This window comes from Rutidosis leptorrhynchoides, chromosome 5 (genome assembly GCF_046630445.1).
Source record: "Rutidosis leptorrhynchoides isolate AG116_Rl617_1_P2 chromosome 5, CSIRO_AGI_Rlap_v1, whole genome shotgun sequence".
Lineage (NCBI taxonomy): Eukaryota > Viridiplantae > Streptophyta > Magnoliopsida > Asterales > Asteraceae > Rutidosis > Rutidosis leptorrhynchoides.
In genome coordinates, this window is record NC_092337.1 from 334,114,967 (window position 1) to 334,187,055 (window position 72,089).

The window sequence follows — 72,089 nt, forward strand, 5'->3', positions numbered from 1 at the left end:
ACAGGGGAATGTTCTTTAGGAGAAGGAACTGAACCAATTGATGAAACTGAAATGTTAGCTACACTTATGGCTACTGGATATGAACCGACAACAGAATAAATTCAAATGCTAAAAGAAGAAGACAGATATCGATATAAATCATCGATAGAAGAACCATCGATATTAGAGTTAAAGCCACTTCTAAACCATTTCGAATATGCTTATTTACATGGTGAATCTGAATTACCTGTAATAATATCGTCTTCTCTTACTAAAAATGAAAAATCTCAACTCATTACTGTGCTAAAAGCTCATAAACCAGTCATTGCATGGAAGATTCATGATATTAAAGGCATAAGTCCTTCGTATTGCACACATAAAATCCTTATGGAAGAAGGTCATAAAACGTATGTGCAACGCCAATGAAGACTAAATCCGAATATGCAAGATGTTGTTAAGAAAGAAATTATTAAACTGCTTGATGCAGGTTTAATTTATTTAATCTCTGATAGTCCATGGGTAAGCCCAGTTCAATGCGTGCCTAAGAAGGGTGGCATGACTGTCATCACAAATGAAAAAAATGAGCTTATTCCTACTAGGACTGTAACAGGATGGCGTGTTTGTATTGATTATAGTAAATTAAATGACGCCACCAGAAAAGATCACTTTCCCTTACCTTTCATTGATCAGATGTTGGAAAGATTAGCCGGAAACAGTTACTATTGTTTTCTTGATGGTTTTTTCGAATATTTTCAAATCCCGATAGCACCCGAGGATCAAGAGAAAACCACATTCACGTGCCTTTATGGTACTTTTGCTTACAAACGCATGCCATTTGGACTTTGCAACGCCCCTGCAACCTTTCAAAGGTGCATGATGGCGATTTTTCACGACATGATAGAGGAATGCATGGAAGTTTTCATGGATGACTTTTTAGTCTTCAGTGATACATTTGAATCATGTCTAGTTAATCTTGAACGAATGCTTATTAGATGCGAACAATCAAATCTAGTTCTTAATTGGGAGAAATTCCATTTCATGGTTAAAGAAGGCATCGTTCTTGGTCATAAAATTTCAAAGGAAGGAATTGAAGTGGATAGAGCTAAAGTAGATGTAATTGCTAAACTTCCACATCCCACCAATGTTAGAGGAGTTAGGAGTTTTCTAGGGCATGCCGGTTTTTACCGACGTTTTATAAAAGATTTTTCTAAAATTGCCACTCATATGAATAAACTCCTAGAAAAGGATGCTCCATTCATCTTTTCAGATGAATGTATCAAATCTTTTAATATTCTTAAAGAGAAACTCACTAATGCGCCGATCATGATAACTCCAAATTGGAATCTACCGTTTGAACCAATGTGCGATGCAAGTGATTTTGTAATGGGAGCCGTTTTAGGACAAAGGATTGAAAAACGATTTCAACCTATATATTATGCTAGTAAGACGTTACAAGGAGCACAAACGAATTACACAACTACTGAAAAAGAACTCCTTGCTATTGTCTTTGCTTTTGACAAATTTCGTTCATATCTCGTTCTAGCAAAAACGGTGGTCTATATCGACCATTCTGCTCTTAGATACCTATTTTCAAAACAAGATGCCAAGCCACGATTAATCTGTTAGATCTTACTCTTACAAGAGTTCGATATTGAAATCCGAGATAAAAAGGGAGCAGAAAATCTCGCAGCTGATCATCGTTCTCGTCTTGAAAATCCTAAATTAGAAGTTCTAAATGAATCAGCCATACAAGACAACTTTCCTGATGAATATCTATTGAAGATAGATTATAGTGAAATTCCATGGTTTGCAGACTATGTGGATTCCTTGAAAAAGGATTATCGTACCAAAAACGAAAGAAATTCTTTAGTGATATAAAATACTATTTCTGGGAAGATCCACATTTGTTTAAAAGTTGTCCCGACGGAATAATACGCCGATGTGTATTCGGAGATGAAGCTAGTAAAATCTTAAACCATTGTCACACAGGACCAACAGGAGGGCATTATGGGCCTCAACTCATAGCAAGAAAAGTTTACGATGCTGGATTCTATTGGCCTACAATTTTCAAAGACGCACACCTTCTTTGCAAATCCTGTGATGCATGTCAAAGGGCCGGAAAAATAAGTCAACGTGATGAAATGCCACAAAATGTATTTCAAGTATGTGAAGTATTTGACATTTGGGGTATTGACTTTATGGGTCCATTTCCAAAATCTCATAATAATCTCTACATTCTCGTTGCCATTGATTATGTATCTAAATGGGCGGAAGCACAAGCTCTCCCAACTAATGATGCACGAGTTGTAGTCAACTTTTTAAAACGTCTTTTTGCAAGGTTTGGAACATCGAAAGCTTTAATAAGTGATCGGGGTACTCATTTTTGTAATAATCAACTTGAGAAAGTTCTCAAAAGATATGGAGTAACTCATAAAATCTCAACCGCTTATCATCCACAAACGAGTGGACAAGTTGAAAATACCAACCGAGCTTTAAAACGTATTCTAGAGAAAACCGTAGGATCAAATCTGAAGGAATGGTCCATGAAATTGGAGGATGCACTCTGGGATTTTAGAACAGCCTACAAAACTGCAATTGGAACCACACCTTTTAGACTTGTTTACGAAAAAGCATGTCATCTTCCAGTAGAAATTGAACACAAAGCATTTTGGGCTTTGAAGACATGTAATCTTGATTTACATGAAGCCGGACGTCTACGATTAAGTCAACTAAACGAATTAGAAGAATTAAGACTTGAGGCATATGAAAATTCCTTAATCTATAAGGAAAGAACGAAGAAATGGCATGATAAAAGAATCAGAAGTTCAAAAGAATTTAAGGAAGGAGATAAAGTTCTTCTTTTCAATTCACGATTCAAGCTATTTCCTGGAAAATTGAAATCAAGATGGTTTGGACCATTCTTAGTCAAAAGAGTTTTACCATATTGAACAGTAGAATTAATAAATTCAAATGGGATTGAATTTAAAGTTAATGGTCACAGAGTTAAACATTACATACATGGTCCGATGGAAGTTGACAATGAAGTTAATCACAATTTCAACACCACATCTAACTAAGTGTGGGGAGGTTCGAATATTTTTAGGGTAATATGTGTTTCTGTTAGAGTTAGATATTCTGTTTTCGTGTAGTTCTCGAGAATGGAATCCGAATGGTCTTTCCCTAGCAGACCCTAAAGAACTAGTCTTCTCCCCCCATTCTGAATTTTTATTTTTTTTAGGTTTTACGAAATGAAGAATTCCTGTGAACTAAACCATGGTCTAATGCTACACGCTTTGATCACTAAACGTAATAAAGACACACTCCCGAGTGACCTGGTATCAGTAATAAGAGCCAAATTGGACGGAGTAAGAAAAGAACTCAGGAACGATCATAATAAGTTACATTTTGGTAAAGAAAAATCAAAATCCGCAGCGAAAAGAAGAGCATGACACCTTGAAAGATGTCACAAATGCGGAAAATGGTCACACGAAGGAAAATGCTAGACGAATCAGACATATTCCAATACCGAGTTCGTTACTTTATGCAGAGAAGGACCGTTCATATGTTTCGAAAAAAATCGTTTAAAACTCGAGGTTATGCCTATGTAGCTATGGAAAACCAATTAGTCCGACTATCTTATGAGTGGGCTAAAGCAGGTCACTGAGAATTCTATCTCACAGGTAAGTATGTACAGTTTTTATTTTTATTTTATTGCTTTTAACCTTTTGATAATAAACGCTAAATCGTTCGCTATAAAGTATTAAATTGATACTCAATAAAACTAGGTTTTGCGACCGAAATTATTAATATCATACAAAATTTTATTACATCACTGCGAAATTTACCGTTTATTCTTAAGGTATAAATATCTTTAATCAATCAACCCAAAATATTTCAGAAATTCGTCAGGAGTAAAACTAGGGAATATAGCCGAAATTACTTTACCGAAAAGAGGGGCGTATATTTTTGATAATATTTGATTGATTAAAGTGGGATAAAAGACCAAAAAGATTTTTAATTTTTATTTTTACTTTATTTTTAAAATTAATATATTAATATTAAATTATTATTGTAAATTTTTTTTAAAATCAATATATTTAAATTTGTGAATATTTGAAAAAAATTAATATTTTTAATATAAAGTTTGTATGTATAAAAATGATATTTATATGATTTTTTAATTTTATGCATTTTAAATTTAAGTTTGGTGTGAATTTAAAAACAAAAATTTACTTTATTTCACTAAGATAAAAATATGATTTTTAAAATTCGCCGTGAGTTGAAAACTAGGTCATTGAACCAAAATTGCTCTACCCAAGGGAGGGACGAGAACTTTTATTATCATTATTTTTAATCTTATTGAATTAAAGTAAGCCAAAAACATTAAAAAACCCAAAAATCTTTACTTTTAAAACCGCGCTTTGAATTGACAAATTTTAAAATTTTGTCGAGGGACGGACTAGGACAACGATCCGAAACACCCCCACTCCTAAAAAGAAATAAATTTTTAAAATTTTATTAATTTATGTTTTATTAGTATAAGGTTTTTATATAAAAAAAAAGCAAAAAGCAACTGTACCCGGACCCCATGCGATCGCATGGGATTTGGCCTTCAGAGCCATGCGATCGCATGAGGCTGGAAAAATGGCCAGGATCAAAAAGGTAGTCGACTGCTTCTGTCTCCACTCCACTCCACACATACACAAACACACGAACACATACACACATATCACCCTAAAATCACCAATTTTTCACCAAAATTAACCAAATTTCTCTCTATAATCCGCTCTAAACATGAATTTGATAAGAAGTTTATCAAGAAGGGTAACAATTTCACCCCTAAACCTCTTTAAATTTGATTTTTAGTGTTCTTGAGCTATATTTTACCTAATTTGATTTTGTTAATTTCTAGTGTAATTAGAGTTAAATTGTTAGTATTTTATGCATGTATAACCTAGATTGATGCTATTTAACATGATTTGAAGCCAAAAACTTCAAAAATTTTAGGAATCTAGGGTTTGTTGTTATTGAGCAATTTGGGGCTTTTTTGATATAAACAGGTTATGGCCGATTTATGTCATGAATTATTGCTAAATTAAGTAGTGTAACATGTTTAGGTAGCTAAATGATCCAAACTTTGATCCTAAACATGATTTTTGAGAATTAAAATGGACTTTTTAGGTCAAAAATTCATGAACTTGATTAATTTGATATAATTGCCATTTGAAACTTGTTTAATTGCTAGTAATGGTTGTTTTAACATGTTATTTGAGTTGAATGCTTATGAACTTTGTAAACATTTTCATATATGCTTATTTGAAAAAGTGTAGAATTGTAAAAATTGTGAAAATGCGTATAAGTTTAATTTTGATTTAACATGTTATTGTAATTGTGTTAATTTGTTATTTTGCTAACACTAATGAATATTTAGATGCACAAATTTTGTGTTTAATGTGTTTTGTAGAGATTTACTAATACTAATGGTGCATCATCATCATCTAGACAACCTGCTACAGAACCTGAACCAGAAATGCAATACGAGCCAGAACTCGAACAAGAACCACAACAGGAACAACAACATCAACCTGATCAACACGTACCTTATTATGATCCACTATAATTTGTTGATGCCTTTATAGTATTTTCGATGCATCCGCCAGTAGAATACTTAACGATTCCTGAACACGCGTTGCATCCTAATCTGAGATTCGATAGAAGCTGGAGAGATTACCCAACATATCAAAGTAACAAATTCAAACTGATACCGAAAAATGTAGAAGTGCCAAGGGTAATCGATTGGGAGCCTTTGGAAAGGGTCCAACTTGCTAACTCAGTTAGGGAACATCTGATCCAAAGGTATGGCAGCTCTTCTTTTCACGATTGGGAACGTTTATTCACCATTCATAGACCTGTATATAAGGAATGGTGTATTGAGCTTATGAGTACCATAGCGTTAAATGCGGATGTAGATAGATTAGATGATAAAAGTTTTCTTAGATTTATACTTGGCCGTAGGATGTACAGGATGTCATTGCTGGACATGGCCAGGGCTTTGTAGATATATACTCCTGGTGAATTACTACTACCCGATTGTATGAATTTGATTTATCGTGGTGAAAGGGTAGATAGGAATTTTGACGCGAACGCCGTCTGGAGGCGTATGTCAGATTATAATATTTTTACGCTGGGAGGAAAACACTCCTACTTACATATTAACAAAGCCGAGCTTCGTATAATACATAGATTTTTGGCTAACTCGATTACACAGAGAGGTCACAATAAGGAGAAAATGACGTTACATGATTTATTTTACCTAAAGTGTATTCGAGACCCAAGAGGCTTTGTTAATATCCCTTACTGTGTTGGTTTTTATTTATCTAAGATGGTGGAAGGAATACAGGAAGGGGGAATAATAGGAGGAGGTATTTTTGTTACTCGCATTAGAGAGTATTTAGATGTAGATAGGGATCAAGGTGGTCCACTTATGGTATGTAGGGAACAGGTTGAGCCTTTAGGATTGAAGGTCTATCAGGATGCTAAGGTATTAAAAAGCAGACGAAACCAGGCAGTACCCTATGAAGGTCGTCATCCACAGGTAGAGAGAGGATCAGATGAGGAAATGGAGGAAGCGGATGACATTAGGGATGTCATTAGGGACTCTATGACTGACGTCTACCAGCGTGTAGATGAGGTAGATATGACAAACGGGGAGAGATTTAGTCAGATGGAGCAGTGGCAAGCCCGGAATGATTACGAGCATTCCAGGCAACGACAGCATGATAGATGGGACTATCATCAGCGTCAGATCATGAGCCGGCTATCACCTCAGGATCACTACGTACCAACCCGACCCGCTTACTATCCTCCACACCAGCCCGAGATGAGACCACCATATACTCTCTACGACCCTAACCAGGCCTACCAATACACCTATCACCAACCATGGAACCCGGACGACAACATGAACTGGAACCCCTATCCAGATTGATATAGTTCCAGTTGGTGATTTCTATGATTTTTATTTTTTTTATTATTTTTATTTATTTATGTTTAAACACATTATATTTTGATATTTTTATTGTAATGTTTAATATTTTTATTATGTTGTACTAATATTTCATTTTTGATTTGAAAGTGGGATTTTAAGTCCCATTTCAAATTACCATGCATGTTTATATTTATATGTATGTATATTGTCAATTTTATACAACAGGGTAAAACAGCGCATTTTCAAAGACTGGCATTAAGTTCAGCAAAAGCTAATGATTTTGACGACAAAACGAAAAACAAATGTGATGTAACAACAAGACGGAATGAAAAATTGATGTGCATCATTTATCATTCAACAAACAAACGCCAATATGTTTGGAAATTTTGGTAAAATTTAATCATTTTTCTACGCTAATCACCCTCAATAATTTAAAATTGTTACTGATTTCTTGCAAATGAGGGCATTGCAAGATCTTAAGTGTGGGAAGGGGTTAAATTCTTTCGGATTTTTAAAATTTTAACTTATACACTTGGTTACCATTAAAAATACTAGTAACGCAGTAGTTGTATTAGAATCTAGTGCTCTCTGATAATAAAGAACAACCCTAGTCTTATATACTGACTACCCAATTCTAGTAAAAAATTTCAAAATTTTCAATTAAATAAATTCAAAATCATGTTTATACATATTTATGAACGATAAAACTAGGTGTTAATACCGAAATTATTGTTACCTCGGAAAGGACATAAATTGAGAAACAAAACAAAATGTTAGAATTCATTTAAAATGGAATAGAGGACAATAAAAAGGAAAATAAAAGCCAAGTGTGGGAAAAATTTACCAAGTTATTTTGAACATATATCACATATTTGTGTACAAATAATTGAAGATACTTTTGTTTTGGACAAAATTAACCGTTTTACCCGGAAAAACTGTAATATATTTGAAAGAAAGATGGATCTACACGATGAATTAATTCCATCATTAAAAAGAAGTAAAGTCTTTCGAAAAAGACACTCGCTTCTTGATTTAGGTCAGGAAGTTGTCGTCCAGACCAGTTGTAGAGTCTACGAAAAACCTTGAAAAGTTTTCTTGAAAATCACCTGGAAATCCACGGACCTCAGCATCAAACAGGGTCGCCAAGTGGTCAGACTTATCCTAACCATGAGAGGATCTATCTCGTAAAATGGGGAGGACGTCGTGCAAATTAGCTTGATAAGACTAATGAATCAGACCCCCAGAAAGGATAATCTCCTTAAAGATCAAAAATCAACTTTTAAGCCTAATATTACTCAATCCATGAGATTGACTTTTAAAGATTGAGAATTCAAACTCATGGAATTCGATGATATCTAAACTTGAGCTTGAACGAGAAAATATTTTGATCAAAATTACAAACCGATTTGTTTTCTGAAAACCCTATTTTCAATGCGTTCATTACCATTGAACTAAAATCCTAGGAATTCACCTGAAATTCATTAGGTCACCTGAACCAAATTGGATGTCAACCGTAAGAACGGTGGTTGCATAGCATGGTCGAAGATAGGACCTTGTGCCAGACCGGAAAAACCAAAGGGTGAGCTTTACTATTGCTCCTACAAAGGATGTCAGGGGAAATTGCCTTAACAGTTGCTTAATCAACGCTTTCCTTTACAACCGGACGGTAGTTTACCAAAAGTTAATATACGGAACAAGTATACTGGACGTGTTGCTTTCCTAATACAAGGTTAGCAAGTGGGTGACACAAAACCGCAAGTTTTGAGCTAAAATTTTCAAATCTGAAACCCACCAATCCCACAAAAACATTTTGCAAACACCGGTGAAGGGTTATTCCGGAAAACTTATCTAGGGTAAAAGCTAGATTTTCAAAAGATCAAATGTTTTCATAAAGATCCAATTTCCTAAAGGATCTAAATTTTTATAGTCATGTGGGACTGTAAACCACAACGTTACTACCATTGTTCATACCGCCGTATAGAAATCACTGATGTACAAAGTGTGAAGAATAAAGAAGTGATTCTAGTATTTTTATTTCAAGACTATATTGCTAGAGGACAAGCAACGCTCAAGTGTGAGAATATTTGATAATGCTAAAAACGAACATATATTTCATAGCATTATCCCTCAAGAAAGACAAGCTTTTAGTTACAATTGTTCTATTTACAAGTAATATTCGTTTAAATAATAAAAGGTGAAGACAAAAGACAGATTCGACGAATTGAAGACGCAAACGACCAAAAAGCTCAAAAGTACAAAGTACAATCAAAGTGGTTCAAATTATTGATAAGAAACGTCTCAAAATTACAAGAGTACAAGTCGTAAAACGCAAAATACAAGATATTAAATTGTACGCAAGGACGTTCGAAAATACGGAACCGGGACCAGAGTCAACTCTCAATGCTCGACGCAACAGACTAAAAGTTACAAGTCAACTATGCACATGAATATAATATAATATATAATTAATTCTTAAAATTATATATATATATATATATATATATATATATATATATATATATATATATATATATATTATATAAAACCGTCGGCAAGAAGAAAACAACCAAAGTTGAGCTGTCCCAGCTGGCCATACGATCGCATGGCTTTGAAGAAGGATTTCCATGCGGTCGCATGACCCAAAAAGTCAGGCCACACCCCTATAAATTCGCAGTTTGGTGATCGATTATATATCTTTTATATCTATCTCTATATCTCACTCGTATAATATATATATATATATATATATATATATATATATATATATATATATATATATATATATTATAATTTTAATTTTAATTTTAATTTTAAATTCTAATAATAAGGGTATGTTAGCGAATGTTGTAAGGGTGTAAGTTGAAATTCTGTCCGTGTAACGCTACGCTATTTTTAATCATTGTAAGTTATGTTCAACCTTTTTAAATTAATGTCTCGTAGCTAAGTTATTATTATGCTTATTTAATGCCGAAGTAATCGTGATGTTGGGCTAAATATTAAAATTGGGTAATTGGGCTTTGGACCATAATTGGGGTTTGGATAAAAGAACGACACTTGTAGAAATTAGACTATGGGCTATTAATGGGCTTTATATTAACTAAATGATACCTCGTTGATTTAATATATAGACTTATAATTTGACGTATTTATATATAACCACATACGCTTGACTGGGTACGGTGGGCGTGATATATATAAATACCAATAATTGTTCATTTTACCGGACACGGAACTGGATTAATAGTTAATAGACTTGTTGAAATAGAGTGGATTACATTCAAGGGTAATTGATGTAATTGTTAACAAAGTAGTAAAACCTTGGTTTACACGCAGTCGATAACCTGGTGTATTCATTAAACAAAGTATTAAGACCTTTTTACAATTCGAATCCCCAATTAGTTAGAATATTTGACTTCGGGTATAAGGATAATTTGACGAAGACTCTCGCACTTTATATTTATGACTGATGGACTATTATGGACAAATCCGTATGGACATATCGAATAATCCAGGACAAAGAACAATTAACCCATGGTAATAAACTAAAATTAACACGTCGAACTTCATGATTACGGAAGTTTAAATAAACATAATTTCTTTTATTTCAAATTTAATTTCCTTTATTTCATATTTAATTGCACTTTTAATTATCGCACTTTTATTTATTGTCATTTTAATTATCGTACTTTTTAATTATCGCAATTTTATTTACCGTTATTTTATTTATCGCATTTTTATTTATCGCAATTTCATTATCGTTATTTACTTTACGCTTTAAATTAAGTATTTTATATATTTAATATTTTACATTAGGTTTTAACTGCGACTAAAGTTTTAAAATCGACAAACCGGTCATTAAACGGTAAAATCCCCCTTTTATAATAATAATATTATTTATATATTTTTGTATTTTTACAATTATAAGTTAAAACTAATATAGCGTTAAAGTTGGCTAAGATCCCTGTGGAACGAACTGGACTTACTAAAAACTACACTACTGTACAATTAGGTACACTGCCTATAAGTGTTGTAGCAAGGTTTAGGTATATCCATTCTATAAATAAATAAATATCTTGTGTAAAATTATATCATATTTAATAGTATTTTGTAGTAAAAATATAACTATTTTGTATACACCTCTACGCACATCAGATGTCAAGCTCAAGCGTTAACAAGCCCAACAAGGCAACTCACAACCCTACCACCGAAGTAGGTGTTGGACACTCTTCAACTTCGAGACCTGTTCGAAGTCCTTTCTACAGTCCTGCCTCACCGTCACCAAACTATAGCCCAAATACTATTCCTAATGGGTCTCCTCAATACTACCCAACTCCAAGAATCGAAGATAAAGGAAAATGTCATGAAGAGGTTGTTCGGTCAAGAAAAAGAGCTCGATCTCCTTTTTATGATGGTGCTAAGTTTGAAATCATGAGTCTACGAAATGATACCGAGAGGAACATTGGAGGTTTGCTTCGCCACGTGGCGAGAGTGGAGGTTAAAATGGAGAAACTTATGGAAGAAAACCTCAAGCTAAGAAAAGAGTTAATGATGCTAAGGTGTGAAGAAGAACGCAACACCCGTTGGGGGAAACAATCCCTTGCTTACCTCAAGGAGGATATTGACGTCTGAATGAAAATGGAGATAAGTCGAGTCGACAAACAGCTTGCTTTAAGAGAGTACGACACCAATACCATTAACAGTCGTGTTACCAACCTTTACGACAATCTCGAGTACCTCTACGAAAAGCAAAAAGAAAAGAACGAGCGATATGAGTAGTTTATAAAAGAGTCTCTCTACTCTCAAACCGAAAGGCTAGAGAAACTTGTGAAGGATAACATGGAAAAAGTGATGAAGCAGTTTGAGGACGAGAAGAAGAAATATGAAGACTACTTCAATCTTAATATTTCTTAGTTATTTTTCCATTTTCCATCGATATAAAGGCTATGCCTTAAACTATTTTCTATTTCCGAATCGTGTATTAAAAGGCTTATTTTACGCCTCGTTCCTTAATAATATAAAGTGTTTTATTTATATAATGTGATCTCAATACTTTATCTTATTCATACTTGTAATTGCTCAAACCCATAATTTGTTAACTTATCCGACTTATGTCAACTTCTATGTAGCAACATCATGGTTCGTCCAGCTGCACCTACTGTTAACAATATCGAATTGACTACCGAGCAATTTCAACAGTTACTAACTGCCGCACAAGGTAATGCTCAAGCTAATAATGTTAATCATTAACCGAAACCTTGTTCATACAAGGACTTTACAAACTGTCACCCTCCCGCATTCAAGGGAAATGAAGAAGCTGTCGAACTAGTTCGTTGGTTCGAGAAGATGGAGTCCATCTTTCGCATTTGCAACTGTGGGGATAACGATCGAGTCAAATATGCCACTAGCTCATTAGGTTGCAATGCTTTGACTTGATGGACTGCTCATGCCAAGTCCGTGGGGATTGACAATACTAATGCAATTTCATGGGACAAACTCAAAAGCATGATGGTTAATAAATTATGTCCGAGAAGTCAAGTTCAGAAACTTGAAGCCGAGTTCTGGGAGCTCAAGGTGAAGGGTACTGATATTGAAAACTACACCAACCGTTTTCTTGAGCTTACTACTTTGTGTCCCGAGATGTTTCCTACCGAAGCTAGAAGGATTGAAAGATATATTGAAGGTCTCCCCGAGGATGTTCAGGAGAATGTTATTGCTGCCGAGAAGGTTACTCTTGATGCTGTGATTCTCATGGCACAAACTCTGATGTTGGCTAAGAGAAGAAGAGCGTCGGCTAGTAAGCAGATTGATACTAAGAGTAATGAAGGTAAAAGGAATTTTGAGCCGTCTCAAGGTTCAACTCAGAATGTTAGTAAGAAGCTTATGGATATTACAAGGACAAATTATAAGGGCACTTATCCTTTTTGTGTTCTTTGTAAAAGGCATCACCCGGGGCAGCGCACTGCCACTTGTTCGTTGTGTAAGAAAGTGGGACACGTAGCTAAGACGTATAAGACTCCTCCAAAGGATAAAGCTATTGTTCCTGCCAAAGCTCCTCCTACTTGTTATACTTGTGGGGAAAAGTGACACATTAGTCCAAATTTCCCTAATAAGAGAGATAATCCCACTACTGGAGCCAATACTACTGCTGCAAAGGGTCGTGCATTTGTTATTACTGCTGCGGAAGCCCGAAATGAAGATGAGGTCATCACGGGTACGTATCTTGTCAATAATTGTTACGCAACTATTTTTTTCGATACTGGTGCCGATCGAAGTTACGTGTCTAATGAATTTTGTACCCTATTTACTGAAAAGCCTCAATCCTTAGAAACTAAATGATTAGTAGAAGTAGCCAATGGAAAGATCATGAAAGTCGATAAAATCTATAAAAAAATGCAACCTAATCTTAGCCAACAAAGAATTTAAGATAGACCTTTTGCCGGTCGAGCTAGGAAGTTTCGATGTCGTAGTTGGAATGGATTGGTTACATCCATTAAGAGCTGCAATCTTGTGTTACGATAAAACCGTTCATGTTCCATTGGGAAATGGAGAGACTCTTATTATCCAAGGTGAAAAGAGTGGTTCAAATCTCAACATTATCTCATGTATTAAGACCCTCAAATACCTTATGAAAGGTTATCCAGCTATTCTAGCCCATGTTAAGATGATTGAATTGAAAGAGAAGTGTATTGAAGATGTACCAGTGGTTAAAGATTTTGCCGATGTGTTTCCCAAAGATCTTCCTGGTCTTCCACCTCCTCGACAAGTTGAATTCCAAATTGATTTAGCTCCCGGTGCTGCTCCTGTTGCTAAAGTACCATACCGTTTAGCACCTTCCAAAATGAAGAAACTTTCCAATCAGCTCCAAGAACTATTGGATAAAGGTTTCATTCGTCCAACCTCGTCCCCATGGGGAGCTCCTATTTTGTTTGTTAAAAAGAAGGATGGTACGTTAAGGATGTGCATTGATTACCGCGAACTTAACAAGCTTACTATCAAGAACCGTTATCCGTTGCCAAGTATTGATGATCTATTTGACCAACTTCAAGGGTCAAGTGTTTATTCAAAGATTGATTTAAGGTCTGGTTATCACCAAATTAAAGTCAAGGAATCCGATATTAATAAGATTGCTTTTCGCACTCGTTATGGGCACTATGAATTCTGTGTCATGCCTTTTGGTTTAACTAATGCTCCTGCCGTGTTCATGGATCTCATGAATCGTGTTTGTAAACCGTATCTTGACAAATTTGTCATCGTGTTCATTGACGACATCTTGATCTATTCGAAGAGTGAGAAAGAGCATGATCAACATTTGCGCATAATTCTTGAACTCTTACGAAAGGAACAACTTTATGCTAAATTTTCTAAGTGCGAGTTTTGGCTCAAAAACTTATAATTTCTTGGACATGTTGTTAATAGAAACAGAATACATGTCGATCCAGCTAAGATTTCTGCTATTCAGAACTGGGAGATACCAAAGACTGCGAAGCATATTCGTCAATTTTTGGGACTTGCCGGTTACTATCGAAGGTTCATAAAATATTTTTCTCTCATTGCTAAACCTCTTACAAAGCTGACTCAAAAAGGGAAGAAATTTGAGTGGTCCGAAGAACAGGAATCTGCTTTCAAGATTCTAAAGGAGAAGTTGACCACTGCCCCGATTCTATCTTTACCTGAAGGTACTGACGACTTCGTTGTTTACTGTGATGCCTCAAAGCAAGGCTTTGGTTGTGTTTTAATGCAACGTGAAAAGGTTATTGCCTACGCATCTAGACTGTTGAAGAAACATGAAGGGAACTATACCACACATGACCTTGAGTTAGGTGTCGTGGTATTTGCATTGAAGATATGGAGACATTATCTATATGGTACTCACTTTACGGTGTACACTGACTATAAAAGTCTTAGACACATCTTTGATCAAAAACAGCTGAATATGAGGTAAAGCCGATGGCTTGAGTTACTGAACGATTATCACTGTGAACAAAAATATCTTCCCGGCAAGGCAAATGTAGTTGCCGATGCTCTTAGTCGAAAATATGATGTTAAACGCGTTCGTGCTCTAAATCTGAAAATCAAATCGAATCTTATATCACGAATCTGTGAAGCTCAATTGGAAGCTATTAAACCGACACTTATCGAAGGTGAAGGACCTATAGGTTTTGAGAACCAACTTCAAGTGAAAGCTAATGGTACACGGTACTTTGGCAACAGAATTTGGGTTCCTCGCTTTGGAAATCTCCGCGAACTAGTCTTGGATGAAGCACATAAGACTAGGTACTCTATTCATCCCGGTTCCAGTAAGATGTATCACGATGTGAAGCAATTCTACTGGTGGCCTAATATGAAAGCCGACATTGCTACTTATGTTAGCAAGTGGCTCACTTATTTGAAAGTCAAGGCCGAACATCAAAAGCCTTCTGGTCTGTTGACACAACCTGGTATTCCGCAATGGAAGTGGGAGTGCATCACTATGGACTTCGATACTAAGTTACCTAAGACTTCGAACGGTAACGATACTATTTGGGTCGTAGTTGATCGTCTTACTAAATCTGCACATTTCATACCGATCAAGGAAACCGATAAGATGGAGAAATTATCACAGCTTTATATTAAAGAAATTGTCTCACGTCATGGAGTTCCTATCTCGATTATTTTTGATCGCGACAGTCGATTCGTTTCAAGATTCTGGAAAACTTTACAATCTGCTCTTGGAACTCAACTCGACATGAGTACAGTCTATCATCCGAAAACTGATGGTCAGAGTGAACGAACTATCCAAACCATGGAGGATATGCTACGTGTTTGTGCAATTGATTTCGGCAAAGGTTGGGATAGACATCTACCTTTGGTCGAATTTTCTTACAACAACAGTTATCACTCCAGCATTAAAGCTGAACCTTTTGAAGCTTTATATGGACGAAAATGTAGATCCCCTTTGTGTTGGGACGAACTCGAGGACAGACATTTAACTGGTCCCAAAATCATTCATGAAACCACCGAAAAGATTGCTCAGATTAAGCAACGATTAGAAACTGCCCGTAGAAGACAAAAGAGCTATGCCGATAAGAAACGAAAGGATATAGAATACCAAGTTGGAGATAAAGTCATGTTGAAAGTATCCCCTTGGAAAGGTGTTATCCGTTTCGGTAAACGAAGCAAACTCAGTCCACGATATGTTGGACCTTTCACGATCACTCAAAGAGTCGGTCCCGTGGCGTACCGATTAGAACTACCAACTGAACTTAGCCAAGTACATGATGTCTTTCATGTATCGACTCTTAAAAGGTGTCTTGCTAATGACACACTTGTTATTCCTTTGGATGATATCCGCATTGATGAACAAATGCACTTCGTTGAAGAACCTATAGAAATCATGGAAGGAGAGGTCAAACAAACGCGTAAAAGCAACATACCTATCATTAAAGTCCGTTGGAATTCGCGTAGAGGCCCCGAATATACCTGGGAACGCAAAGACCAAATGATACAGAAATATCCCCATCTCTTCTCAACTGCTGATGCAAACGAGAAATCTACTTAAAACTTCGGGACGAAGTTTCTAATAACGGGGAGGTACTATAACGACCCACATTTTTCCATTCTATCTTTTTCCAATATTAAATGCCCAAACAATATAATTAAAACTTAATGATTAAACTTTAATCAATAATTGTTAAGTGTTAAGAGTTATAAAACATATTAATTAACTTTGTGCAATAATTGACAAGTTAATAAAAGATGAAAATAATAAACTGTTAGTCGACACTCACTGCTAAATAAAATTTATGCATTTGTGTAATATTATAACTAATAACCTTTAAGTAATAAATAAAAAGTGACATTTATATAAATAATAAAACAATTGGGAACTAAATAAATAAAAAATATATATATACAAGTCATGAATTAGTAAAAAGAAAATAATACTTATCATGTAGTAAATGTAAAAATAATAATAATAATAATAATAATAATAATAATAATAATAATAATAATAATAATAATAATAATAATAATAATAATAATAATAATAATAATAATGAGACTAAAGAATCTTAAACAATTACATCCTTATGTTGACTAAAAAATAAAATAAAATATAATATATATATATATATATATACATGTATATATACATATATACATGTATATATATATACATGTATATATACATATATACATGTATATATACATATATACATGTATATGTACATATATATATACACATATACATATATATATATATATATATATATATATATATATATATATATATATATATATATATATATATATATATATATATATATATATATATATATATATATATATATATATATAAACTAGTACCACCTATTGTTGACTAAAAATTATAAAATAAAATAAAATCATTAATTAGAACATCCTTATGTTGACTAACACTCTAATACTTGCACTATATAAACACCCCTAAACTCCTAGTTTCTCATTCACAAATCACACCAAAATATTCTCTCAAAAACAATCTCTCCCTCTCCCTCTCTTGTGGTATTCGGATCTTCAAGCTTGTTCTTCGTGTTCATCAAGATTTTCAAGCGTGTTCTTCATTATTTGGGTTATTTGATCTTCATCACCAAGTTTTCTTCTTGTTTCTTGTTAATCTTCATCATCATTAAAAAGGTATGATCCAAAATCTTAAAACTTTTAAATCTTTCTTTCAATTCATGTTTATATTCATAATCATATTCGTGCATGATCTTAACATTCATATTATTTAGATCCTCAAAACCCTTAACCCTAATCATTAAAATACTACTTTAATTAACTAACCCTAATTAATGAAACCCTAATACTACTTATACTATTAATTAACATGTATACACTATTACTATTACTAACACCTATAACCTACTACTTATATTATAACACATAAAATCATTTTGGGATATGTATTACAGATGTATAGATCTTTGAACTTTCTTGACGAATGGTTTCTACGAAACTCTAGACGGAAGGGTTTGGATTTCCGATTTAAAGGATCCTATAGCTCAAGCCCCTAGACCTGAAATGGCCATTCGAAGGGAAAGGGGTGATTGGAAGCTTATCTAATACGGCAAGTATCCTAAAATGGAAAACACTCTTAAAGTAGAAACTTTCTAGTTATAGAAACTTACTAAGATAAGAAATCTACTAAAAGTGGAAACTTTTTAAAAATAGAAACTTACTAGGAAAGGAAACTTAGTAAAACGAACTATACTTACAAAACTATCATACTTAAACATCTACTTAAACTTGGGCAAAAACACTTACTACTCTTAAATGTCAATAGGTTGACTTTTCTGCTCACTCATCCAACTTTCTATTCCGAGGAATAACTCTCTCTCTCTCTCTACTTACTAAGGTGAATTCATAGCACCACTCTTTATTGCTAGCAAACTTACTTACTTTTATTGGGGTGAGACGCATGCTGTTTTTACATTTTACAACTTAGACACAAGTACCAAACTACTAAACTATGCTATGGACACGAATTAATATCCAAGTGAACTGTCGGTACAAATAAATCATTTGATGGCTGCTTCACTGTGTAAATGGGGTTCAAATGATTGATTACAAATAATTAATATTATATTTAATTAATAGATAAAGAATTCTTATATCTAATCTTATATCTATACTTACACACTTACATATGAGTAAACTGAACCATAAAACCATCTCCATTCGCCACCACTGAAACCTTCTTCCACCATCGTCACCAAGAACCACCGGCTACCACCGATGGAGATCACCACCATGACCACCATCAATATTTTTCTTCTTCTTCGTTAACTACATCACCAAACCACCAAGAACTCCATCGGTACTACTACTTTCTATTCTTGTTTTGATGCCGCCTGCAACAGTCACCATAAAAACCCATTAACCACCATCTCCAAACCGCCACCGTCCTCATCACCTCTACCTCTCTCTCTCTCATCTTTCTCTCTCTCTCACAGCCACCACAACTACCTTCCGACGCCTCAAACCAACATCACCTTCGATTTATCTGTTTATCTATTTCATCTTCATGAACACAACCAACAACCCTAAACAATCGTAAACCAGCATCACTCTCACCACCATCGTGGATTGCAGCTGCTACTATCTTTGTATATGGGTTTCTGTCGAGCAAGAACAACCCAAAACCGAATCCATCACCACCACCCAAACACAGATGCTCATGTATTTCTTGGTTACTGTCGTGAACATAATCACCATCATCAATCTCCTTTGCTGTATCCAATTTTGTATCCGAACAAGATCACCAAACAACACCATTTTTTTTTTGATTTATTACTACTACTGTATGCTTTCTGTTGAATATCAAACCCAATTATTAAATTGTGAACGAATTGAGGAATGAAGATGATGATAAACTGTGGGGAAGACGATGAATAGTGAAACCGTAAAGATGATTATGATGATGATCGACGGTGGATTGATATGATGATGATGATAGTTGATGAATGGTGATCGTGATGATGTTAATATACTGAGATGGTACGTGATGACGTTGAGATGATAATAATGGAATGATAAGATGATGAATACCGCTATAAATATGAAGATGATTATGGAAACCATGTGAATATGTCGATGATGATGAAGCTCCTGCGCGTGCCTGTTGGACGATCACCATAGTCCGTTATAATTTTTTCTTCCTGCTCCAATCGATGAACAATCGATCGAAGGTTTATATTTTGTTTTATTATTTGATTTAATTGTTTTCTTATTGCTTCGTGTTTTATTTTTTTACCGAACCCTTTTTGTTTAGTGGATCAACTGCACTCTCTTGGATCACACAATGTTGGGCCGTGGACTTGATTCAATTTTGGGCCTAGAGCTGGACTGCAATTCGGAACAGACAACATTAAATAAAATTTAAAACTGAAACTAAAATAGAAAAGTAGAAATAGAGGAACGGTTAAGGGAGTTTGCGGTTAAGCGATAGGTCTCGAGTTCGAGCTCGGTCGGGGGCGTTTATTTTTTTAAAGGCCTATTAACATTGAGGTAGCCTTTTCAATTATTATTATTATTATTATTATTATTATTATTATTATTATTATTATTATTATTATTATTATTATTATTATTATTATTATTATTATTATTATTATTATTATTATTATTATTATTATTATTATTATTATTATTTAATAGATATATTTAATTAAATTATTAATGAAACATATAAATTATTAAAATAACAATTATATCACTAATAACATGTAAATTTGTTCGATTTCAATTATATGTGTTAATAGATATACAATTGATATAGGTTCGTGAATCCGAGGCCAACCCTGCATCGTTCAATATCGTCATGTGTATTTTTACTACAAAATACAATACTGTGAGCTTCATTACTCCCCTTTTAAATGCTTTTGCAATATATATTTTTGGGACTGAGAATACATGCGCTGCTTTTATAATTGTTTTACGAAATAGACACAAGTAATCGAAACTACATTATTTGGTTGAATTATCGAAATCGAATATGCCCCTTTTTATTAAGTCTGGTAATCTAAGAATTAGGGAACAGACACCCTAATTGACGCGAATCCTAAAGATAGATCTATCGGGCCCAACAAGCCCCATCCAAAGTACCGGATACTTTAGTACTTCGAAATTTATATCATGTCCGAAGGAAGATCCCGGAATGATGGAGATATTCTTATATGCATATTGTGAATGTCGGTTACCAGGTGTTCAATCCATATGAATGATATTTTTGTCTCTATGCATGGGATGTATGATTATGAGAAATGGAAGTATGAAATCTTGTGGTCTATTAAAATTATGAAATGATTCTTTATGATAAACTAATGAACTCACCAACCTTTTGGTTGACACTTTAAAGCATGTTTATTCTCAGGTACGAAAGAAATCTTCCGCTGTGCATTTGCTCATATTAGAGATATTACTTGGAGTCATTCATGACATATTTCAAAAGATGTTGCATTCGAGTCGTTGAGTTCATCAAGATTAATATTAAGTCAATTATATTTGGATATATTATGAAATGCTTTACATGCCTGTTAACTGTCGATGTAACGAAAGTTTGTCTTTTAAAAACGAATGCAATGTTTGTAAAATTTATCATATAGAGGTCAATTACCTCGCGATGTAATCAACTGTTGTGAATCATTTGTAATCGATATGGACTTCGTCCGGATGGATTAGGACGGGTCCTTTCAGTTGGTATCAGAGCGGTGGTCTTAGCGAACCAGGTCTTGCGTTAGTGTGTCTAACTAGTAGTTGTTTAGATGCATTAGTGAGTCTGGACTTCGACCGTGTCTGCATGTCAAAAGTTTTTGCTTATCATTTAGTGTCAAAAATTTCCTGCTTATCATTCTTAGGGAATCACTTGCTTATCATTCTTAGTCTAGACACGTTTTACTGCATTGACTGCATGAATAGTGTATAGACAAAATTCATATCTTAGCGTATCTGTTACTGTAACTTTGACTGACAACTTCCGTAGATTCCTCCGTAACTTTATGGAATTTTAGTATTATATATGCATATGTAAATTATGTATTGCAGGATACTAATCTACATCCTATAATCTATTTCTTATCGAAAATCCTCCATCTGATCGTACGAGATGAATCCTGCAACCAGTTCGAGTCCCTCGAATTCCGATAGCTATTCCGATAGTTATTCCGACAGCTATTCCGACATAGATGTTCACCTAAGCTCCGAAAACAACGTCATCGGCATGAATCAATCAATCAGCCATTATCAATTCATCTGATGGGTTCGTAGTCGACTTAATTAATGGAAACGCGCAGAAGGCAATCCCTTCCACCAACCGAATTCACCTCTTGACAATGAACCTGAAGCGTTTACCGGCGAACCTGTTCAAGACACCATTTTCAGTCTCATTTCTAGGGTAACTCGACAAGATTATATTCTATCCACAATTCTGAACCTTATTCATCCGCTCGTTCCGACCGACAATCATCCTGAAGTAATAAGTCAACGAACTTCGCGCTCGAATAATCAATTCAGAGAATATGGTGCAAAATGTACCAGCTTCAGCAACATCACCGGCACCAACAGTACCATCAACAATCCATGCTTCAATATCATCATCTGTACTTGAGTATGATCTTCGTTCTACGTATCGTTCTACCTCATTTATCTTCGTTCGACATGACGAATATGTAAACTCTAAAGTTTTAGAGATTATTTATTCTAGTTCCAACCGAAAAGCAAATGAGTTTAATATCATATCAACTCATTAAATTCATGAATACATCTGAAGAAAATATATATGTATATATGTTTTCATAAAGATTGTAATTAAAAATTCTCTTGTACAAACTGTTAATGGTGAAAATATTTTAACGGATAGGTAATACCCGAGGAATATTTAAATTTCACATTAATAAGTTACATTGTACGTTCTTCGAATCTGATTCAACAGTCATTTACTATTCTACTTGCAACCACAGCTATACGAATCCGTTCATCACAGAATAACCATTTTCATTCAATTTCATATTTGGATTTTGACCTATCAGAATCCGACAAGTGGTATAATGAAGAAAATATTGGACAAAATAAAATTTGTTAGAAACAAACAAATTAACTATAAAAAATTTTGTTAAGAATCCACGCTAACGAAATCCTACCTAACTGTTCCTAGCTAACTGATTACATTTTATTTATCGCAATTTATTTTATCGCAAATTACATTCTCGCAATTTTATTTATCGTCATTAAATTTCTGTTATTTACTTTACGCACTTTATTTATCGTTATTTAATTTTCTGTTATTTATTTTACGCACTTTAAATATCAGGACACGTATACAAGGTTTTGACATATCATATCGACGCATCTATATATATTATTTGGAATCACCATAGACACTCTATATGCAGTAATGATCGAGTTCTCTATACATGGTTGAGGTTTATTCTACAATAATATATATAGTTTGAGTTGTGATCGAGTCTGAGACGTATACGAGTCACGACATGAATTAATTAATTCAAATATTATATATTAAACTATATATGAATGATTGCACTGTCAACTGTGGGCTATCGACTGTGGATAATAACATTGGACAATTAAAATGAATTAAAATATTGATTATAACATATGAAACTAAACAATTCTTCAAGTTTGCCACTTGATTTCATCTTAAACCCCATTTGTATCTTGACGATTATAATCTGTGTTCAAACCTTTCATGATTCTTGAAAACACATCAATCGAGAGAATGAACCAACCGCACTTCATCTACAGAAGAAAAGATTGATACATATAGTTATGCACCTGAAAAGCACTCGGAACCAGAGTAAACGTTTAACACGTATCTGTGCTAGCTCTTTTGGCATTGTTATTACCGAAAATAACCTTGCAATCCCTTTTCAAAGTAGCGAATTTTGTCACAGCTCCAGCAACACAACTTCGATTTTCGTTCGAAACAAACTTATTATAACCTTGACATATATATTCGTGCTCTTTTATTGTTACCAAGGGACCTTTTATATTCCACCATATTACCATCAGTGTTTAATCATCTAAAAACACAATTCTCTTAAAACCACCTCGGATTGATAACCAACGATTCAGATATGGCTACATTAAATAGAAAACAGCAATTTTGTAGATAGCATAAATGGCCAAGAGTTTGATGATAAAGAATGGAGTGTTAGGAACGCTCGATAGAAAATCTGAGTTCTGAAAAGTGAATTGAGCAAACTACGAAGGAGTCTCTGAACAAATCACAAGGACTAAACTTGTACATTAAGAATTCTGATGATTCTATTTCTGATGAAATCTTTAGCGAATACCTTGCTTCTGACTCCAAACTCTTGCGGACAAATTTTCTTCACCATCCTTCGATATTAGAAATCCCAAGATATCATCGTATCTTACATTATAAATATCCTCCATATTTCTGAAGATATTTTCATAACTATTCTTATCTGAAATCATTAATCTCTTCGTGCTATCCGTGTTACATCATATAGAAACTGTTAGTTTCTATATTCTGTAAACTTTTGAGCTTAAAATATGAATGTTATTGAAGTAATGTTGGGAACTGATGCATGAATTAGTATAATATAATGACACTTGATCAACGTGATTATATTACAGTAAGTCATGCTGAGTTTCTAAATGGAACATGATGATTCACAGATTATAACATCATCATGTGTCATGCTACATAACTCTTTCATTCTGCTTAACTTCTGAACATATCAAGAAAGTATATTCTTGATAGTTCTATTCTTAGTGATTCTGGTAATTTGACAAATCAAATCGTGCTATAATGTTCTTTCTTGATTAGAACATTAAATTCATTCAAAACTCCATATCTACGAACTACGGACCATTACCAGAGATGTCCAATCGTAAAAAGAAGAAACGAAGGGACAAAGCTCCAAAAGAAATAGAAAATTGGAGTATAAATCGCAGCAAAATAGGAGAGAGCATTAACTGTGGATGTCAATGATTATGGAAAGGTAGAAGCAGAGACCTTGAAGTATAAGAGAAAATATAAAGCCCAAAAACAACACGGAAGTTACAAACCATGGATATTAATACGAATAGCAATATAAAGACACGGTAGAGTTAAGAATAGTATTCCTCCAAGGTAAAAGTAGAAGTAAGCAGATTCTTCTGGTGGAAGTTGGAAAAGGAGAATGATTGTTACGATAGTAAGGGTGAGGACAAGGATTAGAACTGGATTAAGCATTTTCACAATCTTTTGGATATATGAACTAAGAAAGAAAGTAGAAGAATGGTGAGAATAATGGAACGGAAGAGCTTAATTTATAATGGAAATATCAGACAGAGTAATCAAGGCAGATCACCGTATTTAATTATAGAGATCTTAATTTCCATAAATCCCGAAGAATCAAATCTTTTAGATTTCGAAGATTTTTCTTCAAATTCCTTGAATTCCGAAATTCAACCCTCTACGTCAAAAGTTAAGACGCATCTTATTTTCTAAATTCAAACCTGACTACGTCAAAAGTCAAGAAGAATCTTATTTTTCCAGTTCACTATTTTGTGATAGCTTCACTCGTACTCTTCGAATAATCGAATTATCTTACTTATATTATGCAATGGTGATAAAATTTTATCAACTCATATTCGTCATGAAAACATTTTTATTGTTAGCCATGACCACCTCACTCAAATTTCGGGACGAAATTTCTTTAACGGGTAGGTACTGTGACGACCCGGGAATTTCCGACTAAATTTAAACTTAACCTTTGAATGATTTTCGACACGCTAAACAAAGTCTATTTAATTGAATCTCAAAAGGTTTGAATTATTTTCATACATTCATGTAACCTTCGACTGTTCCCGATGATTCACGAACCATTACTTGTAAATATGTGTATATGTAAATATATATATATATATATATATATATATATATATATATATATATATATATATATATATATATATATATATATATATATATATATATATATATATATATATATATATATATATATAATGACATGAATATTAATAAACTATTATATATATTTATTGTTATAAATAAATATGTAAAGTAAAATATATTGTGATAAAAACTATTATTTTATATATAATAAATGTATATTACTTGTATATATATTATTTAATATATATTTAATTGTGTAGTAAATTTTGTTATTTAAAACTGTTTATATATATACATAGTGTATATTAAATATGATTACTTTTGAGCTTAAATGGTAAATGTCTGTAACACTCGGTTGATGTTTCGTTAGTTTTAATATAGATATATTACATGTTCATGAAGATTTAAAATAAAAGTTGGACTGTAAATCGATTACGAAGATTTTAGATTTGACAAAAAAATATCTTTACCTTTTTAGTTTAAATTTTAGTACTCCGTACATATTAATTGAAACAGAAAATAAATAATTAGTGAACCTTTTTGATCAGGTTTCAATCATTTAATGACCAGAATAAATAAATGGACTTAATTTAAAAATTTAGGATTTTTAGGAACACTTTTATATTTTAACTGTTTAGCAATGGACACGAATTAATATCCAAGTGAACTGTCGGTACAAATAAATCATTTGATGGCTGCTTCACTGTGTAAATGGGGTTCAAATGATTGATTTCAAATAATTAATATTATATTTAATTAATAGATAAAGAATTCTTATATCTAATCTTATATCTATACTTACACACTTACATATGAGTAAACTGAACCATAAAACCATCTCCATTCGCCACCACTGAAACCTTCTTCCACCATCGTCACCAAGAACCACCGGCTACCACCGATGGAGATCACCACCATGACCACCATCAATATTTTTCTTCTTCTTCATTAACTACATCACCAAACCACCAAGAACTCCATCGGTACTACTACTTTCTATTCTTGTTTTGATGCCGCCTGCAACAGTCACCATAAAAACCCATTAACCACCATCTCCAAACCGCCATCGTCCTCATCACCTCTACCTCTCTCTCTCTCATCTTTCTCTCTCTCTCACAGCCACCACAACTATCTTCCGACGCCTCAAACCAACATCACCTTCGATTTATCTGTTTATCTGTTTCATCTTCATGAACACAACCAACAACCCTAAACAATCGTAAACCACCATCACTCTCACCACCATCGTGGATTGCAGCTGCTACTATCTTTGTATATGGGTTTCTGTCGAGCAAGAACAACCCAAAACCGAATCCATCACCACCACCCAAACACAGATGCTCATGTATTTCTTGTTTACTGTTGTGAACATAATCACCATCATCAATCTCCTTTGCTGTATCCTATTTTGTATCCGAACAAGATCACCAAACAACACCATTTTTTTTGATTTATTACTACTACTGTATGCTTTCTGTTGAATATCAAACCCAATTATTAAATTGTGAACGAATTGAGGAATGAAGATGATGATAAACCGTGGGGAAGACGATGAACAGTGAAACCGTAAAGATGATTATGATGATGATCGACGGTGGATTGATATGATGATGATGATAGTTGATGAATGGTGATCGTGATGATGTTAATATACTGAGATGGTACGTGATGACGTTGAGATGATAATAATGGAATGATAAGATGATGAATACCGCTATGAATATGAAGATGATTATGGAAACCATGTGAATATGTCGATGATGATGAAGCTCCTGCGCGTGCCTGTTGGACGATCACCATAGTCCGTTATAATTTTTTCTTCCTGCTCCAATCGATGAACAATCGATCGAAGGTTTATATTTTGTTTTATTATTTGATTTAATTGTTTTCTTATTGCTTCGTGTTTTATTTTTTTACCGAACCCTTTTTATTTAGTGGATCAACTGCACTCTCTTGGATCACACAATGTTGGGCCGTGGACTTGATTCAATTTTGGGCCTAGAGCTGGACTGCAATTCGGAACAGACAACATTAAATAAAATTTAAAACGGAAACTAAAATAGAAAAGTAGAAACAGAGGAACGGTTAAGGGAGTTTGCGGTTAAGCGAGAGGTCTCGAGTTCGAGCCCGGTCGGGGGCGTTTATTTTTTTAAAGGCCTATTAACATTGAGGTAGCCTTTTCAATTATTATTATTATTATTATTATTATTATTTAATAGATATATTTAATTAAATTATTAATGAAACATATAAATTATTAAAATAACAATTATATCACTAATAACATGTAAATTTGTTCGATTTCAATTATATGTGTTAATAGATATACAATTGATATAGGTTAGTGAATCCGAGGCCAACCCTGCATCGTTTAATATCGTCATGTGTATTTTTACTACAAAATACAATACTGTGAGCTTCATTACTCCCCTTTTAAATGCTTTTGCAATATATATTTTTGGGACTGAGAATACATGCGCTGCTTTTATAAATGTTTTACGAAATAGACACAAGTAATCGAAACTACATTATATGGTTGAATTATCGAAATCGAATATGCCCCTTTTTATTAAGTCTGGTAATCTAAGAATTAGGGAACAGACACCCTAATTGACGCGAATCCTAAAGATAGATCTATCGGGCCCAACAAGCCCCATCCAAAGTACCGGATGCTTTAGTACTTCGAAATTTATATCATGTCCGAAGGAGGATCCCGGAATGATGGAGATATTCTTATATGCATATTGTGAATGTCGGTTACCAGGTGTTCAATCCATATGAATGATATTTTTGTCTCTATGCATGGGACGTATGATTATGAGAAATGGAAGTATGAAATCTTGTGGTCTATTAAAATTATGAAATGATTCTTTATGATAAACTAATGAACTCACCAACCTTTTGGTTGACACTTTAAAGCATGTTTATTCTCAGGTACGAAAGAAATCTTTCGCTGTGCATTTGCTCATATTAGAGATATTACTTGGAGTCATTCATGACATATTTCAAAAGATGTTGCATTCGAGTCGTTGAGTTCATCAAGATTAATATTAAGTCAATTATATTTGGATATATTATGAAATGCTTTACATGCCTGTCAACTGTCGATGTAACGAAAGTTTGTCTTTTAAAAATGAATGCAATGTTTGTAAAATTTATCATATAGAGGTCAATTACCTCGCGATGTAATCAACTGTTGTGAATCGTTTGTAATCGATATGGACTTTGTCCGGATGGATTAGGACGGGTCCTTTCACTAATAGCTAAAACCTTAACATACGCTCGAAAAACACGATAATTATTATATATTACTTCTTCGAGCATTTTCCCTCCAAAATAAAAACATTTATCACAAAGTGTCTCTACTAAATGTTCATATTTTCATCCCATCTATAATATTCGTGAACAAAATTTTTTCAAAAAACGAAAAAAAAAAAGTTTTTGCTTCCCCCGCTTTCCCCCGATTGGTTACTACCCTCTTGATCCTACCACTATATATATATATATATATATATATATATATATATATATATATATATATATATATATATATATATATATATATATATATATTTCTGTGTGTATGTGAATTTGTAAATAAAAAAATCTTAAATTTATCATTGAACATTTTATTATGGGAAGTGCTATTTTCAAACACACTTTAAAATATCTACCATTATTTGACGCTATTTTATATAGATATATTTTTAAAAAAATTAACACAGCCTTAGTATATTATTAACTAGCCTTTAAGAGCCCGTGCGTTGCACGGAGGGCCCTATAAAGACTAAGTATAAATTTGGTAGTAACAGAATAAGTAGTAACTATATATATGTATGACTATGCTTCACTCTACATTACAAAACAGGTAATGAATATGTAACTGGTAACAATATCCACTTTAATTTACAATTTAGATAACATAAATCCAACTGTAAATGTTAACACGTTTGACAAAAAAGTTAAGCTGCAATTGGATCAAGTGTGCATACCAGCCTGAGTCTCAAGCATAGTCAACACAAAAAGCAAACATGAATGACTACAAAAGGTCAAATATACACTTTCAACATATTTTTATTAGTAACAATAGACCCTTTACCATCTCTACCATCATTGTAATTGTTATCATACCTTGCATTGAAAAGCCACACATTATCATTAAACCTGTAGTGAACCATCAAACCAAACCAAAACCCATAACAACAACTTTGTACCATAACAAAATATGGCAGCAATGTTGAAATAATAAGGTCAAATATGGGAGGCAATATTAGGTGAGTTCTATAGTCAACAAACACATGCAAAGTTGTGTTTTGAAGACTTTTGTGCACAAATTATTTACCATGATGCCATTATCTTCTACTATAAATACATGATCTTGCAAGCTTCAAAATGCATCCCAACACATTCTTCCTTCTTGTGTTCTAGTAGTCTAATAGAGAGTTTGTGAGATATATCTCCTAATTACAAGAGATATAAAACTTGGTACTTATCCTTGTAATTAGAGCGAAGTGTAATTCCTATTATTCATATTAGTGAAACATTTCTTTCTTTGCCCGTGGTTTTTACCCTATTGGGGTTTTCCACGTTAAATCTTGGTGTTTCTTTATTGTCATTATTTCAAGTATTACTAGCAGGTTTGCTATAATTCGGTGTCGCTTTTCTCAACAAGTGGTATCAGAGCTAAGGTCTAATATCTTGTGTGTATTAATCTACTTATCGTATGCTCTGTGGTTTCCACACTGGTGGACTTTCACATCAGAAAATAAGTAAGGTTATTTTCACTCGATAAAAGTTCTCAAGTACTATTTCTCGAAAAGTAGTATTGTCGAAAAGAAGATTGTAATTATAGCAATGTCTACAAAATTCGAAATTGAAAAGTTCAACGGGAGTAACTTCTCGTTATGGAAACTAAAGATGAAAGCTATCCTGAGAAAGGATAAGTGTTTGGCGGCCATCAGTGGACGTTCCGCCGAAGTCATTGATGAAAAATGGGAAGAGATGGACGGCCAGGCTATCGCAAATCTTCATCTGGCACTAGCAGATGGCGTTTTGTCTAGCATAGAAGAAAAGAAGACGGCGAAAGAGATTTGGGATCACCTCGTAAAATTGTACGAGACCAAATCACTCCACAACAAGATATTCCTTAAGAGGAAACTTTATGCGCTACGCATGAATGAATCTACTTCAGTTAATGAGCACATTAATTCTTTGAATACTCTATTTTCTCAACTCGCTTCGTTAAGTTGCAATATAGAGCCAAAAGAACGTGCTGAACTTTTACTTCAGAGTCTACCTGACTCGTATGATCAACTCATTATTAACTTAACCAATAATGTTCTCTCGGAGTATCTAGTCTATGATGAAGTTGCGGCTGCTATTCTAGAAGAAGAAAATCGGCGCAATAACAAGGAGGACAAACAGGCCGGTTCACGACAAGTGGAGGCCTTGGTGATGTCAGGAGGGAGATCAACGGAACGTGGCCCAAGTGGGAGTCACAATCATGGTAAACCGAAGTCTAAAAAGAAGAAGACCTATACATGCTACAATTGTGGCAAGAAAGGTCACTTGAAGAAGGATTGTCGGAGTTTAAATAACTCAAATCCTCAAGGAAATATTGCAAGCACTTCAAATGATGGGACTGCTTTGGTTAGTGAGGCAGTGGTAGCAAATGAAGGCAGAAAGACATTTGTTGATGTCTGGTTATTTGACTCGGGAGCTACTTTTCACATGACCCCTAGAAGAGAATGGTTCAAACAATATGAACGTATCTCAGGAGGATCTGTATACAGTTGCAATGATCATGAACTAAAGATCATTGGAATTGGAGATATCATTCTGAAGATGCACGATGGTACAGTTCGTACTATTCAAGGTGTACGACACGTGGAGGGTTTGAAGAAGAACTTATTGTCTTTAGGACAATTGGATGATCTTGGTTGTAAAATGGTGATACATGAGAAGATCATGATAATCAAGAAAGGCGCGGTTGTACTTATGAAAGGAGAAAAGGGGGGTGCTAATTTATACATTCTGAAAGGCGAGACGGTACAGGAATCGGAAGCATCTGTTGCTTTGAATAGTTCAAGTGATAAAGTTGCTATGACATGGCATCAAAAGCTTGGACACATGTCTGAGCAAGGTATGAAGATTCTTGTTGAAAGAAATCTTATTCCTGGTCTTACAAAGGTATCGCTACCTTTCTGTGAGCATTGTGTAATCAGCAAGCAACATCGCCTGAAGTTTAACACATCAAATTCTAGAAGTAAATTGATTCTAGAATTGGTTCACTCTGATGTGTGGCAAGCACCAGTTCAATCCCTAGGAGGAGCAAAGTATTTTGTATCATTTATTGATGATTACACTAGGAGATGTTGGGTGTACCCAATTAAGAGGAAAGCAGATGTGTTTGAAGTTTTTAAAGTTTACAAAGCGCGGGTTGAACTTGATTCTGGTAAAAAGATCAAGTGTTTAAGGACGGATAATGGAGGAGAATACACTGGTGATGAATTTGATAAGTTCTGCAAACAAGAAGGTATCAAAAGACAGTTCACGACGGCATACACTCCTCAACAAAATGGAGTGGCAGAGCGGATGAACAGAACCTTGTTAGATAGAACAAGGGCGATGTTGGCAACTGCAAGCTTGGGGAAATCATTCTGGGCAGAAGCGGTCAATACTGCCTGTTACATGATAAATCGGTCACCGTCAACTGCAATTGAGTTGAAGTCACCGATGGAGATGTGGACTGGAAAACCAGTTGATTATTCAGACCTTCATATATTTGGAAGTCCTGTGTACGCAATGTACAATTCTCAAGAAACGACAAAGTTGGATCCGAAGTCCAGAAAGTGTTTGTTCTTGGGGTATGCTGATGGAGTTAAGGGGTATCGCTTGTGGGACCCCACTGCCTACAAAGTAGTCATCAGCAGAGATGTTGTCTTTACAGAAGACAAAGATCTTGAAGATGTTAGCATTTCAAAAGAAACTATACCGATACAAGTGAGTAATGAATTTCATAAAGATTCTTCTGAAGCAGTACCAGAGCACGATGAAAATCAAGTAGTCGTTGATGAAGCTCCAGCGACTCGTATTTCTAATCGGGAAAGGAAACGTCCAGGGTGGCACTCGGATTATATTATGGAAAGCAATGTTGCATATTGTCTTCTAACAGAGGAAGGAGAGCCAACAACTCTTCGCGAGGCACTGAATCATTCAGATGCATCTCAGTGGATGACGGCTATGCAGGAAGAAATTGAAGCTCTTCATAAAAATAAAACATGGGAACTTGTGCCATTGCCAAAAGGTAGAAAACCTATTGGAAATAAATGGGTGTATAAGATCAAGCGAAATGGCGATGATCAAGTGGAGCGGTATCGTGCAAGACTGGTGGTTAAAGGATATGCTCAGAAAGAAGGTACGGACTTTAATGAAATATTTTCTCCTGTGGTTCGACTTACAACAATTCGAGTAGTTCTAGCGATGTGTGCTACATTTGATTTGCATCTAGAGCAGCTAGATGTGAAAACTGCATTTCTTCATGGAAATCTTGAAGAAGAAATTTATATGCTTCAACCAGAAGGTTTTGAACTACAAGGAAAAAAGAACTTGGTTTGCAGGTTAAAGAAATCTCTGTATGGTCTCAAACAGGCGCCGAGATGTTGGTACAAGAGATTTGATTCTTTCATAATGAGCCTTGAATATAACAGACTTTATGCAGACCCTTGTGCATATTTCAAGAGGTTTGGGGACAATGATTTTGTCATTTTGCTGTTATATGTAGACGACATGTTGGTTGCAGGCCCCAACAAAGATCGTATTAATAAGCTGAAGGCTCAATTAGCTAGGGAGTTTGAAATGAAAGACTTGGGTGCCGCAAACAAGATTCTAGGGATGCAAATTCACCGAGACAGAGATAATAGGAAGATTTGGCTTTCTCAAAAGAATTATTTGAAGAAAGTCTTGCAGCGCTTCAATATGCAAGATAGTAAGCCAATCTCAACCCCACTTCCTACTAATCTCAAGTTATCCTCCGTTATGTGTCCTAGCAGTGAATACGAGAGGAAAGAGATGTCTCGCGTACCGTATGCATCAGCAGTGGGAAGTTTAGTGTTCGCAATGATATGTACAAGACCAGACATTGCACATGCAGTGGGAGTAGTTAGTCGGTACATGGCGAATCCTGGTAAAGAGCATTGGAATGCGGTAAAAAGGATCCTTAAATATATCAAGGGAACCTTAGATGTTGCATTATGTTATGGGGAACCGAAATTTATTGTCAAAGGGTATGTTGATTCAGATTATGCAGGTGATATCGATAAAAGTAAATCTACCACTGCATATGTTTTCACACTTTGTGGTGGAATAGTAAGCTGGGTTTCAAAACTGCAGTCAGTTGTGGCGACGTCAACAACAGAGGCAGAATATGTAGTAGCTACTCAAGCTACTAAAGAGGCAGTATGGTTGAAGATGTTGTTGGAGGAACTCAGACACAAACAAAAGAATATCACTCTATTTTGTGACAACCAGAGTGCCTTGCATCTTGCAAGGAATCCGGCATTTCATTCAAAGACAAAGCATATACGAGTTCAGTATCACTTCCTTCGTGAGAAAGTGGAAGAAGGAACCGTGGATATGCAGAAAATTCATACTGACGACAATGTGGCCGATTTTCTAACAAAGTCAATCAACCGTGACAAGTTTATTTGGTGTCGATCCTCATGCGGCCTAGCAAAAACGTAAGCAACATCATTGGCAAGGAAGGATTATCGTGTGAAGATTGATTGAGCTTCAATCAAATCTTCAAGTGGGAGATTGTTGAAATAATAAGGTCAAATATGGGAGGCAATATTAGGTGAGTTCTATAGTCAACAAACACATGCAAAGTTGTGTTTTGAAGACTTTTGTGCACAAATTATTTACCATGATGTCATTCTCTTCTACTATAAATACATGATCTTGCAAGCTTCAAAATGCATCCCAACATATTCTTCCTTCTTGTGTTCTAGTAGTCTAATAGAGAGTTTGTGAGATATATCTCCTAATTACAAGAGATATAAAACTTGGTACTTATCCTTGTAATTAGAGCGAAGTGTAATTCCTATTATTCATATTAGTGAAACATTTCTTTCCTTGCCCGTGGTTTTTACCCTATTGGGGTTTTCCACGTTAAATCTTGGTGTTTCTTTATTGTCATTATTTCAAGTATTACTAGCAGGTTTGCTATAATTCGGTGTCGCTTTTCTCAACAAGCAAGTCAACCAAAACCCATTTTTCAAACTATAATTACTTAGAACCATATCTGACATATTCCAATTGCATTTTACATCTATATTAGAACACCATACAACATTAAGAAGAGGGTATGTCTTTCCTGTATGACACAAACTGACACAAAAATTTCCAATCATATTATTTCAACGTTATCATATTATTCAAACACCAAACTTTAAAAGATTCGCATACAATTAATATGTGGAAAGTAATGTGTGAATTTGTAATCAGTTACATGAAAGGCAAGTCATATGTGGAAAGATTGTTGGGTTGGGTTATCACTGTTAACATTTTGGCTATTTATTATTATGATTTGTTTAACAAAATGAGTTTCAACATACGATAAGTAATATATATTTAAACTATTAGATGAATGAGTTTTAGTGCTTCATCTATTTTAAAAGTTGTACATAGATAGAAGAAGGGTTATGCTATACCTCTGTCACTTCAAATAAAGGCTGGAAAATCACTACTTGTTCAGCCCCACGAAGTACGGCTATTAGTTAGTGTGTGAGTATAAACATTTTAGCAAATAAGTTTATGGAGAGTAACCAATAGCTATGCGTCATACGGTCCTACCACATTTCAATCACAAATCTACCCACATGCACTATATAAGTGTAAAAGATCCAAAGTTCAGTTATTCAAGATTTTTGAACTGACTGATATAAGTATTTAGTAAAATTGATTGCAATGTTTTAAGTATTTAAGTTTTATTGCTTTCCAAAAAAAAAAAAAAAAACTAAAGTATTTAAGTTTTATTACTCCAACTTTAAACCTTTTTGTTTCAACTTTCAACCTTAACACATCACCCAAAATCTATCTGCAACTTTTTGTTTCAACTTTCTACCTTAAACACATCACCCAAATTGCCTTATTTGCCAAATCACCTTACATTAAACATACAAGTAGAGCAATACTCACACCATACATATTTTTCTTCCTAAATGACAGTACTACAAAATTAATTGGTAGAAACAATAAGTCAATGGAAATATAGGTATATGCAGATGATGCATCACTGGAAATTAAAATTTTGCAGTGAAATTCACATACTTTTTTTTGAACTGCAGTAAATTTTATAAAGAAACTAGCAAATCGCTAGAAAAATTACAAAGAGTATAAAGGATTTTGAAGCCATGACGTCCAGTTTATTCTAGTTTTACAAAATCTAGAATATAACCAATTAAAACCGAAAACCACGATGGTATCAAAAACTGTGTTAGCTCGAATGAATGGGTCTATGAAGACAATACTATTCCGAAACCTCCAAATATTCCAAACGGCCGAAAGAAATATGACTCTGAGAATGATTCTTTGATGTCCCGTGATCGGTACTCCATCGACCCAAGCCCATATATCCTCCACCGAAGACCAATTTGGAAGAGACAAGCCGATCCACAATTGAACGCGATGCCAAATAAGAGAGGATGTAGAACAAAAAGCAAATAAATGATTGACACTTTCTGGGTCATTATTACAAAGCCCACATCGAAGGTTTTGAATATTGATGTTACGGAGCGCAAGATTATCTTTCGTCGGAAGCCGATTGATACGGAGACGCCAATTGAAAACATTGACTTTTAAAGGAACGTACTTGCACCAATAAGTTGGACGAGTAAAAGGTGCCAGTTCATGGGCATCAATTAAGCATCTAGCATGTGAAACAGAGAAGCATGCATTTGGACCATCCCAAATCCAATAATCCGGATCAATTGTTAGACTAAAATCGTTTAAGATGCTAAGGAGCTCGGTGAGCTGTTGTTGCTCGGCACCCCCTTTCGGAACATGACGCCATGACCATCGCCATTCGCCATTTAAGAATTTGAGAGCAATAGTCGAATGCGAGTGACAATCAAGAGCAAAAAGTCTAGGAAATCGCGTAGCCAGAATAGTGTCCCCAATCCATTGGTCAGTCCAAAATTTTGTGTCACACCCATCACCAATTTTTTTCGACATTCTTGATGGCACGATAGCATTTGAATCGTGTAACTGATCAATACACTTATTTATATTTAGCCACATACCAGGCGCTTCTTTATTGCTTGGAATGTTTCCATTGTGGCATGAACCATGAATGGCAAGAATGATTTTAGCCCAACAACTATCCTTGTTATTGAAAAATCTCCATTTCCATTTGTATAGGAGAGCACGATTTAGGGAAGCAAGGCTGTTTACGCCTAAACCTCCATGATCCAAAGGGTTCATAACCAAACGCCAATTAACCCAATGTATTTTATGCTCACTGTCTTTTCCACCCCAAAAAAATTTAGCTCGCAAGGCCTCAAGATGATTAATAATCTGTTTTGGAGCCTTAAAAATCGAAAAGAAATAAGTACCGAGGGAACCAAGTACCGATTTGATCAGTGTGAGACGTCCTCCAATAGAGATCATGTTTGCTTTCCATGATGATAACCGCTTCTTTGTTTTGTCAATAATATGCGACCAACTATCCACTCGACTCATATTTTGGCCGACCGGAATTCCAAGAAATGTAAAAGGAAAGCATGCGGCTTCACAACCTAAATCCGAAGCAAGACGAGCAATCTCATGCTGCGATACACCAACTCCAAACAACGAGGATTTATGAATATTAATTCTTAATCCTGAAACCGCATAAAAACAACCAAGAATGTATAACAGATTATGCACATTCGACTCCTTCCATTCACCTACAAAAAGAACATCATCGGCATACAAGTAAAGAGAAATCGAAACATGAGATTGCGCACTACCCACTTTAAGCCCGCAATAAAGGGAGGCATCAATAGCATCCTGAATCGCTGCATGGAGGCCTTCCATACCAATAATAAAGAGTAATGGTGATAAAGGATCGCCTTGACGGAGCCCTTTACCAATATCGAATTCCGAAGATGGACTGCCCTTTAGAAGAAGAGAAGCTTTGGACGAAGAGAGACATGCCCGAATCCAACTACTCCAAGTTGAATGAAATCCAAGAAATGACATCATCGAATAAATGTAATCCCAATGAATCGAGTCGAAAGCCTTCTCGAAATCTACCTTAAAAATCATCATCTTCTTTTTACGTTTTTTGCACCAACTTACAACCTCATTGATAACTAAGGGGCTATCAAGAATTTGACGACCCTTAATATAAGCAGTCTGTTCCGGGCTTATGACTTCATCAATCACCATAGAAAGCCTAATGGCAAGGAGTTTAGCAATGATCTTATACTGAATGCCAATGAGACTAATCGGTCTAAAATCTTGAACATGAATCGGGTTGTCTTTTTTTGGGATTAAAGAAAAGAAAGAGGAGTTACATCCTCTCGGTATCATGCACGAATCCTGAAAATCGTGAACTAAAGCAATAATATCAGTCTTCAGGAGGTCCCAGAAATGCTTTATGAACTTAAAGGAGAAACCGTCCGGGCCGGGAGATTTTTCACTACCGCAAGACCAAACAGCATCCTTGATTTCGTTGTTCGAAAACGGTGAGATAATAAAATTAGCGTTGTCTCTAGAAAGTAACTTGAGATGACGACTTTGATTGATAATCTGAGCATGCGCTGAAGGAGCAAATTTCTTTTTAAAAAATCGAAAGAAAGTTTCTTTTACCAGAGGAGGGTCGATAATCCAAAGCCCGTTAGACATGATACCTGCAACTTGCAATTTTTTTCGTTTTCTATTAAGATTTGCATGAAAAAAGTAGAATTTTCATCCCCCATTCCATGAATTAAACATTTGTTTTTTTTAGCCATGTTTGCTGCCTCCATTTGTTCAATAATAGCTAGGTCTTTTAGAGCACAAGATCTAGAAGTGGCCAAAGAGGAGTAATCAGAGTTCGAATCTAACTGAGCATCAATATCTGCAATTTTCTTAGTGAGCTCAATTTTGTTACGGTTAGAAGATGATCGAATATCCTTACTCCATGACTTCAGTGCAGCTTTTACATGTTTCAATTTATCTTTGAATCTAATTTGCGGATTTGAGCTAGCTCTTTGAGACAGATCATTCCATGCATCCTCGACCGTCTTGTCAAAATTTTCGAGATCAAACCAAGAGTGAAAAAGTTTAAATAGTGTCGGGCCATAATCGACAATGTCATTACATAGGAGAATGGGACAATGATCCGACCATAAGTTGGAGAGAATCTTGCCCGTAACATGAGGGAACACATCTACAATTCCATTAGATACCAAGAATCTATCAATTTTAGAACGTTGAGTGAAAGATTTATTCACTCTTGTAAAAGCCCTTCCTCCTAAAGGAATGTCAATGAGGCCTCCGTTAGCAATAAAATCATTAAAGTCAGCAGCTTCTAAATGATTGAAGTGAGTACCAAAGCGTTCATGTGAATATCTCACCGAATTAAAGTCGCCAAAAATGATAAAGTCGCCATCATTATTATCGATGAAAGAAAGAATGAAATTCCAAATATGCGCTTTTTCTGGCGTCTCGATTGAGGAGCATACACGTTAATTAAGAAACACGGAGAGTCCCTCTCAGAAAATCGACCCTCGACAATCAGCATATTATTGAAGGAAATTACTCTACTGCAATTAAAGCTGTTAGGGTCCCAAATGGTGAGAATACCACCTGAACGACCTCTAGCACAAGACGCAGCTACCTTAAAATTAAAATTTCCCCACAACGCTTTGACAGCAAAGTGGTTCAAAGTAGACATCTTAGTCTCTTGGATCCCAAGAATCGTAATCGCATGATCCTTGCATAACTTGCTAACCCATCTATGTTTAAAAAAAGATGTTACTCCGCCTCCAATATTCAACGATAATAAATTCATGAGATCAGTTTGCTACCTCTCATACCATAGATCACTTTCTGAATTTCATTAGGACAGTTCTTCATATCATAGCCCAATACCTCACCAAACTTGATGAAATCAATTTGCATGTTCAGATTATTATGCTCTCGTAAGGATGAAGCATTATATCCTTCAGCTCTACTAGATAGGGGGGAGTGAAAACGAACACCATTAAAACCAGGGGGTTTCGATAAAGATGAAGGAGATTGTTGCTTTGGGAGTTCATTATTTAAAGAAGTTGATGCGTCATCATTCAGTTTTGGGACATGTTCGAATACTTGTTCAGCTTGGGTCGAGTTATTAACACCTTTGTTCACTTCCTCATTTTTCTCAGAAAGGAAAGAGTCTGGGATCACTTCATCACTATTACCATCGAAATGTATAAAAGGGGATTCACTAACTTCAGAAACATGATCTTCTGATTCAGTAGGTGAGTTATCTTCTTCTGGTTCAAGAATTTCAGGAATCCAATTAGTAATTTCACGGACAAGAACTTGATACATTTTGTTTTTAACTTTAACCGAAATAGTATCATGAATATAATTCAAACGATCTGTTATAATGCAAAGCTTACCCATTCCATTTTTTCCTTCTCGTTTCAAGGAGAATGATTTAGAACCAAAAGAACGTGAAATTCTTTTGTATGATGCATCAGTCCAAGCGCAGGCTGGTAAGCCCATTAAATCAATCCACACAGCGCGATCTTTAACGACAAAAGAATCATCAAAGGTTCTGTAATCTTCCAAATAAGTTTGTATAACCTCGTTATTTTTAAAGTTAATCATGGATTCCTCATTAGAAAATACAGCATCTATCCAAGCACCACCGAGGTGATGATAATCCACGTCATTGAAACCTTCTAATAACCAAATTCTTTTAATAAAGGGAATAATGACGGGATCCTTCAGTTTCAGAAACAAAATAAAAGGAACATCTTTACTGGAACAAAGATCAACATCAGGGATGGTAATGTGCTTCGGTGTAACAATCTGAGGGGGTGTAACTTTATTCCCATGTAGTACATATGCATAAGAATTCATCTTAAGATCCGGAAAATCATTAAAATTAGGAATTCTAGTCGGATGGATGAATCCAGAGTCAGGATTACCTTGCGAGATAACAGACTTCTTAGGTAATTCATCTCTCCCAAAACGAGCAGGAGCCGCATATAAGTGGAAGCTTCCAATCCAGACCGCGGATAATCGAAGAGCCAACGATCTGACTGAATCGACGTGGAGAAATCTAACGAACGCAAAACGACATCCTTGTTTTGATAACTTTTTGGCAATGTAAACGTCCAACACCTTGCCATGTTCAATACAAACATTGCGTAAATCATTGATTCCAAAGGAGTGTGGAAAATTCGTTACGTACATGGATGTTGCTACCTTAGCGGTGTTGATGTGGTCATCAATCGACGGCATGATAAAGATGAGTGGATTCCCGGCGTTTGAACCCGCCGGAAAAGAGAACGGAGATGAGCGGCGCTTAGGGTTTCGAAATTGTGATTGACTTCTGGCTATGAGACAAAAAAAGGGGTGAAATCACAATTGGGTTCTAGATCTGGATCTAGATCTGGGTTCACATACTTGATCACTTATGAGACTTACTAAATCGTCAAAAATAGCCTTCCTAACTCCTCTCGCGAGTAGTTCGTTGTGAACTACAGCCAAAGATGATACTTCATGAAAAAAAACACATGTAACATATTTGAGAATAACAGTATATTAGTTGCACAATTTAAGAAAAAGATGGTGGATGAAGTGAATCGTATGTCAGCAGCATAACCACATTAAGAGCAATTATAAGGTTAATTGTTAATTGTAATTTTTTCCGTTGATGAAGAAAGGGGTTTTTGAATCAAATATAATTAGGATAAAATTGGATTTTTAACATAAAAACATAATCAACATAAAAACCCTGAATAAGAAAACGAAAATTTAATTAATGATGATACTAAGAGCAATAGGAGTGGAGCTCGTCACTTGCTCCGTCCCCCACCTAGTCACCAGTCACCCCACTCCCCACTCCATGTTACCCCATGTCAGTCTCCCAAATATACCCCATGTCAGTCGCAGGGGCGACGCAAGTTTACTCCATTTTTTTTCTTTTTGCTTTTTTTTTTTCAAAGGAATAAATTATTAAATACAATAAAATATTATTTTAACACACTAACTAACACACTAACTGACATAGGTCACCACTCCTCACTTTTCCTGACTCAACAAGTCACGACTGACATGTCAAGTGACCTCAGTCACCACTCCCAGTGCTCTAAACACAAAAAGCAGATGTAGAAAAGCAAATTAGGGTTAGCATGATTATATGTGCAAGTATGTAACTTTTATTATATGTACACACAAAATATGGTTACCATTTGAAAAAGTTTTTATTCATATTCAATTAAAAGATCATTAGATAATATTTTGATTCATTATCAAGATTTGCGACATCAGAACATAATATATAATGAATATAGATAGCATTTTTACCTTAAGTGCCCCTGCACAGGTAATCAAAAGATTGGATTCAATATATATGTTGATTGAACTTTTAAATAGATATCAAAATCATTTTGCATTCGAATTGAAATATGATAAGAGATTAGTTAAGACATTATAGATTCATTCAAGCATTTAATCGAACACTTTGAGTGCAAAACAATGATGATTCAAACATACTTGCAGAATTTATATATTGATTTGAGCATTAAATTAAACACTTCAAGTGTAAAACAATATTCATCATTTAATCAGTACATTACATGTGTATTCATCAAAGAAACCTTATTAAAAATCAAACTACAAAAACTATTTTAAGTGATCAGTTTCATTTCGTCAAGAACCATAATCAAATAAAAATCAAAGTGCAAAAACAATGTAATCAGTGTATCTTAACAATTAGCGATGAACACTACGATATTGAGAATGGAAAAGTAAACCAAGATGTACCCGAATATATCGAATTCATTGAAAAATGAAACATGGACGTTTGATGTTAGATAAATCATAAACCGTTCAATTTAGTTGTTAACCAATTCAGTAAATCATAACAATGGAACTCATCTTCGCATTCATCACGTCGGCAAGACGACCGTATAAACTTCACGCGGATTCGAGTATTGTGGAGTTAGTATACAAAATTTACACCAATTTGTGGAGAATAACGAAATGGATTTATTGATGGTAGTGTTGGATTTTATTACGGATGCATTAGGGCAGGATCGACGGTGGATGTGATATTTAGGGTTTTTTCAGTTGCAGAGAGAGATTGTTGTTGAAGAAGAACGGTTTAGAGGAAAATGAACTGAACGGATCGGATGAAGGGTTATCTAACCAATAGGAATAGTACAGATGGTTTTTTCTTGTATTTTTGTGAAATAAAAATCCGCCAATTGGAAAAAGACACGTGGGAATGGAGCAGTAAGGGGTCTGCTTGTGTAACACGTGGCCCTATACCACACGGTTTGTAATATGTAGAGAAGGGCACTTTGATAAATTTAAGTGATCTATCAAAATTCATGTCAAAAATATCATGTATTACTTTTCTTATACGGAGTATAATACAGTAAAATTTTTTAAGATTTGTAAACATTACTCCGTAGTTTGTTGTTCCAAAACATATGTTTCGGCAAGGATATGCAAGCCCTGTGTTGACTTTGTCAACCCATCCAGCGGTCCCCCGTAGCCCATTGGAGCCTGGCGAAACACCTTCACCCATAAATTACCACAATATGCCAGCGCCCAGATTCGAGCCTGCGTGAAGTCATTGTTCCAACATTTACATATGTGTGACAGATGGGATCACAAGGGCCGAGTACCGTTGAAGCAATGCTTGGTTGGTTACTCCGTAGTTTGTTACCAATCAAAACTGTGTAATATCAGTTGCAGACATCCCCAAATATTACTTTGATTTCAAGAATTTGAGGGTGGCTGTTCTATGCCCCACCACACCACACCACCCCACCTACTATTTTGAGTCCGTAGCGAATGTATCCTTAAATTAAATCCATTATCTTTTTTTAAATGATTAAATAAGAATGATTGTCACATTCTCCATTTGGTGTCACGTGGTATGCTTAATAAAGTAGTATAAAATTCTGAACATCAATGCAACCTTTAATTCTAATTAATTAATATTTAATTTGAATATATGCATGTAGACACACAGGAATTTGATATAATTATGTCAAAAATATGATTATTTAAGAATGAATTGAAGTTTATATGGTATGTGCAAGGGTATGTATATGTATGTATATACGATGACAAAATTACTCATACCCGCCGGTGAGGAAACATGAAACGTGACATGTTTAGCCTGGTTTGGGTGGGGTCTAAAAGTCTAAAGTAGAGTGTGGAGATATTTAAATATTTGATATTTCAGGTCCGGGACGATTTTAGATGCAGCCCAATTATCCATCCCGTATACTCGAAGAATCTGAATCGGATGCCCTACCCGTTGAATTCCTATAATGGAGAATATGTATATATAACTTTTAATATATAATATACATATATTTATTATTATGGGAACCAGTGTACCCATGAGAAAACTTGTTTACGCAATCGTTAGTAAGTAAATGGCTAATGGGTACCCGGATAGCCGTGGGTAGACCCATTTACCCATTAGTAATTAAATAGGGATATGTCGAGTTTGGGACGGAGTTTCTTAATCGGGTATGAGCTCAGATTACAATTATCCGGCCCAAATCCGTCTCGATGTCATCCCTAGTATGTATATTTGTATATAGGGATGACATCGGATAACACTAAACTTAACTAGTCGGACTCCATATGTATTTCGAATTTGTAGTTTTTTATAAGGTAAATAACCATCAAAATAGCATTCAAATATAATTAGTACTAGAAAAAAATCGGGACCTCATTGAGTTTTAATTCTGGAATCGCCACTGCCATCCCTATTTGCATATGTATTGTTAAACAATGAAGCTCGGTAAGTATTTTTTAGTATAACGCGATTAATATAAGCCAAAAAGCCACGTTTTAACCTCGATATTAAGCCCTAAACAATAAAGTAATTAACTTTATCGAAGAACTGGGCGTTTATTTGCTTTATTTGGTTGATCAAGTGATTATGAAGACGGTGCAAGGAGATATGAAGAAAACGTACTTAAAATGAAGAATCTAGAGCGAAAATGGTGAAATTCAAGTTACGCTCTCGGAAATCAAGTTACGACCTCGAAATCAGCATGAACGATTTGGAAACACAGCCACATAGGCTAAGCACACGGGCTGCCAACATGAGCACACATGCTGCCATGATCTCCTGTACACGGGTGGAACACCCGTGCTACCATTCTACATGGGCTCAGCACACGGGCCATATACCCGGCCTGCCCATTCTACACGAGCTCAGCACATGTCAGGCTTAGAAATCCTATAAATAAGGTCCATTTTTTTTATCCATTTTCCACACACTTCAACACACAACATACTCTTAATCTCACTTCTGTCTCTAGTTTCTCTCTCCAGGGATTATGAAATAATTATCGATTGCGATATTTACCTAGAGTAGACAGTAAACGGAGTTTGTAAATGATTGAAGGTGTGTCCGAAGTTGTTGCTTTTGCACTTTCAGAACATGATTAATCTACTGGTACTTATATCCCTTTTATCTATCTCTTATAATGTTTTCCATTATTACTGTGATAGTTGATATTATTGCTAAGCTTGGCGAGTAGTTATCTTTAAGTGTATGATATGACGTAGTCAGTTACGATGCTGAAATACTGATTGTGTAATTAGATGTTGTTGAAATGCTTTCCGATTATGTTTCAAACTCAATCACTTTTTCAACTAATAGAACTTGGTTATAGGCAGTGGCGATTCTAGAATGAAATGCTAATGGGGTCCTAATTTTTTTTTTCTAAGGCTAATTATGTTTGAAGGATACTTTAGTGGTTATTTACCTCTAAAAAACACAAATTTTAAAAATATATGGGGTCCTATACTTAAATTTAGTGGTGTCCTGTACAATTAGAAGTATACATCGTATAAAATTTTTTTCCACTAGTGGGGTCACAGGACCCCACTCCCTTCAAGGTAGAGTCGCCTCTGGTTATAGGCTCTGTTATTGGAAAGTCGCGAACCCCGATTCAGAGTAGACTATCTGTGTAACCTCTTGGTAAGAAAACTCTGTCGGATACATAGTGCACTTGACAAAAGCACACCGGTTGTAGTATGTCAACCTACGTTATGGATTCTGGTAGATGACGCTTTTTTAATGGAAACTTTAGCTAGACACTAGGAATACAAGGTTAGGATTGATCTATACGGTGTAGTCACTAGCATATAAACATAGTAAGCACATGCTGAAGCATAATAGCTGTTGTAAGTTGTATACATGCTATGTATAACCATGGAAATAGTCTCTATCGTAGACTCAGTACATTACACATAACGTGGTCTCAGCATTGCACTAAGCCCATGGATTCTATAGTTAAATTTAGGAACTGTTTGTTTAAAATTATAAACGAGTGAACTGTTAGGATAACCGAACGTGTTCTGAGAGGTTACATTGTAACTTGGACATGGTGTTCTTAAAGGTTGAACTCCTTTAATTAAGGGCCTATCTGATCATTTATCAATAATTAATGAAAGCATCAAAACACATCACGTCTCTCGAATAAGGAATATCTTATGATCCTTCATTATGCATAAGAAAGTTTAGACCTTGTGAAATGTTAATATGCCGCCTTTTTTTAGCGCTCATATTGAAGAGCCGCCCATACCTTCATGTAGCAATGATTGATGGACGTCGGTAGTTGAGGGGATTGTTGTTTATTCAGAATTACCAAACCTAGCGTAATTACCCAGTGGAATGTAATCATCTGACAGGGACGTTTGGGTAATTCATAACGAGTCTAAGGTCATCACCTATCCATGAGCTGACATTATGTAAGATCCAGTTTCTCTCAGTTGTTTAGGACGCTGTCCAGAATGGTGGGACGCCATCCCAGTGTGAAGGGCTGGACGCCGTTCAAATGGTCTGGCGGGCCAGCTGTCTATTTTTGGATATTTTAAAGAGGGCAAAGTGGTAAATTCACATGGGACAGAATTTAAGGCCCTAGATCAGTTTTGGAGCATCATTTACTCCATTTTCAACAACCACACCACATCCAATTCAATTTAGAGAGAGAAAAGGGTTTCTAGAGTGAGAGAGCTCAAATCAAGGAAGAAGAAGGTCGAATCGGGTCTAAGTGTGAGTTCTAAAGTTGTTCGTCTAGTCCCTAGCTACATTGTGGTTGTAGTGGTAAGTCTTAACCTTGATTTCCTTGTTTTGATTGTTTAAGGGTTAGGGTTTGGGGTAAAGATGAACATAAAACTCAATTGTTAGAGTTTTGGAGGTTTTTGGGTAAGTTTGGGTCATGAGGACCCAAAGATGACTAACCTAGGGTTTGGAAATGTTAAATGGTGTATATGGGTCTTAAATGATAGTAAATCACTAGCACACTTAGAGTTTAAAGTGAATGGGTGTATTTGGGTATGATAGTGACCCAAATGGGTGTGTTAACCTTGAAATGGGTCAAATGTGTCTTTGGTGGCCTAAGTGGGTTAATGGGTGCGAAGTGAGATAACCTTGTGTTGAAAAGTGTTTTAAGACCATAATTGAATCGTTAGTAAGGGTTTGACAAAATCCCGGCCTAGTGTTACAATGAATGGTGCAAATGGGTCACATTGGCACTATGGGCCAAATGGCACTTGTATGGCGAATAAGTTGGTTGACCAACTTGAATGTATGATTGATATATGTGCGTAATGTATTAGGTACTTTGATTTGAAGAGTACAGAAGTGTAATCATCACCGACGTGTTAAGGTGAGTGGAATAATTATATGCGTAGGTATATAATGTATTTATTTGTTGTAGCGTGAGATGTGAAGTGTCGATGTGCTAAGACACCATATTTCACGTGATGAGCGAAGTGTCGATGTGCTAAGACACCACTCAAAGTAATATGACGGGTGAAGTGTCGTTGTGTTAAGACGCCACCCGAAGTGAAGTATCGATGTGCTAAGACGCCACCCGAAGTGAAGTATCGATGTCGACATGTTAAGACGCCATCCGGGGTGAAGCATCGACGTGTTAAGATGCCACCCGTGGGATTAGTGTACGACGTGTTAAGTACTCTAATGGTTGTTATGAACACCGATGGGAAATTCAAGTACCATTCCTTGTACAATTGGTTAACCATGGTTATTGTATTGTAGCGTAAGCATATTGCATTGTTCGAGTTATATATATGCTATTGTTGTGCTAACTTGTGGTATCGGAGGTTAATAGCTTTGTATTGAGATGATAAGCTAATTGTGTTGCTAGCATGTATGCGGTATGTGTGTAAGTGTTTGCAAGTAGGTATATTATATATGTATGTGTATAATTATTGCATTCACTAAGCTTTGCTTACCCTCTCGTTGTTTACCTTTTTATAGGCTCTGGCGTCGACAAGGGTAAGGGCGTTCGATTGGATTAGAGAGCCCGCTTTGTTTTGATAGGGGACACTTTTGGATGTGTTAGCTTTTGAAGTTTGGCCAATATGTGGGTAGTTTAACCCCAAACACCATGCTCTAGGTGTCGTTTGGAATTTAAACTCTTATGGTCGAACTTGTATTTTTTTGAACGAAACTCGTAAAACGGGCGATGTGGGCCCGATGTTGTAAAACTTGGTTTTATGGTGGAAATCTCTTAGTTTAACTTATTATAACATGTTGTGAAAAGATTTTCGCTTAAAAGTGTCGGGAAGCGGGTTTTCAGCTCGCGTAAGTGGGACACCTAGATCAGTCCCTGGCAGTTCATTGGGACGGTGTCCCAAAAGGCTGGGCGCCATCCTGGCCTTCAGTGCTGGACGCCGTCCAGATGTACTGACCCATAATTTTTTTTTTTAAGGCGTGTTTTTGGGTATAACGAGGGTTGGGTTGTTACACATTATACACTCTCAGCTAATTAAGTGATGAAATTATCACATGCACTTACTTAATCTTACGTGAAAAACAAATGTTATCTTTATCACTTTATTTATTTTTCTTTTTATCTTAGGAATTGAAAACCCGAAAATTATCCAAAACTACTCCTTAGAATAAATATTCAACTAAGTGCCTTAGATTGTTAATACGAAGGTTCGATTATGTTGTCTTCTTAAATGAATGACCTTAGGTCATAGTTTCCTTACTCACCTATACGAAGGAGTAGTAGATTTAGTCCCTTATTATAAATTTAAAATCAACGATCCCTTCTGGTAAGCCTTGAAAGACGTTCAACGGCCCGATGACACCGCATTTAAATAAACCACACGTTTCAGCCATATCAGCGATATATATATATATATATATATATATATATATATATATATATATATATATATATATATATATATATATATATATATATATATATATATATATATATATATATATATATATATATATATATTACAAAGCTGAAAAGCATTTAATGGAGCTCTTGCCACAATCGGACTTCGACCTAACCTAAACTAATATGTACTCTAATACTCCTCTATAATTCGAGCACTGAAATCATGAAGGCTCGGTACTGAAAGTAAACACTAATAATAAGTAAAAGTAACTTATTTTTCTCTTTATTACAGCACCGAATTGACTTAAACCCACAATAGAAATTAACCTTAACCTAAATTAATATTGATCATATACATAGCATTGTATATGTATATTTTATTTTCTAAAAGCTAAGGACAGAACTACGCGGATTATAAGGCACAGTTATGCAATATTCGCTGAAAATAAATACTGCGGTTATGTATTCGCTGAAATACCAAACTGCGGTTTGATCCGCTGACTTTCCGCGGAGAGCCGAGCATCTCGCAGACCGCGGATATCACGGATACTATAAATAGGGAGCTTGGCCTCTCATTTATGGGTTGTTGATTCTCTGCCATTTGCCTAAGCCTTTGTAGATTTCACTTGTGACTTTGCCCAAGGACTTCTTACATTGAGTTAAGGTGAATCATGCTAATCGATAACGAAGACCGGGTCGGGGTGGTTGATCACTTGATAGTTAAAGTGAAAAACGATCATCGGGGCCCAAAATAATCATCGAACATCCCATCCTCCATTATAATCTTATTGCACTCAATCCGTAATTAAGCAACATCATTAATTAAGGATTGATCAATTGGCGCCATCCGTGGGACACGTTTTACGAATTAAACTGAAAATTTTTATTTTACGCTGTTAAACAATTAATTAGGCGGTTTAATTTCAGTCGTGTTTTTGTTGCGATGATTTGCAGGTGCGTGTTTTAAAATTGGCAGTAAATAATGAATAACATTGGCGATAATAGTGATAACATGGCCACTATGCGAATGAATGTCCAAAAAAGAGGAAAGAAGCGAAAATCTGCCAAAATGTATCATAATTGGCAATCAGCGCCAATTAGCTTTCCAAAAATGCAGAGCGACGATTTTTCTGAAATGCCGATAATAGTATCGTGTAAAATTGCGGACGCTAATATCACAGTGATGAAAGTTCATGTTGATAATGGTAGTAGCGTTGATATTATTTACGAACAATGTTTCGCTCAGTTGCCAGAGGATATTAAAGCAAATCTGCAAACGACTGCGGTTTCGCTAACCGGTTTTGCAGGAGAATTTTCGCTACCAATCGGTGTCTTGTCGCTGAACATCGAGCTAGCCGATGTAAATGATAATGCTTTAGCACGACAAGCACGGCTAGATTTCTATGTTATGCGAGCTTCTTCTCGCTATAACATGTTGCTAGGAAGGACCGCTATAAGCAAATTTGGAATTGTACCGTCCACAATTCATGGCATGATTAAATTTCCAACATATAAAGGAATCGCCGCAATATGTTCAGCGAGCATAGTGCCTATTTGTGCGGCTGTCAATGTAAAAACTGCAGGTCAGAAACCTGAGGATACTGCGAATAAGGAGGATAGCATGGAAATAGTTAATCCTGCATATCCAGAACAGAAAATCAAAGTAGGTCGCAATCTTAGTGCGGATACTCGAAAGCAAATTGTGCAATTACTTGATGAATATATGGATGTTTTTGCCTGGTGCGAAAACGATATGACCGGTGTTCCGCGTCACATTGCGGAACACAAGCTAAATGCAAATCCAGCTCTAAAACCAGTAGTGCAAAAGCGAAGGGGTATGGCCCCAGATCTCGTCAAATGGTTGTGCGAAGAAGTCACAAAATTAGTCCGAGCTGGAATTTTGCGTGAAGTACAATATCAGTCATGGATCGCGAATCCAGTATTGGTGAAAAAACCAGATAATTCCTGCCGAATGTGTATTGACTACAAAGATCTGAATAAAGCGTGCACCAAAGATAATTATCCGCTGCTAGAAATTGATTTAAAGGTGGAATCTTTGCATGCATTTCCATATAAATGTTTTCTGGATGCGGCAAGAGGTTATCATCAAATCCCTATGGCGCAAGAGGACGCAGATAAAACCGCGTTTCACACAGGCAAAGGCATATATTGTTATATAATGATGCCTTTTGGACTAATCAATGCGGGTGCGACATATCAGCGCTTGATTGACACCGCGTTTGATAAGCAAATAGGGCGTAATCTTGAGGCCTATGTCGATGATTTAGTCATCAAAAGTACAACGCAAGAGCGAATCGTTGAAGATATACGCGAAACATTTGATAAACTGCGTGAGATAAACATGAAGCTCAATCCGCTGAAATGCAGTTTCGGCAAAACTGAAGGAAAGTTTTTAGGATATCTTGTTACGGAACAAGGTATTCAAGCTAATCCAAAAAAGATCGCGGCTATCGAAAATATGACCGCGCCAAAGACGGTTAAGGAAGTGCAAAGTTTAACAGGCAAATTGGCCGCCCTAACGCGTTTTTTGTCTAAAGCTGCTGAGCGACAATTGCCATTTTTCAAAACTTTAAAAGGTTGCTTGAAGCAGAAGAATTTTGTTTGGACCGCTGAAGCAGATTCTGCGTTTCAAGAGATGAAAAACCTGTTGAAAACTTTGGCTACACTAACAGCGCCAATTCATGGCGAAATTCTCTATCTATATACTTCAGTAGCAAATGAAGCGTTTGGCTCAGTCTTGATAGCGGAAAGGAATAAAATACAAAAGCCAGTGTATTTTGTTAGCAAAGCTCTTACGGGAAGCGAAATAAACTATGCACCTATCGAAAAGTTTGTATATGCGCTAATTTTAACAACGCGAAGGCTACGTAGATATTTTCTGGGGCATCCAGTGCATGTGCTAACCAATCTGCCAATCAGGCAAGTCTTAACAAAATCGGAGATTTCCGGTAGACTCGCATTATGGGCAGTGGAGTTGGGTGCCTATCAAATATTCTACTTTCCGTGAAGTGCAGAAAAAGCTCAAGTTATGGCAGATTATCTCGCAGAGCTGTCTGGAGAGTTGGAAGTAATTAATGAGCGAACCGCACTAAAACCAGAAGTTAATGAAACTTGGGAGTTATATACTGATGGTGCTTCTTGTGCGGAAGGTGCAGGTGCGGGTTTAGTTTTGGTAAGTTCTAACGGCGAAGAGCACACTTACGCACTGCGGTTTAATTTTGATGTGACAAACAATGAGGCAGAATATGAAGCATTGCTTGCAGGCTTAAATATCGCGCAAAAAATGAATATTGTTAAGTTGCGTGCATTTACAGATTCGCAACTAGTAGCGAATCAGTTTAGCGGATCTTTTGAAGCGCATGATCCTTCTATGCAGAAGTACTTGCAACTGCTAAAAGAAACTACTGCGCGGTTCGAATACATTGAACTCGCGCAAGTGCCTAGAAGTCAAAACAAAAAGGCAGATGCTTTGAGCAAATTAGTCGCTCTAACATTTTCGCATTTTCAAAAACAAGTATGGGTTGAGGAATTTCCAAGTAAGTCAATTGATAGTGATTTAATGGTAGCATCTGTTACAGAGGCGCAGCCAAATTGGATGGAACCAATCCTGCAATATATTCGCAATGATATTTTGCCAGAGGATAGTCGTGAAGCTTGTTTAGTGCGAGAGCGAACGCCGATGTATCTCATACAAGATGATGTCTTATATCGCAAATCGTACTGCGAACCGATGATGCGGTGTGTTGGACCAATTGAGGCGAAAATGCTTGTTGAAGAAGTGCATAATGGTACTTGTGCGCTACATTCAGGATACAAGACTATTGCTGCGAAAATTATGCGGATGGGATACTTTTGGCCGTCCCTATACCGCGATGTGGCAAAAATTGTTAAACGCTGTAAAAGTTGCCAAAGGCATGCTCCGCAGAATCGAATGCCGCGGCATGATATGATACCTGTTAATTCGCCATGGCCGTTTAGTAAATGGGCCATTGACATTGTGGGGCCATTTCCTGCAGGACCTGACAATGTTAAATTCCTAATTGTTGCAATTGATTATTTTACTAAATGGGTTGAAGCGAAAGCGGTTCGCATAATCACTGGTGTGCAGGTGCGAAATTTTGTGTGGGAATACATTGTGTGAAGATTTGGTATTCCGCGAGAATTGGTTAGCGATAATGGCACGCAAATAGCAAAAGATCCATTTAAGACGTGGTGCACTGACTTAAACATAATACAAAAGTTCACGTCAGTAGCGCACCCGCAAGCTAATGGTTTATGCGAGGTAACAAATCGCGATATTGTAAGCGGAATAAAAAAGAGGTTGTGCGAAAGGCGAACTGGTTGGGTAGATGAATTACCCAATGTCTTATGGGCACATCGTACAACTTTCAAAAAGAGTACAGGTGAAACACCATTTAGCCTGGTTTATGGCTCTGAGGCAGTAATCCTCGCTGAAATTTTAGTAACAACGCATCGAATCGCTAACTTTGATGAAGAAGCAAATGATGCTGCGGTGTGCGAAAATCTCAATTTTATAGAAGAGCGGAGATTAATAGCTGCTATCAGAGAAGCGAATAATAAACAACAAATTGCTAAGTATTATAATAAAAGAGTGCGAGCTTTATCATTCGCTATAGGTGAATGGGTGTTGCGTAATAATGAGGCAAGCAGAGCAGAAAAGCTAGGCAAATTGGGTCCTAATTGGGAAGGCCCTTATCAAATTGTGACAATTAATGCGGCAGGCTCATATAAGCTCGCGGACGTGGAAGGGCGAACTTTGCCTAATGCATGGCATGCTGTCCTTTTAAAGCGATATTATGCATAGTTTTGCGGATATTAACAATTGTATATGTAAAAAATCGCGAAAATTATATTCAATACACATGGCTGAAATACTTATTAAGTGTCCTTGTTTTTAATTTTTTGCAAGTCTTGATCACGCTTGTTAAAATTTTAAGAATACTCACTTGTAAAAGTATGCGAAAGTTCTAATGCGAATAAATATGATATGTTTTGCAGTTAATTTCATATTTTTATATTCCGCCTTGTTTATATAGCAAAGTGATGAAATTGGCCACTTTTGCACGCAATTATTGCGAAAGGAATATTATCTCCTAAATATTTGATCTTGCCAATATTTAGATGCTTCGCAATGCTGATTACATACCTAAGGATCGTTACGACGGACTTAGAAGATTCATAACGTATAAGTATATACGCATACAAATTGTTTCGCGAAAGTACGCGCTTATTATGGGCACAATAATAAAGTGTTGGAAATTGCAAAGGACAAGTTTGTGTTATGAATATTGCTAAAATAAAAAGCGCTATATAAATATTGAGTACTCGCAAATAAAGATAAAACGCTGAAATTTTATTAACAAAACCGCAGAGATAGCTGCGTGCTATATTACATATCCCTAATCTAATTTTGACAAGTCAAGTGCTATGATGTCTTGAGCAGTAGCATCCTCTGCATAACTATTAGCAACGACTTTGTCAATAGGGATATCCGCTAACTTAGCTTCTGCCACAGCAGCTGCGTTCCGTGCGTCTTCAAGAGCACAAATGCGGTCACTAATTGCGGAGGGAAGAGGATCTGGTATGGTGCAAAGCGGTGCAATTTCATGCAGAAACTCTACCCTTTCGCGCAATTGCAACGCAGATGCATAAGTTGTGAACTGCGCGTTCACGGGTGCTGAATTAAGCACCTTTTTCGAAAACTCCGGTAAGTGTTGGCGGAGTAGAGAAAATTCATGCTTTGCAGCAGCCGCTTTAGCCAGAGCATTATCCCGCTCTGCGGTGAGCTGAAACTTGAGATTGCAAATCCTCTGCGGTAGTCTTCGCCGCAGTAAGTTGATAAGCTAAGTCAACAGTGTGCTTCTCGCTATTTTCAGCTCTGATCCGCTCAGAGTTATATTTTTGCTGCTCAGTGTCGAGGATGTCGAAGAATTTTTCTTCGCGCAAAATCATATCATATGCCGAGTTAAAGCACATGTAAAAGTTTTGTACAAAACTATTATGTGCATCAACGGCAGAGCGTTTGGCGAATTCACGGCGAAGTTCGCTCGGAATTGCAAGCTTCATTTGTTCGCGCTGATCTGCAGCAGCGCCGGGAGAAGCGTAAGTATATCCGGATAACCCATCAATTCGCACTCCATATGAATCAGGAGGAGTGCGAAGAAGCTCTGTGATTTGCGCCACAGTGTTCGGGCTGGGAAACAAAGGATTGAAGGATGCGCCTTCTGCAAACAAAAAAAGAAACGCGGATTATAATCATAACAATAAATATTTCAGATAAAGGTATGAGATCATGGTTATTAGATTTATACCTGTTTGTTGTTCTCCTTCATAATCCGCTGATATCGGATTATCGAAAAGGGGAGAACTTTGTTTGGCCTTCTTTCTTTGCGTAGAAGGCGGGTTTTCGAGCGGTCGTTTACCAGTACTTGACTGGGGCGGTGGTGACTTTGCCGTCAAATCCACAAGAGGAATGTCAGGCTTCTCTTGTTTAATTTGACGGCCGGATAATACTGACTTCGCCTTCGGGCTTAAGAGTAGCTTGTTAATTAGCGTTTTTGGGTCCACCTTTCGATCAACTTCATCCATCTTCATGATTAATGATTGAAGGTTGTGATTGCCGACTTGATAATGTTTCAAAGAGAACAAATGAATTGAGAATAAGCGAAAGAAAGTGAGAATAGCGAGGGTAAGTGTGACGCTGGTGATTGTGAACCACAATATATATAGGTGAATGCAAGGGGTAATCAAGTGTTTTAATTATCCGTTGTAAAAAACTCAAACGATAATATTTGAGTTAGCAGGAAACAACGGTAACTTTTACAACGGTAACTATGCTAACGCGACATTAATTAAAGCGGAAAATAACTGCGAACATTGCGAATTTTAGAGTTTATCATGATGCATTTGCTTCGCGAAAATACATCATAATAAACTGGGGGGACTTGATCATATACATAGCATTGTATATGTATATTTTATTTTCTAAAAGCTAAGGACAGAACTACGCGGATTATAAGGCACAGTTATGCAATATTCGCTGAAAATAAATACTGCGGTTATGTATTCGCTGAAATACCAAACTGCGGTTTGATCCGCTGACTTTCCGCGGAGAGCCGAGCATCTCGCAGACCGCGGATATCACGGATACTATAAATAGGGAGCTTGGCCTCTCATTTATTGGTTGTTGATTCTCTGCTATTTGCCTAAGCCTTTGTAGATTTCACTTGTGACTTTGCCCAAGGACTTCTTACATTGAGTTAAGGTGAATCATGCTAATCGATAACGAAGACCGGGTCGGGGTGGTTGATCACTTGATAGTTAAAGTGAAAAACGATCATCGGGGCCCAAAATAATCATCGAACATCCCATCCTCCATTATAATCTTATTGCACTCAATCCGTAATTAAGCAACATCATTAATTAAGGATTGATCAAATATGTCATATATATATATATATATATATATATATATATATATATATATATATATATATATATATATATATATATATATATATATCAGGTACATTAAATTTTGACAATTACGTGGTTGGTCCCTAAAATTTGTTCAACATTACACGTTCGAGTCTAATGTTTTTTTAACGTGAACACTCCTAATGTTTGCACATGTTACACGGTTTGAAAGGTGGCAGAGACGCTGGATCAGTGATGTTTTGAAAGTGACAGAGAGTTTTGTTTTTTCTGACCTGCATTATAACTTCCAAATGGAAGTATTTTGATGAAGATGGACATGAGATGCAGATAATTGTAAAATTTTTTATACAGAAATTGATGACAATACCCTCATGTGAGGTGCTTATGTGAGCATTTAAGGAATATTTTGAACGCTTCATAACTGCATAACATGTTCAAACATTAAAAGCATCTACATCAAAAAAATTTAGGCTCATACATGTAAATTTGAATAAAATTTTAAAGACCAACCGCATAATTTTTTCTTAAATCTAAATAAATGTTAAGTTGATTATGTATTAAGAAAAAGATTATTTTAAAATAGTCACGCGGACTATGTTTAAGAAAATGATTTACATATAATTTATTGTACCAAAAGGTTAGTAACGTACTTATTAAGAAGTTAGGATGTGTTTGTTTACCTCTAAATTGAATGGTCCAGCGTTGAATGCTGAACCATTCAATATTCAGTGCGTTTGTTTTTGACCTCTGAATGATGGATAGTGCTGAATGGTTCAACATTCAGTGTTAAACTATTCAGAGGTGAAATGAACTCTTAACGATTAAGCACCAACGGTGATATTGTAGGTTCGAGCCCTACTAAGCCTACCACCCTCTGCTTTTCTCTTTCAGCCTTTGCTGATGAAAGTCTTAGAATAAATGTTGGCCTAGATAGAGGAATAAAAACTATTTCTCTCTTTTTACAGCCTCATGAACGGACGAAAGAAGCCATGGTTATGCTTACCATATTGCAATACAATGAGTACAATCTTTTGATGGCTAGGTTAGATTGATATATATTATAATATAAGGGGCTAGAAATCCACAGATATAATTCCTGGAAGTTCCAAATCAAAGAAAGTAACAGAAAAATTCAATGTTACGCTTCAATAGAATGAATTCGGTAGTATTCTACCCTATGGTAGATCGAAGGTTGTGCCGTATAATTTATTACTCTCTCTGTCCCATTATAAGTGTCCACATTTGATTTTCAAAGTCTTTGTTTACTCAACTTTGACCATAAATATGTTTTATTTTTGTTATATATTATTTGATGAAAATTATATAAACAAAACCGCATTATAAACTCAATCCGTTCATATAAACTTTATCAAATATTATATAACACAAATAAATATATTCACAATCAAAGTTAACATAGAAAGATTTTGAAAGTAAAATGTAGACATTTATAGTAGGATGGAGAAAGTAATATACTTTTATAAAAAATTAACAATTTAATTGTGTTAAGTCCCCTACCGAATTAAGAATTTAATTATGACAAAACATGAGTATACACACTAGTTTAATGTGCAGACCAACATAAGTTTATTTATTTACAACAGTTTTGTATGTTGTGTTTAAGTGTTTTGGTGTGTTGCCTTCACTATCAGCACAAGATAGTTTAAGATTCAAGGTTACTTCGTGACCAACATAGGATGTATGCAGAACCAACAAGAGGATCAAGTGAAGGGCCAGTTTTTGAACAACCAGCACACGGTGGAGCAGCACACAACACTTAGGAAAATCATGCTCCATTACAAGCATGATGGTTTCCTGTGTTGTCTACATCAATTAGTACTTTTCAATTGACATCGAAGACAAAATTGAACAGAGAAGGACACGCGTAGGCGGCTTACAAGTAACCTTACAAGACAATAATGGAATGCAGAAGTTTAACCCATGTGCAGTTCATGGTTAATGCTTTGTCAAAGCCTAGAGGACCCAACATTCTATTTGTTTAATCAATTCAAATGGGGTGCTCCTGCAATTAGCTACCAAAGAAGGAAAGGGGAGTCACGTGATTCCTGCCACAGTTGTCGGCTGAGTACAAGCATCCTTTGTACCAGTGGACAATAGATCAATTATACGGTTATTAGGGATCCTATAAATTGTTGAAACCACGATAGTATAGATTAGTGGTGTAGGTATTAAATCGATAGAGTCCAGACCTTGTATTAGTTTCATTCATTCGAAAGTTATCTAGGTGTAATCTATATCAACCGGTTATCTATTCTGCCAAAGGATAACCGTGATTCTTTGATGTTATTTCAATAAAAGAATAATGTTGAAAATTACATATGACTCTAATTCAATTATTTGTTGATTACATGCTTAAACTGATTTTTTAACCAAATTGCCAAAGAGAATTGTATTCACCCCCTCTAAAAAATTCTTGTTATTAAATCGGGACCAACAACTGGTATCAGAGTTTCAGTCTTGATAATTTGATATCTTGGATTTGAATTCTAAATGGCCGCTTACATCAACACAGCCTATCTCGAAAATGGTTCCACTAATAGACCACCCAAGTTTGATGAAGATGAATATGAAAGTTAGTGAGATAGATTCATGTTTTACTTTGAGTCAATTGATCCACTTATGCCTGACATTGCAAATAATGGGCCATATATTCCCACGTCCACCATTGATGCTATACCTGCAATTGAAGACTCTCGTGCTACTGAAGCAAGATAGGTTGTTCTTCCTTCATTTAGATGGCAGGATGAAGACAAACGTCGTGTTGGACTTGATCCAAAAATCAAAATTATGATAGCTATAATTTATCCTAATCATTTGTTTAAAATGGTTAAAAGAAAACCCACTGCTAATGATATCTTATACTATCTTGACATCAGTTATGATGGGAAGATGAGGCCAAGCAAAACAAAATCATTGCCTTAAAAATGGAATATGAGCTCTTTTTTGCTTTTAAGAATGAGACTTTGAAACAAATCCTTATCAAATTTAATTCTCTGGTAACTGACCTGGACTGCTTGAAAATCACTTATACTGTCTTTGAATAGGTTAACAAATTCATTGACTCATTACCTGCCAAATGGAAACCTGTCATTGATCCTTTAAGGAAAACTCAAACCTTAAAGAATTTTGATATGTCCTCTCTATATGGAACTCTTTGTAACCATGAGAAGGCAGAATAAAAACTTGAATTGAACTTAAAAGAAAATTTTAAATCTGCCCCCACCACCTAAAAATCTTCTAAGTCAAATTATATTGCCCTTGTTGCTGCTACTAAAAAGAAGGCACAGAAATCCTTACTTGTTCAAAAGTTATTCGCAGAAGAAGAGGCGGCATAGGAGGATGAAGTGAGTGTGACTGAGTCAGAGGAAAGCAGTGATGGTGATGATGTAGAAGGGTTTGCTGAGGGTATGGCTCTAGTGGCTAGGCTTTTCAAGAAATTCAACCGTAGTAGGACCAGAAAATCCTACAAAGTTAGTAAGAAACCCAGTGCTAGATATTCAAGTAAGTCAGTAGCTGGCCCCAATTCTGAATGTTACAATTGTGGGAAGGTATGACACTTTGTATCTAAGTGCATGTCTAGAAAAGCTTCCACACATGCCAATTCATTCTCAAAAGCTGACAAGTACAGATCTATGAAGGCCTAGCTGAAAGAAAACTCAAAGGCTGAAAAGAAAGATAAGAAGCCAGAAAAGGTTTTAGTTGCTGAACATCATGATTGGGGTGAAAGTGATGAGAAGTGCACTAGTTACTCATCTGGCAAAAAGATGTGTTTGAAGGCTAGAGAAATTGATGAGGAAGACAATGGTAATACATTTCTAGCTGATATGAGGGATGTTGACAAAAGAAGAGACTCACCTTAATGGAAATCTGAAATGCTATATAAGGTTGAATATTTTTGAACTTATACTGATGATGAAAAAGCTGAAATGCTTAACTATCTAATAATTGATCTCTATAGAGGCAACAAATGTGAAGAAGTTTTTAAACTAAAATTTAAATGATAAACTTAAAAGCACATATGATGAAATTAAGACCTTAACTGGTGAAATTTCCAAACACGGAAATAAAAATTATGTTTTATAGTCTCTTCACTCAGAAGCAGCAGAGGTCAAGAACCAGCTTGCGACCTCAAAATGGTTGTAGCTTCTTGGTGTACATCTACTCGACGTGCTGCTAAGTGTGTCAATGAGCAAGTGTCTACATAATAGAAGCTTTCTTTGCTGGTGACTATACTGCTGCTCATGGAGAAGTTGAATTCATGGACCCTATTCTTGAAATTGATCCTGAAGCTGTCTTGCCAAATACTTTTTCTAAGATAGTCAAGGGTAAAAAGGTCTTGACAAATAAATTTGTTAGACCGACATAGATCCCACCACTGTCCATGAAAGAAATCTTGGTGGATGAAGATAAAGCTAGAGAAGCCGATATCTAACATGAGGAGATTACTGACCCCTCCAGCATCTACTACATGTCTCCAATAGAACGAAAGATTAAAAGCGAGATTACTGAAAATAAGCAAAGAAATTCCAAACTGGTTAATCCCTCAATTTCTCTAAGTTCTACAACTGCTGAGCCTACTGTTGATATCCAGACTAGTCAACCAGTATCTCCAGACCAATCAAATGTAGTTTCATCTGCAGGGTCAACGGTGTCTTCCCATACTGCTAAACTAAAAGATAAAGGCAAAGCAGCAATCAACCACAATTATGGTGTTGGTTCAAAACAGAAAACTGTCCTTAAGGGAAAAGCTAAAATAACCAAAAATGAAGAGTCGTCTGCTGAGTCATCCACAACTCTATTACTGACTGTGAAGCTAGACTAGCTACTACTGGCCATTACTCATAACAACCAGCATCAGAACCAGACTCCCAGCTCATCTACCCACAACCAGCAATTAAAACCAAAAGTAAGAAAATGCTACAACTGTGGTAGCAAGGCTCACTTGTCCAATCAATGTCCAGAGTACAAAGAGTTGCAAAAGGCATATTGTGAAAAGATAAACAAATTTTCATACATAACCTATTCTCAAACCCTGACCACACCTATTACTGATTCTTCAAGCAAACCGGCAGAAAGGAAGAGATCATCCAAAATGACTCTCCAGATCCCATCCTTGGATGGGTTCCCAAAAAGAACAAATCTCATTGTTACTGTGTAGGGAATTCAAAGCAAGCAAACATGATATCTTGATAGTGGTTGTTCAAGATATATAATCAAATGTAAGTCCCTGCTGATGGACTATCATGAAAAAGATGGTCCAGTTGTCACATATGGAGATAATTCACGTGGTTACACTAAGGGTTTTGGTACTTTGACAAATGAGAAAGTTACATTCTTAAATTTTAGCATTTGTAGTTGGGCTTAAATATAATCTTTTCAGCATAAGCCAACTAAAAAACAAGAGAAAGATAGTCCAATTCAGAAGAAAATTTGGCACTATCTTTGATAAGACATGGAAGCTTCTATTGACTGCAAAATGACATTAGAACATATATCAAATAGGCATTAATACAATAGTCACAACAACTGATACTTGTATTTATTCAAAGTCAGCAGAAAACCTCAAGTAGGTATGGCACAAGAGACTCTCACGTCTCAACTTTAAAGGTATTCACAAACTCTCAATCAAAACTTTAGTGTCTGTGCTACCCACCATGTCTTATGTGAAGGACAAATTATGTCCTGTTTGTGAAAAAAGAAAGTATCACCATGCCTCATTCAAGTCAAAACAAATCTCATGTTTAGAACCATTTTACTTGCTTCATATACATACATACATACATATATATATATATATATATATATATATATATATATATATATATATATATATATATATATATATATATATATATATATATATATATATATATATATATATATATATATATATATATATATATATGTTTATCCCTGTCAACATTGCCAGCTGCAGTGGAAAGAGATTACTCTTATTATTGTTGATGAGTATTCCAGATACACTTGGGTATTCTTCTTGAAGAAAAAGAGTGAAGCTGTTGATGAAATTACCAATTTTATCAAAAGAATGGAGTTATTGAATGTGCAACTGGTGAAGCAGCTTGGAAGTGATCATGGTATTGAATTCAGAAATTCCACAATTGAAGAATTCTGTGCTGACAAAGGCATTTCAGAATACTTTTTTGCAATGAGAATACCACAACAAAATGGTGTTGTAGAAAGAAAAAATAGAACTCTCATGGAAGCAGGAATATCTATGTTAGCTGAGTCTGGGCTGAAAAAGTCATACTCGGCAGAAGCTGTGAAAATTGTATGTTTTACCCAGAATAGATCATTAATTTTGAAGAGACATCAAAAGACTGCTTATAAAGTTTTTAAAGGAAGAAGACCATCAATTGCATTTTTGCATGTATTTGGAACTCTATGTTTCATATTGAACAATAGGGACCAGCTAGGCAAGTTTGATGCCAAAGCTGATGAAGAAATATTTCTTGGATATTCCAATATGTCAAAGGCATATAGGGTCTACAACAAAAAAAGGGATGTTTTGAAGAATTAATAAGTGTTACATTTGATGAAAATGTCCCAACCTTAACTTCCGGTCAAGAAGATGAGGAGTTAGGTTTTGAAGACCCTACATAGCAAGCTCTTGATGAAGAAGAACCAGTAGCATTACCCTTACCAATTCATTATACTGGGTTCGTAGAAGATGAGATAGAGTTTTCTATCCCATCTGTGTCTAAACCAATTGGACCTACAAGCTCTACTGAAGTTTTACAAATTAGCAGAGATCTACTGGTTCTGAAGGATCGCAGTTTAGTACTGGTTCCACTGATATAGTACAGTAGTCTCCTACTGCTATGCATACTACTGTGCCTACTGGTGATCCTGATGCGGTGTATTCTACAACCAGCTCACCAGTCCATAACACCAAATGGACTAAGGAGCCTCTAATAGAGCAAATTATTCGTAACCTGGCTAGTAACGTCAAAACAAGAAGACATGCAACTAGTAACTTTTGTATGCATGTGTATTTTATGTCTATCATTGAGCCCACTAATGTTGAAGAAGTATTGAAAGATCCTAGCTGGGCATGACCTATGCAAGATGAGCTCTGATATGGACGAAATGGACGGTTTTATTCGTGCGGTGTTGTTAGGCCGCAGGACATCAAATTTAATTGATCAAGGTAGCATACAGTGGTTTTGTTTATTTATATTGTGCGGGGTCTAAATTTAACTTTAAATTTCTAAGGTGTAGAAGGTGTAAGTTAACATAGGGTCAGGTTTTTGAATGGATTAATGAATTGAAGATCAGTGGATAATTTTCTTTTATTTAAATTACCTTGATAAAAGATAGTAGTTGGTTTAAACTAATGGTCCTTATTGTGGAAAAGTAAATAAAGTGGAAGGATATCCGAAGTTTGCAGATCAGGGAAATGTTGACCAAGATATTAGATTTGGGTTAGGGAAAGGTAATTATTCTTATGTTAAGGCTATGTTTAGAATGGTGTAGATCTGGTTGGATGAGCCAATTACACAGACCTACTTATCTCTAGACTCTCGGAGTTCTCGTTAAGTAGTGAAAAGTATGTCACTTGGTTGTATAATTGAAAGGTAACTATACCTTGGAGGTTATCCTCAGTAAAGTACTAGGTTTATTAGTGAGTTGAGCTCTAGTCCTAACCCTCGTTATCAGTTTAGTTAACTGAATAACAAGGTGTTGTGTTGATTGAACACTAATCACAAACGGAAGAAGTCCGTCGGTTTAAGTTTGCAAAACCTTAAATGAAAACTAATAATCATTTCATCATACTAATGAGATCATAACAATCCAAACATTATATAACATTACAGTTGATATACTGAAAGTAAAGCAGATAGAAATCTAATAGATACCTAGACAGTTGATATGACTTAATCTTAGGGCAACAATCAAACAAGAACATGCAATAGGTTTGGATCATATAGTAAAGGAACTAACTAGATCTTAACAGCTCCTAAGAGTCTCTTTGGAACAGTCAATAGGCATACTAGGTCATTCATGTCTCAATTCCTAAGTTCCGTGTTCTAAAAGCGCATTAGATGCTTCTCGGAAACTCCGGCCATACCGAGTTCATAGAATCTTCAGGTACAGTATAACCAGGGTGTTAATCCTATGAAGTAGCTAAGTTTATATATGTGGACAAGTCCTGATCACAACCTAGGTTGGTCAATCGTTAAGATGCTAGCATACAAATCTATCAGACTCACAAGTTCAGTATTACGACAATAACCGTACTAAATTAACATAATTACGCTAATCCAAACTTCTATCATGGCAACATACAGATTAATTAAGCTATCATGGTAATATTGGAATGCATTATTAAACATAAAAGGAAGAACACATGTTTAATACAAAAGACAAGCGTTTCAGATAAAAACCTGAAAAAGGCTGAAGAAATCTGCCCGAGATCGCAGGGACTCGCCGGGATATCCTCCGAAAAATAAAAGCTAAGCTAGCTACGACTAAAAACTAACTAAGAAGCTTGAAAATATAAAGTGAATTACAAATTGAGTGTGTGTTGAAATGGATGGAGAGAGCCCTTTAAAAAGACTTGGAATTTGCCAGCAAACGGATGACAAGCCGTTTGGCAGGCCCTTTACTGGGGCTGTTTGGTCAGATCAGCCGTTAACGATGCGCGTTTGCTCGAACCGTGTAGCAGGTCGTTTTGCATACAGGCAAACCGTTTGGCGGCCTGTTTGGCAGGCCTTTTGGCTTGCCTGGTCAGCTGAAATCACTGGATCGTAACTTGATTTCTTGTCATTCACCGTTTTCGCTCTAGATTCTTCGTTTTAGCTCCGTTTTACTTGATTTTTTTTGCATCGCCTTCGTAATTACTTAATCTACAATATCAACTGACAAATCAATTATTTTTGTATTAGAGTTTGGAACTTTATGGTTTTAGGGACTAATATCGGGGATAAAGACGTGACTTTTTGGCCGATATCAAATAACCCACACTTAGCTTTGCTTGTCCTCAAGCAAAAAGCGGGATTATAAGGTTCTTTCTAATAGATTCTTCCTCACCCCACCCGTGGATTCTTTTATTACGCCTTTATCAGCAGTCGTCACATCTTTCAAAAGTATTAGAAAAAGTTTCGAACTTCGATGATTTTCGTCGCTGGATTTCAATCGCGTCCATAGTGAAAAAGGCGTACTTTCTAACTCTCAGATGTAGAGTATACATGACCAGGCTCCTCACTAGCGGATCACTCATATTACTCAAGTGTTTAGGGTGCCCTAATCTAATTGTATTGTCGCTCAGAAGCCAGTCGTGTAACAATTCTCATCATAGGCTTGGTAAAGCATCGATATCTCCACTGATTAAGTAAGGACGGCACTGAGCTTCTTCATAGGCATTCTTTCAAGAGGAAGACGGGTTATAGGGTTGGTTGAGAATTTATGGAATGGTGAAAGGTATCCAGATCTTTTGATTTTCAGAGAGAATTGATAGATTTCGATTCTTCAGAGTATCCATTTTTGGATAGAGAATGGCTTGGATTCCGTAAAAAATTTCTTCGAAAGATACGAATTTTGTTAAGACTTTGTCTAGAATTTTTCTTTGGCTCTTTCGCTAATTCTTCTTTGGGGCAACTTCTCGGGTTTTGCCTTTATTCTAGAGACTTTGCTCTTTCATAACCATTTTTTTCGGCATACCCTTCCTTCATAACTTTTGTCATTTGTTCCTGGTGCCCAGAGAGGAAGTGATAATTCACTGGAAATATGTCTTTGACCTATCAAAAAAAATCAGGGGTTCGGAATCTTTTAACATGTGCTTTTGAAGCGAATTTGATTGATCTATCTCTTTATCAATCTCTGGATCTTTTGATAAGTGGAAAGGGAATGCAGGTAAATGGGTAGTGTATTTTGGGAGTGAATTTGGGGTGAATATTTCTGATTCATCAACTCTTTAGGTGAGTTGGTCGGTTTAAATTGCGTGGAGTGGAAATGAAAACAGATGGCTTTTTTGTCCTCTCTATTCAGAATGATTTCAGAAGGAGTATCGCACCTGCACTACGTATGGCGCTTGCTAACCATTGGCCTTGAAACGTATGTCAAAACCAAGTTCTAACTTGAACCATACACTGGCACGCTCATCAATTGAATTGGCAAAGTACTGTAGATTTGATGGGTAGTACAAATACTTTGGGTCCAAGAGTCCTCACTTTTTGGGAGTAGGTGTCGTGCTTGGTCATGCATAGCCTTTTTTATACTTATTCGAAAGAAATCTTTTGACACAAAACATAAGTTCTGACTTAATTGTTCCGTTCTAGTGAATGTTCTAAAAACTAATTTTTTTAGCAATTTTATAGAATCTTTTGGGCAAAACAAGGTAAGAATTTTTCAAAATTACCCAATATTCATTGCTAATTACTTTTTAGACAAAACAATTTTTTTTCAAAACTTGGCGTTTTATGGTTACTTGTCCTTAAACCTTTACCCAATACCCCACACTTAGAAGAACATTGTCCCTAATGTTCTCTGAAAAAAAATATTTTAGTATTTTATAAATCAAGAACAGTGTTTCTTGAATCTCCAAGTTTGGTGCGGGGATGACCCCACACTTAGAGATTTTAGTGCGTGATAATTGAAAATAGATTTGAGAAAAGATTACTTCCCTACGGTCAGGTTACTTTCCTAGTGCTGGGCTTAATTTCTCGATAGAACTAGTCTCTTTTGATAAAATTTCTGCATGAAGAACAAAAAGAGAAAAGCAACATTTTCCCTATATATATAACTTTTAATACAATGCTTTAAAAAGATAAAAAGAAAATAAAGTAAGGTAGTCTACGGAATACTATCCTGGCCAATGTGTCAATCAGTGTCTACGCAGTATCCATTAGGTCCGAAGAGATCATCGTCATCCTCAAGTCTCGGTAAAGGTCCGATGGTAACTCCAGGTGTAATAGGCTCAGGAAAGGCTCCTCATCAGGGATGCTTCCAGTAATCTCAAAAACCTGGGCTGTGGGTGGCTCTATTGAGATAGGCACTGTCGTTAAGTGGCAGCCCTCCGGTGGCTCATGAACACAGACCATCCCAATGACTGGAGCAGGCAAAACAGCTAATACAGGCGGCGTAATGGGAGCAGAGTGAGTTGGAACAGCGACTGAGGCAACTGAATGGACTGAGACTGGTGTGGAACGCCTGGGAATAGCTTGTCGTGTCGGCTGAACACGGCGCGCTAGTCTGAATGATGATGGGCCCAAAGTACTACGTGGCATCCCTTCGCACTGAAGGTATGCTGTGAGAGCTCGATAAAGTCTCTGCTGGTCTATGAGTAATGCCCATGTATCATCTGGGTTATTCAAGGTGGCTCGATAGTGAATCATAGTTTGCGGCTCACGTGTCTCGAGTAGCTCCGGATACTCAGCGGGTCTTGAAGCTAAACGCCTTTGGCATCGTACTGGAGGGGATGGCGGTACCACACTGATGTTCTCCTCAACACTCTCAAGGATCATACGCCTTGGACCTAACTATCATGTAGATGGCCTAAACTGATCTGTGCTGCTTTTCGATAGGTAGACTTTAGGAGTCCTTCTACTACGAACTGGAATACAATAGGAAGCTCTTGAGCTTGGCATTTTACCTAGATATATTCAAAAAACTCGTAATTACTAAGCGCAAGTATAGCGCTTAGGGTTAGTGCACAGAGATAACATTTTTGTAGACTAAAAATAATTAAGGAATAAAAATTAAGGAAATAAAAAGGATAAGCAAGGGGTGCCTCCCAAGAGCACTTTGTTTATCAAGTCGTTAGAGCTCGACTTTTCTTGTCAGATCTTCCAAATGGATTAAAGGAGAAGAGGTGCTCCTCCTTGTTGTGGTCTTCTAGATAGGCTTTTATTCGGTGGTCGTTGACTTTAAAGTTTCCAGTAGGTCCTTCTAATTCCACGGCTCTGTGTGGAAAAGCATGTATAACTTTGTATTGCCCACTCCATCTTGATCTGAATTTTCCAGCGAACTTCTTGAATCGAGAATTAAAGAGTAGAACTTTATCTCCAGGAGCGAACTTTGTAGGTATCAGTTTTGCATCGTGTGTCAGCTTCGTCCGTTCCTTGTAGATATATGACATCTCGTAAGCTTGGTCTCTTAATTCAGCGAATTCATTCATCTGGATCTTTCGATGCCTAGCGGTTACTGAAGGATCAAGGTTACAGGTTTTCAGTGCCCAGAGAGCTTTATACTCTAGTTCCAGCGGAAGGTGACAGGCTTTTCCATAAATCATGCTGTAGGGTGTAGTTCCTAGAGGATTTTTGTAAGCAGTCATGAATGCCCACAGAGCATCGTCTAGTTTCTTGGCCCAATTATTTCCATGATGGCTGACGGTGCGTTCTAGAATTCTCTTTAGTGCTCTGTTAGTGACCTCTGTTTGTCCGTTAGTCTGCGGATGATAGGCATTGGACATTTTGTGGGTAATTCCGTATCGTTGCATCACCTTCATAAATTGTGTGTTACAGAAGTGTGTGCCTCTATCACTTATTATAGCACGGGGAGCTCCAAATCGGCAGAAGCGTCTTTTCAGGATGTTGGTGAAGACCTTACCATCATTTGTTGGAAATGCTTGGGCGTCAACCCATCTGGAGATGTAATCTACTACTACGAGGACATATTCTTTCCCATTAGACTTAGAGAATGGCCCCATTAAGTCTAATCCCCATATATCGAAGATCTCGCAAGCTTGGATATTAGTCCGACCCATCTCATTTTTCATAGAGATAATACCCTGTCTTTGGCATGCGTCGCAATGCTTTACAAGCTCTTGCGCATCTCGGAATATAGAGGGACAATAAAATCCTGATTCGTAGACTTTTCTTGTGGTTAAGTTTGCTCCATGATGACCTCCAGTTGGTCCGTGGTGACATTGGTGAAGAATCCCTGCTGCTTGTTTCTCATCCACGCACCTTCTGATTATCTGATCAGGACAAAGTCTGAACAGGTACGGATCTTCCAAATAGTAGTACTTAGCATCCCTGAAGAACTTCCTTCTTCAGGATGTGCTCATTCCTTTCTGTACTACTCCAGCAACTAGGTAGTTGGCTATGTCAGCGTACCAAGGAGTATTAGTAAATTATGATCCTATGTTAGCTTATCCTAAGTTCATAAGCTGTTCTTCTGGAAATATTTCTCTGATATCTTATTCAGCAAGTTGTTCCATCGCTGGGTTCTCCAAACGACTAAGATGATCCGCTACGACGTTCTCTGCTCCTTTCTTATTATTGATCTTAATATCAAATTCTTGTTAGAGTACGATCCATCGTAGGAGTGTTGGTTTAGCATCTTACTTAGTGAATAGATATTTGAGGGCTGAATGATCTATGTAGATCGTAGTTTTGGACAGGATGAGATAAGAATAGAATTTGTCGAAGGTGAAAACTATGGCTAGCAGCTCCTTTTCTATGGTGGTGTAATTCTCTTGAGCTCCGTTTAAGGTTTTGCTGGCGTAATAGATTGGATGAAAGTGCTTATCTTTCCGTTGTCCGAGTACAGCTCCAACTGTGAAGTCACTCGCATCACACACAATTTCGATTGGTAAACTCCAATCGAAAGCTATCATGATGGGTGCGTGTGTGAGCTGTTCCTTCAGATAGTTGAATGCTTTAATACATTCTTCATCAAAGACAAACAGAACTTCCTTTCCAAGGAGATGAGTAATAGGTCGTGTGACCTTCGAGAAATCTTTGATGAAACGTTGGTAGAAGCCGGCGTGTCCAAGGAAACTCCTTACCGCTTTTACTGTAGTAGGTTCTGGAAGTTTAGCTATGGTTTCAATCTTAGCCTTAGCAACTTCTATTCCTGACTTTGATATCTTATGTCCTAAAACTATTCCTTATTTAACCATGAAGTGATATTTTTCCCAATTCAGAACTAAATTCGAATCTTCACACCGGGTGAGCATCTTATCAAGGTTAGAAAGGCACGAATCAAAGGTATTACCAAAGACTGAGAAGTCATCCATGAAGACTTTCATACAACGTTCAATCATGTCGTGGAATATTGCTACCATGCATCGCTGAATGTAGCTGGTGCATTGCATAACCCAAAGGGCATGCGTCGATAAGCAAATGCTCCATAAGGACATGTGAAGGTTCTTTTTTCTTGGTCCTTTGGATCAAGGGGAATTTGAAAGTAGCAGGAAAAACCATCAAGGAAACAATAGAATTCATTTCCTGATAGACGTTCCAACATTTGATCAATTAATGGTAATGGAAAATGATCTTTTCGGGTTGCATCGTTAAGCTTACGATAATCAATGCAGACCCTCCAACCGGTGACCTCCTGTGTTGGAATGAGTTCATTATTCTCATTTTGAATTACGATCGTCCCTCCCTTCTTGGGTACCACTTGAACATGATTGAACCATAGTGAATCGGAAATGGGATAGATCAGACCGGCGTCCAGAAGTTTGATTACTTCTTTCTTGACGACTTCTTGAATCATAGGTTTAACCCTTCTTTGCCTCTGAACTGATGGTTTAATGTGACGACCTGAAAAATTTCGAGTAATTTTAATCCAAACTCTCGATACGATTTAATATTTTGACACGATAATCAAAGTCTGTTACGTTGAGTCTAAAAATTTTGAACTGTTTCATATATTCATTTAACCTCGATTAGTTTCGACGATTCACGAACAACTAATTGTAAATAGATATGTGTGTGTGTGTGTATATATATATATATATATATAATAATTGAAAATATAATTTGAAATATTATATGTTGTTATTAAAATTAATTATGTAAAATAAAATAAAAATATGGTATTATGATAAGTATTATTTAAAACACATCTATATAAATAAAGTATATCAAATATATATTTTGTGATTGCGAATCTATTCAGTAAACGACAGTAACACTTAATTGTCATTCGTTCAATATTAAGCAAGTTAAATTCGAACTTATGTAATTTTAAAATAAACGGTGATCCGAAAATGAGTTATATAATTTATATGCTTATTAAATATATATTTAGGAGATATTTGTTAAATTGTTACACTTCATATATTTTACTTGGATTGAGTGTTAGTAAGCGGCGAACTTTTATGACTAATTGTAAACCGTTAATGATTGAAATAATTAAATATATTTAAGCTAAAAATTTGAGATTTTTAGGAACACATTTCTATATGGACTATTTAGCAAAAGAGCACGAATTTTAGTCCATGAATGAAATATTAAACCAATAGTAGATGACCTCTAACAATTTACACGTTTATATTTCTATGATTATTATTATTATATTATTTATTATTATTATTATTAATTATTATTAATATTATATTATTACTTTAATTTGTAAAATCGTTCCGTGAATTGCAAATGTATCTGTCTTTGTCTCACCCACATGGCCACATCCCTACCTTCTCAATTATGTTATATAATTCAATCCAACTTACTGTATCAAATTTAGACCATATTCAATTTTATATATATTCTTTGATATCACGTAAATATCCATGGACATATACAAAACACCAAATTAAGTGGAGGCAACTATGCACATTCTAATTGTGATTACTGTTTTCTTTTTGGAATTCCTTACAACTTGATCACCACCAACTGTACATGCATGGTTTAAATGATGTGATTCTTATTTCAACTTTTCAACACCATAATATTATATATATACATCCATCCACATATGTATATTCAGACACACATCTACACTATAACAAACCCATCATCGCTCCCATCCGAGAACCACCATCAAACCTCATTAAAACTCGCCATCATCCCACATACATATACACGCACGATTACTATCTGTGTATTTCTGTTTTCAACAACCACCACAA

At 35.9% G+C, this 72,089-nt stretch overlaps 1 protein-coding gene across 1 annotated transcript; it reads right to left on the reverse strand.

Annotated features, from left to right (window-relative positions):
- Window positions 1–26,362: 26,362 nt before the first annotated feature.
- LOC139849569 (uncharacterized) lies at window positions 26,363–39,294 on the reverse strand. The gene is made up of 7 exons (XM_071839207.1): window positions 38,975–39,294; window positions 38,267–38,813; window positions 35,914–38,192; window positions 29,466–29,537; window positions 29,366–29,369; window positions 26,532–26,776; window positions 26,363–26,390 (listed from the first exon to the last, which is right to left on the reverse strand). The coding sequence occupies exons 1-7, from the start codon at window positions 39,292–39,294 to the stop codon at window positions 26,363–26,365; spliced, it is 3,495 nt and encodes a 1,164-aa protein (XP_071695308.1).
- Window positions 39,295–72,089: the final 32,795 nt, after the last annotated feature.

Bases quoted from the DNA above. Each gene is read 5' to 3' on its own strand.
- LOC139849569 (XM_071839207.1), bottom strand. From the start codon at position 39,294: ATGTCTACTTTGAACCACTTTGCTGTCAAAGCGTTGTGGGGAAATTTT. The intron at 38,814-38,974 runs GTGAGATATTCA...TAAAATTGATAG, and splicing joins TTTTTGGCGACTTTAATTCG to ATTCTTGGTATCTAATGGAA. The intron at 38,193-38,266 runs GTATCATGTCTA...TTTTTTAAAAAG, and splicing joins AAAAAAATTGCAAGTTGCAG to AAATTTGCTCCTTCAGCGCA.